Raw genomic sequence first — 60,948 nt, 5'->3', positions numbered from 1 at the left:
TTTTGATGGGTACACTCATGTGGAATGGGGGGATGAGGGTAGGTCAATTGGATCATCCGCTATGATCCCTCAGGGAGCATGGGTGTCCCTCAACAGAGGCTGGTCAGTGGAGACAGTGGATGCTTGCCTAGGTGACAAGGGTCTCGAAGATGCTGTCAGAGAGGGATTCAGAGGAGTGGAGAAGCGGGTAATGAAATACCAGGTTTGAGACTGAGATCCACATTTTCTAGATGAAGGTGCCACGGCTGGGTCCCTGCCTCCCTCCCCTAAAATAATACTCAGGACACAAAAGGGTAGTCGAATCCTACAGGAGGTCCAGAAAATGGAGCGATTGTTCGAAACTGAGCACCGTTGGCAGGCATCCCCGACGGTTTTCATCGAGGGAAGCACTACCCCAGTAAGTCGAGTGCCCAGAGTCAGGTTTTGGGTGGCTTCCCAAGGGCCTTGGGATCCAACCAGATGCCCCGGTCCAGAGAAGGACATCGAGGCTCCGCGGGGCTGGCTAAACGGGTTGCTAGCAAGTGGCGGGGCCTGGCCTCGCCCGTCCAGCTCCGACCCGGCCCCCCACGCCCCATCCCGCTAGGTCGGCGGCGGTGGGCAGCGGCGCGAGGGCGGGGCGGCCGGGCCGGGGCGGGGCGGGGCGGCTGCGGGCGGCGCCGGTTCCGCTCCACCTGCGGCGCTGCGCTCGGGCCATGGGCAGCAGCGGGCCGGGGGCCGGGCATGGGCGACCGCGAGCGCAACAAGAAGCGGCTGCTGGAGCTACTGCAGGCGGCGGGCACCGGCAACGCGCACTGCGCCGATTGCGGGGCGGCGGGTAAGCGCCCTAACCCTAACCCTAACCCTAACCTCGGCCAAGAGGAACCCGGCACCCCTTTTCCTTTCCCCTCAACTGCCTTCCGTCGTGTCCCGAACCCCGCTGCCCCTGGCTCTTAGGCCGCTTTCGGACCCAGACCTCTCCTCCCCAAAGGTGCTCTCCTTTTCGGAACCTGCGCGCACCCGACCCCTTGCCCCCTGGACTCCCCATCCTAGATCCAGATGTCTCCGAGTCTTGGATCCCCAACGCTAGACCCGGGGTCCGGCTGTCTTCGGCCCCACACCCAGGGGTGTGGTGTCCACTTGCAGATAGCTACGACCTGCGCCCCGTCCTGCCGTCTAGAGCCTCCTACGTTCCGCGCCCCTCTGCGCCCTGACGCTCGGGGGCCGAGGGGCGATTCCGATTTGGGCCCCTGCGCCCCCGCGTTCCCTCCTCAAAAGTCTGGGTCCCCAGGAGAGGGATTCGGGACCCCTCTCCGAGAGTCCCAGAGTGTCGCTGGCGCGTCTCTGCGCGTCTCCACCGGGCGCCCCTTCCCTGCCGCTGTGCCCTGCGCCTCCCGGTGGACTGGCAAGAGGCTGATAGCTGGGTCACACCCGGCAGTCACTCCTGTCTGCCTGCTCAGAAATAGCTCCCGGCAGGCACGGGGGACCATATGGGACACCGGGATTCGAACCAACCACCTTTGGTCCTGGATCGGCTGCTTGCAAGGCAAACGCCGCTGTGCTATCTCTCCGGGCCCTCTTCCCAGGGATCCTAACACGCGAGTCCGGCTCCTCCCCGCATCCCCAAGCCAGCCCAAGGTATCTGCCCGTCCTCCGTCGCTCCTCTTAACCCGCAGATCCCGACTGGGCCTCTTACAAGCTGGGCGTCTTCATCTGTCTGAACTGCTCCGGGGTCCACCGCAACTTCCCCGACGTCAGCAGAGTCAAATCCGTGAGACTGGACTTCTGGGACGACAGTATCGTGGAGGTAGGGGTGCGGTGGGTGGGGCGAGGGAGTGGGAAAGGATTTTGGGGGAAGGAGAAAAGGGGTCAGGGCAGGCTCCTGGAGCTACTTACTGCAGGAGGTGGGGAGGAAATCGAGGCCCTAGAGAGGGACCCATAGACTAGCGGCTTCCATAGAGGCCTTGAGTCAGAATCTCAGTCCTCTTGGTTGCTTCTCACTATGCCGTGAAGCCTCCCTGACTTTGTTCTTTATTTCTGTGCACCGCCAGAATCCACAGTTGTATGGTTCCTACAAGAAAAAGGATTTAGCACCCTAAGTGGTCTGAACACTGCCAGGAGTGTTCCCTGAGCATAGTTAGGAGTAAGTCCTAAAGCACTGCTGGGTGTAGCCCGAAAACAAACAAACAAAAGCAACAAAACTGAGGAAAACAAGCAAAAACAAAACGAGGGGGCCGGATAGTATGGAGGTAGGGCATTTGCCTTGCGTGCAGAAGGACGGTAGTTCGAATCCTGGCGTCCCATATGGTCCTCCGAGCCTGCCAGGGGCGATTTCTGAGCGTAGAGCCAGGAGTAACCCCTGAGCGCTGCCGGGTGTGACCCAGAAACCAAAAAACAAAACAAAACAAAACAAAACAAAAACCTGGGTCTTTGTGTTAGAGAGATAGAAGGGTGGGTATGGTGCTTATATTTTTTTTGGTGGGGCGGGGACCACACCTATCATTACTAAGTGCTAGTAAGGGGTCGGCAGAATGCAAGGCAAATGCTCTCTCCACTATGCTATAGCTCCAACCCCTTTGGTGCTTATCTTGCATGCAAGCTACCGAGGTTAGATCCATGTTCCTGGAATATCACCAGGAGTAATCTCTGAGCTCAGTTATTCCTCTGAGTACTGCTGGGTGTGACCCAAAACAAACATACTGAAACTAGATGTTTCTTTTACTCCAGCTTGCCTTCCAGATATGCCCTTGCTCTTACATATTTACTGTTAGCCACTGTTAGCCACTCGGTGGCTCTGTGTTCACCCAAGAGCTCTTGGTGCCAAAGAAACTCAGTAGGGTGGGAGAGATAGCATAGCTATAGGACGTTTGCCTTGCATGCTGCTGACCTGGAACAGACCCCCACGTTCGATACCCGACATCCCATATCATCCCTCCGAGCTCGCCAGGAGCTATTTCTGAGCAAAGAGCGAATAGTAATCACTGAGCGCCACTGGGTATGGCCCCAAAACTAACTCCCCCCAAAAAACAAAGAGCCTCAGTAATCATCCTCATAGACATCTCAAATGGTCCATCACGCCTTCTTCCATTCTCCCAGCTTCATCTACCTTCCTTTTTTTTAGGGGGGCACACCCAAGGACGCTCATATGATGGTAATATTACAGTGGTAAAAGGGCTCACATGAGCTAATGTGTACAGACTTGAGATGCCCAGTACCAGAGACATATCATGGTTCCACGTTGGTGCTTCCCAGCAGCTCGGGGACACAAGACAGATCTTATGGGATGTTCCTGACTCAACCTAGATGCCCTGAGAACAATATCTGGCTGGAGGAGACCATGATTTCATTTCACATTTTAAAACGTTCTAATATTGGGGCCCAAGAGATAGAATGGAGGTAGGGCATTTGCCTTGTATGCAGAAGGACAGTGGTTCGAATACCAGCATCCCATGTGGTTCCCTGAGCCTGCAAGGAGCGACTTCTGAGAGTAGAGCCAGGAGTAACCCCTGAGCGCTGCTGGGTGTGACCCAAAGACCAAAAACAAACAAACACAAAGAAGTTCTAATATTACCCCCACATTGTTGTCTTGCAGTTTATGACCCACAATGGGAACCTGCGTGTGAAGGCCAAGTATGAAGCCAGAGTTCCTGCTTTCTACTATGTCCCCCAGGCCAGCGACTGCCTGTGAGTGGGTGACTGCCCTGTCCCACTCCTCTACCCCATCCCACCGCTGACATCTTTGTGGTGCTTTCTCTTATCCTGTATCTAGCAAGAGGACCCAGCTAGATCCTCCTGTATCTATTCTCCTGTAGCTAGCAGCAGGATTTGGGGATGCTCATGGCTAGTGCATAGAACAGTGAAGCTCTTCTCAATGTTCATTACTTAGCATTCATGTGCTGGATGCAGTTTCCATGACTATGAAGGGAGCATTTTCTCTCCGATCTGTCCCATTGTTTCCGATGTTCTCCTAGTCACTGGTTGCAGGCTGTCTTGGTTAGGAGAGAAAATTGAGATTTTTGCAGAATAAATCATGTTTTGGATACTTGCTATAGAGTATGGAGTTTTAGGCTGTCCCATTTAAACTTAGTCAACCTTAGGCAGGTTGTGATGGCCCCAGTTGCTGAAATAATAATCATAAAATTATAATTCCCATGCACTGCTCCTCGCTACTCTTTTTTTTTGGGGGGGGGGCACACCCGGTGACGCCTGGGGGTTACTCCTGGCTATGCACTCAGAAATTGCTCCTGGCTGGGTGGACTATATAGGATGCCTAGGGATTGAACTGAAGTTCATCCTGGGTCAGCCACGTGCAAGGCAAACACCCTACCACTGAGCTATCACTCTGGCCCCTCCTCACTACTCTTTTTTTTTTTTTTTTTTTTTTTTGGGCTACACCTGGCCATGTAGGGGTTACTCCTGGCTATCTGCTCAGAAATTGCTCCTGGCGGGGACTGGGGTGGGATTTGAACCAGCCATCTTAGGTCCTGGATCAGCTGCTTGCAAGGCAAACACCGCTGTGCTATCTCTCTGGCCCCTCCTTGCTACTCTTATTCCTTGACCTTAACTTTGCACCTGGCCCTTTCTGGACAGCTTCTGTGTAGTCATTTCATTATCTCAACAACCACAGGTGTCAGATGTATTATCCTTGTGATGTAAGTGAAAAGCTTAAGACTTGTAGAGGCAGAATGAGACTAGCCCAGAGATTGGGTGAATGAAAACAATGAGAAAAAAATGCTAGGAGTAAAGTTGTCTCTGTGTGTGATGAGTGGTAAGGATTCTGCTTGCTCAGTGGTGTGTGTTTAGTGTGGCCCTGGCTTCCAGGTATCCCTGACCTGCCACTGATTTGCCTTCTGAGCTTCATTCCCCACTACCGAGTCTCACCATTGGCAGCACCTTGTCTCTAACCTAAAGGTGCAGTGGACGGTGCTCTACCTTTGCACTCACACTGCAAGTCCCAATCAATCAGCAGGCAGGGAGTTGTCACAGGGAAATTCAGTTATGTTTGACTCTTCCTGGCCCTTGCCCTGAGATGGTAGACCCTGAACAAACCTCTCTGACTACGCTTCTTCTCTTCAATGTGGATGAGTGATGCCGCAAGTAATACCCACAGAACTATAGATGAGATGATTTATTTAAAATCTTTCATGGCCACCTGATGAGTTTTAACCTATTCTTCTCTCTTTTTCTTATATTTTTTTGGGGCCACACCTGGTGGCACTCAGGGATTACTGCTGGTTTACACTCAGAAATTGCTCTTGGCAGGCACCGGGGACAATATGGGAGGTGGAAATTGAACCTGGGTCAGCTACATACAAGGCAAATGCCCTTCTCACTGTGCTATTGCTCAGGTCCTGCTCTCTCTCTTTTTCTTTAAACGATTTGATGGGTGTTTTTGTAGTGCAAGGAATTGAGCCCAGTGCCTTATAAGAGCCAAAGAAGTACTCTGTGCTGAGTTCTATCTCTGTCTTAACCTATTTTTTGGTGGCAGCCAGAAAATGTTGTTGAAAGCAATAACACAGTGGGTAAGGTGTTTGACTTGCATGAAGCTCATTGGTGTTCAATCCCCAGCATCCCCCTAAGCCTTCCAGGAGTAATTTCTGAGTGCAGAGCCAGGAGTAACCCCTGAGCACATCCAGGTGTGGTCCCAAAATATAAACAACAACAACAACAACAACAACAGCAAAAAGGATGTTACTGGGTCCCTGGTCCAGCTAAGAATTGTTTAGGCTCAGCTGAGGACTGAATTGCTCCATATACTCAGCCCTTCACTCCATGGGCAAGCAGGCACTCAGGAACACTTATACCTTCTGCCAGCCTTATAGACAGTGCTTGCCCTTGCTCCAAAATGGCCTTGCACTTAAGTGCAAGATACTATTATAATAATTAATAATGCGGTTAAGAATACTAATACCTCCCCCTGTCATTTTTAGGGGTTCACTTGCAGGGCCACGATTGGGGTCTCTGGTCTTCATTCCCTTTTACAGTTTTGATCCTGGGATTCAGCTCCCACACTGATTATTCTCCCTGTCCTGGGATAAGCACAATTAGGGCTCTTGATGGGAAGTGACAGAAATATCTGTTTACTTATTGTTTTGATTGGGGGTTGTGGGCTTTTCCAAACTTGGGGGTCACTCCCTGTGGTGCTAAGAATGGAAGCCAAGATTCCTACAAGCAAGGCATGGATTCCAGTTGAGCTCTCTCTCTCTCTCTCTCTCTCTCTCTCTCTCTCTCTCTCTCTCTCTCTCTCTCTCCCTCTCTCTCTCTCTTTCTCTCCCTCCTCCCTCTCTCTCTCTTTCTCTCCCTCTCCCTCCCTCCCCAGAATCCACATTTAAGCCAATTTAGGCAATAGGGAATATTATAATTCTTAGGATCAAATCCCAGGAAGCCACTCTCAGTGTCCCAATGCCCACCAGGTCTCTTATGCTGTTTGCCCCCATTCCTGCCTCTGTCTCTGTCATGGTTCCTCCAGAGAGCAGCAAGCAATACCTTTTCAGGTCCCTGGTTGCTTCTCCCACTTCCTCATTCCTCCCTCTCACTTTTGCCCAGATGAATCTGTTTAGGAAAATTGTCCAGCTCTGGGTCATTTTCCAGCTGAGGAAGCTGGAAAGTTGAGGGCTGTAAATCTTGGAGCCTTTACCTGAAGAACTATCAATCTAATGACTAAGTTCACTTCTTTTTTTTTTTTGTTTTTTTTTTTTTTTTCGGTTTTTGGGCGGTGCTCAGGGGCTACTCCTGGCTGTCTGCTCAGAAATAGCTCCTGGCAGGCACGGGGGACCATATGGGACACCGGGATTCGAACCAACCACCTTTGGTCCTGGATTGGCTGCTTGCAAGGCAAACACAAGGCTGTGCTATCTCTCCGGGCCCACTAAGTTCACTTCTAACTGCATGGCTTTCCAGCAGGGATCCTGGATGACAGTTTCAAGTTGGGTTAACAAGACCTACTGTGAGGGCCGAGCAATAGCATAGTGGATAGGGCATTTGCCTTACACAAGTCTGGTCCGGATTCAATCTTTGGCATCCCATGTGGTCTCTTAAGCATCATCAGGAATGTCTCAGAACGCAGAGCCAGGAGTAACCTCTCTGAGCACTACCAGGTGTGGACCTTCCCTGCCAAAAAAAAAAAAGACCTACATGAATTGAACATGATACTAGACCTTTCATAGATTTTTTTTTGGGGGGGGGGGGTTTGGGTCACACCTGGCAGTGCTCAGGGGTTACTCTTGGCTCCACGCTCAGAAATCGCTCCTGGCAGGCTCAGGGGACCATATGGGATGCTGGGATTCAAATCAATGACCTTCTGCATGCCTTACTTCCATGCTATCTCTCCGGCCCCTCATAGATATTTTAACTTTTTTTGTTTGTTTTTTTGAGTCACACCCAGTGGCGCACAGGGTTTACTTCCGGCTATGTGCTCAGAAACTGCTCCTGGCAGGCATGGGGGACCAATATGGGATGCCGGGATTGGAACGTCCATCCTGGATCAGCTGTGCAAGGCAAAAGCCCTATCGCTGTGCTATCTCTCTGGCCCTAGATATTTTTTTTTTTTTTTTTTTTGGTTTTTGGGTCACACCAGGCAGTGCTCAGGGGTTATTCCTGGCTCCAGGTTCAGAAATTGCTCCTGGCAGGCACGGGGGACCATATGGGACGCCGGGATTCGAACCGATGACCTCCTGCATGAAAGGCAAATGCTTTACCTCCATGCTATCTCTCCGGCCCCGGCCCTAGATATTTTAACCTTTAAACAAGGTTAGATGAGAGATCTCCACAAACTGGAAAACATGCTTTGCATCGGAACTCTTTGTTTTTGTTTGTTTTTGTTTTTTTGTTTTTTGGGGGGAGGGTCACACTCGGCAGTGCTTAGGGGTTACTCCTGGCTCTGCGTTCAGAAGTCTCTCCTGGCAGGCTCGGGGGACCATATGGGATGCCAGGATTTGAGCCACCGTCCTTCTGCATGCAAGGCAAATGTCCTACCTCCATGCTATCTCTCCGGCCCCAGGAACTCTAACTTTGTTTCTTTGGTTCCCTGAGCACAAAGCTGGGAATATCCCCATGCGTGAGTACATATGCCCCAAACAACAAAACAGAACCAAAAGTTTTTTCACAATCTCAAGGGGTAGGTAAGATATTGTAAACCTGTGTCTCAGGTTCAGAGGAATTAATTAACTTGCTTTTGGTAATGCAATGGCTAAATGGCAGAGTAGGAACCTGTTCTAGGAGGCAGACCCCAAGACCTACTGATCTACAAGACCTACTGTCTCAGGCTCAGATTTCTTTGTTTTTTGTTTGTTTTTTTGGTTTGTTTGTTTGTTTTTGATTTTTGTTTTTGGGTCACACCCAGCAGCGCTCAGGGGTTCCTCCTGGCTCTAGGCTCAGAAATCGCTCCTGGCAGGCTTGGAGGACCATATGGGATGCCGGGATTCGAACCACCATCCTTCTGCATGCAAGGCAAACGCCTTACCTCCATGTTATCTCTCTGGTCCAGGCTCAGATTTCCTGAGTAGAAAGAGACTCTTGAACTCTCCTAGCTTCAGCTCATGAGCCTGCTTTGGGAGGTGGCAGTGTCAATGGCCAAAAAGCAGGTGGCTGTCTCATTGGCCCAGAGGGCTGAGGTTTTGGAATTGGAACAGACCAGCCTGCTAAGAGAACCTTACTCTACTTCCAGAAGATATTGACATAGTCTGAGGACATTTAATTAAAACTGGGGAAGGGGGAGCAAGCCTATCTTGGGTCCAAATCAAGTTCAGCAGGACCATGTGGGTATCTAGTAGGTTAGAGGCCACAGACGCTAAGTGTTCTGCAAAGCACAGGGCATCCCCAGAAGCAAGAATTCTCCAGTTAATAACAGCAGGACTTAGAAAGACTGGGGTGGACAAACAAACAGGCCACCACTGCGTTTATTCCTGCTTTTAGCCAAGGGTCTGGAGCCTGAGGGACTGAGCAGGCCTCAGATTACTGACCAAACACCCTCTTTTCAGGGTCTTAAAGGAACAATGGATTCGAGCTAAGTATGAGAGACAAGAGTTTATGGCTGATGGGGAAACTATCTCGCCTCCAGGTAAATTTATTTTTATCATTTTCTGTGATCTGTTCTAATGAGGTTTAGGAAATAAAGTTCTTGAGTTCCTTGAAGGTACAGTTGCTGCCCATCTTCCAGTCAGAGGCCAAATGGGGTTCCTCAACCTTAAGAGAAGTATCATATTAAATAGGGGAGTGGGGGTTGTGGTTTGAGTGGCTGAGAAGAATTTTTGTCTTGGGTCCTAGCAGAAAACAAGTGTGTAGAGAGCCTAAATATAAAAAGCAGGAAGCCTCAGCCTGAGGGCAGGCCAATGAAAAAGAAGCAGCTCTGCTGCTGGCCTGTGCAGGGGTTGCACAAGTTTTGCTGAGAGACCTGGGCTGGATTCCAGCCTCCCTTCCTGCCTTTGTATTGGGCTCAACCTTCTCTGATGCAGTGCAGCTGCCTGTAGTTCCTGCCTCCAGGCTTGAAGTCCAAGTTGATATTGAACAGGGGGCAAAGTATTGAAAACCACCTTTAGAGGGGCAGAGGCAGCAAGTATCTCTCTCTTAGCTACCATGAACTTGCACAGTGAGTGCTTCAATTTAGTCATGGATTCACCAGGATGCTTTCATGCTAGTAGTTTCATGAGGCAAATGAAAATCAATGGCAAGTTCAGCAAACCTCTCTGGGCCCCTCCGCTATTCAGTTTAGTTTCTCAGAAGTCCTTAGCCCAAGTAAGGGTTGCTTGTACCTGCTGATGAGCCAGTCAAAGTAGAGGACTGGGGAATGCGCCTCTGAAATCTGGACACAATTCCCTATCTACCTCTCAAATCTGGACACCATCCCCATCACGTGCTATTGAAATAGGGGAGTTATATTCAAAACTTAGCAGCTGGTTGAAGGATTTATTGCGCCTGAGATCCTCTATGAGTTCTGTATACTGCTTGTTGATTTGAAGATGGGAGATGACTCTTTCTCTTTTTCGCTGGCTAAGGGAGCAGAGAAGGGTTCCTGTGGAAGCGAGGAAGGGACAATGCACAGTTCCTGAAGAGGAGGTTTGTCCTCCTGGCCAGAGAGGGTCTTCTGAAGTACTACACCAAAGAGGAGGTAAGAGGCCAAGCCAGTGCAGGAGCCACCCAGAACAACAAAATGCTCTCCAGGGGGGTCTAGATTCTCATTGTCCTTTTGTTTTGTAAGCCAGGGCTTACTCCTTGCTCTGCACTCAGGAATTGCTACTGGTGATGCTCTGGAGATCATATGGGATACCAGGGATCAAACCCAGGTTGGCCATGAGCAAAGGCAAATGAGCCCTGCTGTATTATCACTCTAGTTCCAAGACTGGTTTATGTTGAAGCATTTGATGATCAACTTATATTTACTTTCTTGATTTGTACACTCAGGAAATAAATATTTTTAGGTTTTGAGATTACACTTGGTGGTGCTTGGGGCCCACTTTTGAGTGATTGGGGGATTCTAATCAAACCAGAACTCTCTTCTGCAAAGTATGTACTCCAGCTCTTTGAGCTAATTCTCTGGCCCCCACCTGACCACCTACTATATAATATATATTATTCCAGGCATTGAAGCTAAATCAAAAAGTGAGCTCCTAATCTCTTAGACCAGGGGTGGTGAACAAGTTCGACACAAAGAGCCAAAATTTTAAACTGTGAGAGTCAGAGAGCCACACCACGCAGGACCTGCCAAAACAGACAAACACTCACACAAAAGCATCTAATTTTAAGAATAATATATTAAACACATATTGCATTTTGCCATTTGGAGTGAGGGTCAAAATCCTGCAGTGATGGTGAGGGTGTGCTGCGTCCTCCACACTAAGAACTCACAGCAAGATGTGACCCAACATGTGACACACGGGTCCCCTGCTCATTGGCCCGTGCAGTTATTTCCGAGGGATGGGAGACGGGAGGACGCAGCCTGGGGGACTTCGTGCTCGGAGAACTCTCCTCAGAGGTCCCTCCTCAGAAGCAGCAGAACAAAATCCAAACTTGGCAAAGAGCCACAGTATACAAAAGAATGATAAGAGGCAAAGTGTTGCATTCATTTTGGCCGGGAGCCGCATGTAGCTCGAAAGCTGCGTGCTCGCCACTCCTGTCTTAGATCTTTAATTTCAATGAAAAATAAGGATGGTAATTGACCCAAACAGCAGGTCAATATATCAATCTCAGGTGGCAGTAAGTACTGAGAATTGAAAGAAAAAAGGGGCAGAGCATAGACCCATGGGCAGGGTGCTTGCCCTGCACTCAGCTGACCTGAGTTTGATCCTCAGCACCACACATGGTCCCCAGCGCACTGCCAGGAGTGATCCCTGAGCACAGAGACAGGAGTTAACTCTGAACACTAATAAATGTGGCTCCCAAAAACCCAATCCCAAATTTAAAAAAAAAGGAAGTTAAGAAAAAGAGGGTGAAGAGAGAGAGAATGAGAGGGCTAAGAATGTGTAGGTGCTTCTCCAAAAACAGTGAAATTGAGAAATGAGAAGAGGTCAGGTATGTGGGGGGATTAAGAAGAAGAGCCATGTACCTATCCTAACACCCACCATATTCCATGTAGGAAGGATGAGTCTGTGAATGTATGCAGCTTAAGCCTCTGCCTGCCTCCATCAGAAGAGGTTTGTTTAGTGCATGAACAGCTCAACTCTCAGCCACAGTCTGAATCTTTGTTATGTAGCATGAATGTCTTTGATCAGTCTTCTGGGCATTAAAGTGTGAGAGTTGGGGCCAGAGAGATAACACAGAGGTAGGTTTTTTGCCTTGCATGCAACCGATCCAGGATGAATTGTGGTTTGAATCCTGGCATCCCATATTGTCTCCCATGCCTGCCAGGAGTGATTTCTGAGCACAGAGCTAAGAGTGACCCCTGAGCACTATTGGGTGTGACCTAAAACACACACACACACACACACACACACACACAGGTGTAAGAGTGACTGTGCACATCAAGAAGGGGCCAGAGTGACAGTATGGTGTGTTGCATGCAGCTGACCCATGTTCCATATCCAGCATCCCATATGGTCCCCCAATCCCCACCAGAAGTGAATACTGAGCAGCAAGCCAGGAGTAAGATCTGAATACTGTAGGGTAGCCCCAAACCAAAAAACAAACAAACAAACAAACAAACAAACTAGAAAGTCAATTCACAGCTCATGACAGAGAGTATATAGTCAGAGTTGTGCAAATATCATCATGATCAATTTTTTTTTTGGTTTTTGGGCCACACCCAGTGGTGCTCAGGGGTTACTCCTGGCTGTCTGCTCAGAAATAGCTACTGGCAGGCACGGGGGACCATATGGGACACCGGGATTCGAACCAACCACCTTTGGTCCTGGATCGGCTGCTTGCAAGGCAAACGCCGCTGTGCTATCTCTCCGGGCCCCATCATGATCAATTTTAAAATTTTTTATTACCTTGCAAAGAAACTCCACACCCCACAGCTGTCAACTTTCACACAGCCTCTTGCCCTTGGCAACCACAATTCTTCTACTCTGTCTACATTTCAAGCAAATAGTATCTGTGTATAACCTGTACTTATTTCATTCAGCAGGATGCTATTTAAAAAAAAAAAAGGTTTCTTCTTTTGGTGTGGGGAAAGGCTATCACATCCACCTATGTTAAAGGCTTATTCTTGGCTCTGTGCTCAAGGATCACTCTTAGGAGGTTTGGGGGAATCATATGCTGTGCCTGGGATTGAATATGGGTTGTTTGTGGGTTATGCAGACACCTTACTTGCTGTACTATTTCTCGAGCTCAGATTGTGAGTTTTGTTTTTTATTGTTTTGGTTTTTGGGTCACACCCAGTGGCGGCGCTCAGCTCAGGGGTTACTCTTGGCTCTGTGCTCAGAAATCACCCCTGGCAGGCTCAGGGGACAATATGGGATGCCGGGGTTTGAACTGCTGTCTGTCCTGTGTTGGTTGCATGCAAGGCAAAAATGCCTTACCGCTGTGCTATCGCTCTGTCCCCAAGATTGTGATTTTTATTTGCATTTTCTGATTTGTATTTTGAAAGGAGAACCGATAGGATTTACTAAAGGCTTGAATGTGGCTGTGTGAAAGAAGAATTAATGATTGATGACCAGAGAGATATTTCACTGAGCCAAAGTACATGCTTTGCATACAGAAGCTCTAGGGTTGATCTTGGTGCACTAATGTGATCCACTGAGCACCAGTATGAGTGAGCTCTATGCCACAGACACACAGACACACAGACACACAGACACACACACACACACACACACACACACACACACACACACACATGGAAAAAAATGTATGATACTGAGACTTTTGCTCTAAATAGCAGAAGGATTGGATTTGCTGAGATGGCAAAGACTTAGTTCCCTAAGGGGAAGAGTCTTTTTTAGTTTGAGATGTTTATTAGTCATCCAGTGGAGAAATTGAAAGAGGTTAGATGTAGGTTTCTCCTGGTATTCAAAAGTAGAATATTTCTTTTTGGCAGGTTATTTTGGGGCTCTTGGAATGCACAAAAATACTTCCGTGAAAATTACTGGTAAGAGCCATTCCAGACCAAAAAAGTAACCTACCAAATCTTACCAACTAGGAACACTCTTGTTTCTGATAGAAAGGAAAGCCTGGACATGAAGGTGGCCATTTGGAGAAAGTTTGGACCTGGAGTAATCAATAGGTAGGCTGGCTTAGGGACTGGAGAGGTAGTAGGGCAGGTAAGTACATCCTCCAAGCACTGCCAGGAGTCATAGCTGAGCACAGAGACAAAAGTAAGGAGTAAGCCCTGAACTTTGCCGGATGTGACCCAAAAGCAAGAAAAAAAAAAAGACAAAACCACAAATATCCTATTTATGGTTTCTCAAAATGCAAGAGAGGAGTGTGAGCAGACCTGACTGCTAAAGTGTTCTCCCTGGGGCTTTGGTAGTTTTTAAATTTTGTTCCAATTTTTGGGTGGTGCTTGAGGATCACTTCTGGTGTACTCTGGATACCATGTAGCAGGGGGAACTGAATCCAGGTCTTCTTTTTTATTTTTATTTTTTTGGTTTTTGAGTCACACCCAGCAGCACCCAGGGGTTACTCCTGGCTCTATGCTCAGAAATCACTCCTGGACCATTTGGGATGCAAGGATTCTAATCACCATCCTTCTGCATACAAGGCAAATGCCCTACCTCCATGCTTACTTCCATGCCCTACCTACTGGCCCTGAACCCAGGTCTTCTGCAAATGAAACAGGTTCACAGATCATTAAGACAATAGCCCCACCAGCACCACCTTTTCTATTTGTTTGGATTTTTATTTTCTGTTTGTTTGTTTTTTGGGGGTATCACTTGACAATGCTCAGGTTGTTCCTGGAGCTACAAGAATTATTCTTGGTAGATTCAGAGGCCATATAGGATGCTGGAGATTGAACCCAGGTTGGCTATGTACAAGGCAAATACCCTACCCACAAGGGATCAAACTGCTGTACTGTCTGTCACTCTTGTCTCAGATCTACTTTATTTACATCATGGCAGCTGGCCTCTCCCAAGGCAATGGGGAGGCTGCCAGCCTCAAAGGCCAGGCCAGGGTGCAGCTTTCGATTGATTAGGGCAAGTCAGGTGCTGACCCAGATTCAAGGGGAGAGGCTGTAGTTCCCACCTCTTTCTGGGTGGAGTGGTCAGGAGGGAAGAAAGAATGGGGCCCACTTTGGGGATTATTTCTCTCCCTGGATCATTACAGTAGAGATATAAGGAGAAGTTTCAGCAAAAAGAAAGTGAGAGTGTGGGTAGCAAATTTCCAGAAGGACAAGCTCTGTGCACCTCAGTCACCATTATCTTCCAATTCCTTCTGTGGCAATGGTTGTTTGGCCCCTTGTTGCTTTCCCAGATGGGAGTGAGTGAGGCCAGTGGTCCAAATCACATTTGGGATCACTGGAAAATTATGGACGATAAAGAGTATCAGCCCATGGAAGTGAATGTGGTACTTCTTCTCAGGCTTCAACTGACAAAGTATTCTGGGTACAAATACAGGAAGAAAAGCCTTGTTTTTGTTCTGCTTTTGTTACATCCAGGTTCAGGGCTTACTCCATTTTGCCCTCAGGGATCAGTCCTAGTGGTGCTCAGGGGACTCTATGAAGTGTAGGAAGTTGAACATGCAAAGCAAACACACTATCCAGTCTATTATTCAGCCCTTGACTGGAAAAAGTTGGCCTGATTTTTAGTCCTGAACAAATGCAAACCCAAACAGTCTGAAGATAGTTGCCTCTATTCTTTTAACATTTCTTTTCCCAAACATAGTTTTTCTGTGCAGCAAAACATTCACTCTACCACCATGCCTCCCCTCTTATTTATTATTTTAGGCTGGGGTGGAGGGGTTGTTGGGCCACACCTGGCAGTACTTAGGGATTAATCCTATCTCTTTGCTGTGGGACCATGAGACAAATAAAGCAAATGCCTTAATACCTGGAGTATCTCTTCATTTTTTTTCCATATCTGGCAATATTCTGGGCTTACTCCTAGATCTATGATTAGGGTTCACTTTTGTGGTTTAGGAGACCATATGCTAGAATCAAACTTGGGTTGACCACGTGCAATGTGAGAACCGTATACACTAAACTATCTCTCCAAACAACCCCATGTTTTTAAATAGTGGTTTTTCCCAGGTGTCCTCAGTGGAGTTATTTTTAGTGGTGCCCAGAAACCACTACCAGATGACCCTAGGAGGTACTGGGACAAGGGTATCATACAATGCCAGGAATTGGACTCAGGACCTTTAGATGTGCAGGCCTCTTACTTCAGCTTATCTTTCTGACACCCCCCTCCTTTTGGGGAGTCAACAACTCCCAAATGGTTCTCAGGAGATTTGGGAGTCTCATCAACAAGTCTTGGCCAGGTAGGCTGTTGCTTCACATAAGAATCCAAGGAAAAGGGGCCGGAGAGATAGCATGGAGGTAAGGCGTTTGCCTTTCATGCAGAAGGTCATTGGTTGGAATCCTGGTGTCCCATATGGTCCCCCGTGCCTGCCAGGAGCAATTTCTGAGCATGGAGCCAGGAATAACCCCTGAACACTGCCGGGTGTGACCCAAAAACCACACACATACATACAAAAAAAAAAAAAAAGAATCCAAGGAAAGGAACCAGAGTGATAGGGTGTTTGCCTTGCATGCGACCAAACCAACTTCAATCCCAGGCATTCCATAAAGTTTCTGAGCCTACCAGAAGTAATTTCTGAGCTCAAAGCCAGGAGTTACCCCTGAATGCTGCTGGTGTGACCCAAATACAAAAAAAAAAAAAAACAAAAAAAAATTCAGAAATAATATTTCCCCCCCAAATTTTATAGTATAGATGGTTACTTGTTATTTTCATTTTTGTTTTGTTTTGTGTTTTTTTTTTTGCTTTTTATATTTTAAAAAATATGGAATGCTTCACGAATTTGTGTGTCATCCTTGTGCAGGGGCCATGCTAATCTTTTCTGTGTTGTTCCAATTTTAGTGTATGTGCTGCCGAAGCAAGTACTTGTTTTGTGTTTTGAGCTATCCTACTGTTCTCAGGGCTTACTCCTGGGCCTATCCTTAGGGATCACTCTGAAAGGCCTTGGGGCACGATATGGGGTTCCAGATATGGAATCGAGGTCAACCGTTTGCAAGGCAAGAATCTTCCCTGCTGGAGCTGGAGAGATTGCACAGCAGTAAGGCATTTGCCTTGCATGCTGCCAACCTGATTTGATTCCTTGCATTCCGTGTGGTCCCCTAAGCTTGCCAAGAGTGATTTCTGAGCACAGAGCCAGGAGTAACCCCTGACCATCACTGGGTGTGGCCCCAAAACCAACCAATTAGTTAATCAATCAATTAATTAAAAATTTTCCCTGATGTACTATCTCTCTGACCCCTAACTCATTAGTTATTATGGGGATGACCTTTTGCTGTTTGGGACCTAGAACTATTTCTGACTATACATAGCCCTGTGATGTTGGCCTAACAATTCCATGCCCAAGGTTATAAGGGCTGCAACCAATTATACTTTCGATAGACATATGCCAGACAGATGGCATATGAATTCTCTTCTGGGTACAAGATGACTTCTTTTTCTTCTAAATTTTTTGGTGGGGAGAGGGAGAGTATCCAGCATTACTCAGGGCTTACTTCTGGCTCCACACTCAGGGATCACTTTTGGTGGAGCTCGAAGGACCATATGAGCTGCTGGGGGTCAAACCTAGTTGGCTGCATGCAAGGCAAGCACCCTATTACTGTACAATTGCTATGGCCAAGATAACTTCTTTTTTTTTTCCAAGATAACTTCTTTTTACATAAAGGTATCACAAAAGGTATATAAAGTCTAACAGTGGGAAATAGTGAGATGTAGGCAGGGCTTTGAGCACCTGCCTTGCATGTATCTGATCATGAGCTCAAATCCACTGTGTTCCATACACACCAACCAGGATGATCCTGGCAGCTCTTCTGTTTGAACCTGATAGTTCTGCTCTCTGTGGTCTCCAGTGCCACGGGCAACTTCTGTCCACACTGCAACCAAGTGTCTATGAGCAGCACAGAAAAAGGGAGCAACTGCTGATGAGCACTGCCATTAAAGAGAGTTAAAGTTCTTCCCCAGATGGAATGTTTCTTTTCCTTTGTCTTCTACTTCCCAAAAAACCTTTCTATTTCCAGAAAAAGAGAAAGAGCCTTAGTGCCACAGCCAGAGAATATGAGCCCTGGCAAAATACATGTGTGAGCACTGCAACTAAACATGCAGCTGCATCATAACCAGGCATATGCAAAGCATCTACATCAAAGGGAAGGAAATGAGAAGAGGGAATAAACAGTCTTCTAAAAAGTGGGGCTGGAGGGGTCGGAGCAATAGCGCGGCATTGGGGCGTTTGCCTTGTACACGGCTGAGCCAGGACAGACCTTGGTTCGATCCCTGACATCCCATATAGTCCCCCAAGCCAGGAGAGATTTCTGAGCGCATAGTCAGGAGTAACCCATGAGCATTACTGGGTGTGGCCCAAAAACCAAATAAAAAAAAAAAAAAGAAGAGCTAGAGAGTAGGACAGATCATATTTAGCATGCTGCTGATCCCAGTTTGATCCCTGGTGCCACATGGTTTCTAAGAACTGCCAAGTTGGCATAGGCAATCCCCAGCATGAGTCTCTTCCATTGAATGGCCAGCCTATATGGCTGAGAATCACCAGTATTGATTCCTTGGGTCCCTCGATCACCTCTTGGGAACCATAACTCCCTCCGCCCTAAAAAGCAAAAACAATGAAAAAATTATTTTGGTTTTTGCTTGTTTTTGGTTTGGATCATACTTGGTGATACTCAGGGGTTACTCCTGGCTCTACACTCAGGAATTACTCCTAGTGGTGCTTGGGGGACCATATGGGATGCTAGAAATCAAACCCAGGTCAGCCATGTGCAAGAAAAGTGCCCTGCCCACTGTATTATCTCTACAGCCCAATGCAAAAAACCCTATAAATCAAGAAGGGATAAAGCAAAAGATATGGCAGGGCACAGAGAGAAACCAAATGCTTGATAAGTACAAGGAGAGATGTTCAATTTTTTTGTTGTTGTTGGCAGCGAGAGAAATACAAATTAAAATCAGTCAGATACCGTACAAACCCTCTGCAAAGTAGAAAGCTGACAATACCAGTTTGGCAAGGATATGGAGAAACTGGAAGACTTGTAGATTAGATTGCTGGTAGGACATAAGTGACACAGCCTCTTTAGAAAATTATTTTCAGGGGGACAGAGTGATAATATAGCGGTTAGGGTGTTTGCCTTGCACACAGCTGACCTGGTTTCAATCCCCAGCATCCAATATGTTCCCCCGATCCTGCAGGAGTGAGTAATTCCTGAGTACAGAGCAGGAATAATCCCCGAGTACAACCAGGTGTGGTCCATGGTCCACCCACTCTCAATAAATAAATCAAAATTTCCAGTTTTACTAAAGTATTGGGCTTGGGTTCACTCGTAGTTGTGTTCAGGGGCTCTTCTAGTTCTGTGACTCAGAATCACTTCTGGTGGTGCTCAAGGGCCAATGTCGTAGCAGGAATCAAACCTGGACCTCCTGTGTGAAAAACATCTGCCCAAGCTGGTTGAGCCACTTCACTGGTCCCATCAATTTGTAATATTTAGTATTTTCTTTCTTCCCTTTTAATTTTATTTTTGTTGATATAATGATATTTTGTTGTTGTTTCCATGAATGGGGTCCACACACTTGATGCTCATATATACTTGGCCTAGAGACCACCAGAGAGTACACATTTGGGTCATAGCATTGGGGATCACACAATCACATGATGTGTCTAGATCACACCTGATACATGGGATTGTTCTAGAGAAGAAGCACAGCTGTTGGACTCATGCCTGAAAGGCTGATGCTCTCCAAGCTGCAATCCTATCCCCAGATATAATGAGTTGGTATTTTATTTTCTTTGTAGTGCCCTGGATCAAATCCATGACCTTATTCTCCACCACTGAAATATAAGTCTGGCCCCAATTTAGGACTTTTTTTTTTTTTTTTTTTTTTTTTGGTTTTTGGTTTTTGGGCCACACCCGATGGTGCTCAGGGGTTACTCCTGCTGTCTGCTCAGAAATAGCTCCTGGCAGGCATGGGGGACCATATGGGGCACCGGGATTTGAACCAACCACCGTAGGTCCTGGATTGGCTGCTTGCAAGGCAAACACCGCTGTGCTATCTCTCTGGGCCCAATTTAGGACATTTTTTTTTTGTGTGTGTGGTTTTTGGGTCACACCCGGCAGTGCTCAGGGGTTATTCCTGGCTCCAGGCTCAGAAATTGCTCCTGGCAGGCACGGGAGGACCATATATGGGACGCCGGGATTTGAACCGATGACCTCCTGCATGAGAGGCAAACGCCTTACCTCCATGCTATCTCTCCGGCCCCCAATTTAGGACATTTTAATAAAGTTAGATATACTCTAATATGACTCAGCCATTCCACTTGTAGTATTTACCAAAGAAAAAAAGTACATGTTCACAAAAAAAGATTTGTATATATTGGAGCAGGAGTGATAGTACATTGGGTAGAAACTTATTGTCCCACTTATTGGTGGGACAATTAGTGACACAAATTTAAAAAATGGGGCCTGGAGAGATAGCACAGCGGCGTTTGCCTTGCAAACAGCCGATCCAGGACCAAAGGTGGTTGGTTCGAATCCCGGTGTCCCATTTGGTCCCCCGTGCCTGCCAGGAGCTATTATTTCTGAGCAGACAGCCAGGAGTAATCCCTGAGCACTGCCGGGTGTGGCCCAAAAATTAAAAAAAAATTTTAGAAAATGATTATCAGGGGCATGAGAGATAGCACAGCAGTGGGGTGTTTGCCTTGCACACAGCCGACCCAGGATGGGCTGAGAGGTTTGAGTCCCAGCATCTCATATGGTCCCCGAGCGTACCAGGAGTGATTTCTGAGTGCAGACCAGGAGTGACTCCTGAGTGCCACCAGGTGTGACCCCCCACAAAAAAAAAAATAAATAAAAAAAGAAAGAAAATGATTATCAGGTGGCCAGAGTGATAGCACAGTGGTTAGGGCATTTGCCTTGCACAGGCTGACCTGGGTTCAATCCCCAGCATCCAATATGGTCCCGCAAATCTACCAGAAAAGATTCCTGAACATAGAGCCAGGAAGTAACCCTTAAGCACCACTGGGTGTAGTCCAAAAAAAGAAAAGTATAAATTAGAGGGGCTGGAGTGATAGTACTGCAAGTAGGGCTCTTGCCTGGAATGCAGCTACCCCGGGTTCCATTCTTGGCATTCATTCCATATGGTCCTACAAGCACACCAGGAGTGATCGCTGAGCATAGAGCCAGGAGTAACTCCTGAGTACCCTTGAAAGAATTAGGTGATTTTATTTATGTGAATTTGAAAGCAGGCAAACCTATGCTAATAGGAAATAGGACAGTGGTTATCTGAGGTTGAGGTGGGGTTGGAATTGATTGCAGGAAAGAATGAAAGAACTCTGGGGTGACATATATATATACTTAAGAGATTTCATATATATATATATATATATATATATATATATATATATATATATATAAATGTATATAGTTTGTCTCTTTGTGGGGAGGAAACCATACCAGTGCTCAGGGGCTGTTCTTGGCTCTATGCTCAGGAGTGATCCCTGCTGGTGCTCAGGGAACCTGTGTAGTACTGGGAATTGAACTGGGGATAGTTGTGTGCAAGGCAAGTGGCCTTATCTCCCGTGCTAGTGCTCTGACCATCATGTACATATTTTTTGTGGGTGTTGATGTACTTTTTTGTATTATTTGATTCCCAGTATTTATTCTATTCTGGAACTTGGTATTTATCATTAATGGATAACATGAATATTTTTTAAATATTGGTAACATTGATATAAATTGTAGTAAAAAATGTTGTGATATTTCATTATATCCTTTTCCATGGTTTATTTATTTGACCCATTATTATTAATAGACACTGAGTCTTTTTTGTTTATTTCTTAACTACTATAGAGCAATATAGCAGTAAAGATAGGTGACATACTTGTTTGCACTCTAATGCATTAACTTCCTTGAGATAAAATCTCAACTGCAAACTGTGGTTAAAGCAAAACAATCAGCAGTTTGGTAGCTATGATCAAATTTCCTCCCATTAGAAGACTTTTCCATGAACTTTCTTTAGTGATGGAAATATTCTGAAGCCAGAGTGACAGTGTAGTGCCTTGCACTTGATTGACTTCCAATTCAATCCCTGACATAGTGTATGGTACAGAACATTGCCACAATGGTCCTGAGTGTTGTCTTAGTTTTCTCTCTGATCAATATTGAAATAAAACCCTAAATACGGGAATCAGAGAGATAGAACAGTGTGTAGGGCTTGCATATGATCGACCCAGGTTAGATCCCAGCTTTTCATATGGTTTTCCCAAGCCTGCCAGGAGTAATTCTTTAGTACAGAACCAGGTGTAACCCCTGAGCATCACTGTGTGTGGCCCCCCCAAACAAAAACAAACCAAACAGAATCCTTAGCCTAAAGTGCTGTTTCAGAATCCTGAGAACCAAGGGGAGAGTGTAGGACAAAAAAAGTATTTGGAGGCACACTCTCCCACCTCCGTTTCTCCCTTCGTTTTATTCATTTCTTTTGTGCCTAACTTCAGCCATTAGCTTCAGTGTCCTTAGAGCAGCCTTTCCTGAGTCCTCTTCCAGCTGCCATGGTCCCCTCTGCTGGGCTGGCATGGCAGAGCATTGAAGATGGGAGAGCCTTAGGACATCTGAACACTTGGCATGGGTGTATGAACACTGAGGCCTGCAGGCTTAGACACTGGTTATTTGTTTGCTTTGCGACCTTGACCCACGCAGTTACCATTGACTGCCAGCAACATGAGATTTCTCTCTCCCAGGGGAAAGGCCCCAAAGCTGTCATCAGCATCAAGGACTTGAATGCCACCTTCCAGACAGAGAAGATTGGGAACCCCCACGGGCTGCAGATCACCTACAGAAAAGAAGGCCACCTTCGGAACCTGTTTGTATACCACGAAAGTGGCAAGGTAAGGGGCTGGAGCAATAGTACAGTATGGAGGGCATTTGCTTTGCATGTGGTTGACCTGGGTTCAATCTCCAGCAACCCATATGCTCTCCCAAGCACTGCCAGGAGTGATCCCTCTGTGCAAAGCCAGGAGCATGCCTGGCATGACCCCAAAAAAAAGATGAAAGAAAGGAAAAAGAGGACCAGAGTGATAGTACAGTGGACAGGGCATTTGCTTTGCACATAGTCAGCCAGGGTTCAAGCCCCAGCATCCCATATAGTTTCCAGAGCCTGCGTAGAGTGATTTCTGAGCACAGTGCCAGTAATAAACACTGATTGCCTTTGGGAGTGGCCCTAAAAACAAACAAACAAAAAGGCAGCAAGGTGAGAAGTGGGGCCATTTCAGCTCATCTGTTTCCTTGAAGTGGTTGCTGCTATAAACCTTCCTTAAGGAGCACTGAGGGTGTGGACTGACGTCTGAGGAGGGCAGAGGGATGACCCTAACAGGTAACAAGGAAGGTGTTCGTAAATGCACTGTGAGAGACATTTAGTGAGCATCAGGGCCTCATTCTGGGGAAGGTGAGGCCAAGATTCTGAACATTGGAGCAAGAGACCAGGTCCTGCAGCAGCACACTCCAGTGTGGGGAGCAGCACATTGCTCAGCATGGGGGCCCTGGACCACCATGTGGACATGGCCTGAGAATTCACCACCCCTAGGAGAGTTAGGAACTTTATTTTAGGGCTGGAGCAGTAGTATTGCTTTCACATGGCCAATCTGAGTTCAATGCCTAGCACCATATTTGGTCCCTTAAGCACCACCAGGAATGATCCCTAAGCATGGCTAGGTGTGGCAAAAAATAAACAAACCAAAAAGAAAGAAACTTCACTTTAGTAGTATCTCCGGTGCTCCTTTTACACATTAATAGTGGAGCAGCAATACTTGGAGGATCGTGGGAAGTCAGGTCCATTAGAGAAGAGCAGGTCATTCATGCAGGCTTATGACAGTAAACTGGGTCAGAATGAGCAGCATGGCTGAAGTGATAGCACAGGGCTTAAGGAATTTGCCTTGCCTATTGCCAACTCTACTTCAGTTCACAAAACCATATGGTCCCCTGAGTACTGCCAGGAGAACTCTTGAGCACAGAACTGGGATCAACTTCCAGCACCATTGGGTATTGTTTCAAGTCAGCCCCTGAAGAGGTTGACTGATGGAGGGATGGAGGATGAGGTCTTTCCCCTTTAGTTCGGAACATAATAATCCCCTAAAATATTTACATACACAACACGGTATGACCCAAAATACCATGCAGGCTATATGTACAAACACATGCACACAAGCAGGGCTCTGACTGGGCAGGGCACAGAGGTGCTGAGTAGATGTAGAGATGGAAAAGGGGCTGACATTTAGCAAGTGTGAGTTCTGTGATTGCCTCTGTCTTGGTGATCACTGTACATCATTGATGGTTTTGTTTTTTATTTTAGGCCATACCCAGTAGTACTTGGGAGGTATTCCTTGCTCTGCACTCAGAAGTAGTTCCCAGTGGTACTGGGAGACCATACACTACTGAGAATGGAGCCTCCCACATGTCAGGCACTCCCTCCAGCTTGTTGATTCTCTCATTCTCTCTCTGTCTGTCTCTGTCTCTCTGTCTGTCTGTCTCTGTCTCTCTGTCTCTGTCTCTCTGTCTCTTTCTGTCTCTCTGTCTCTCTCTGTCTCCCTGTCTCTCTCTCTGTCTCCCTCTCTCTCTCTCTCTCTCTCTCTCTCTCTCTCTCTCTCTCTCTCTCTCTCTCTCTCTCTCAGGTTTAGATGTCTACAAAAGACCTAACACCATGGTCAATCCTTTGAGCTATCTCTCTGGTTTGAGGCATCATTTTTTTCTTTAGTTTTGTTTTTTGGACCACACCCAGAAGTGCTCAGGAATCACTCCTGATGATGCTAGGGAGGAGAGGGAGTACTGTACAGGATACCAAGGGATCCAATATGGTTAGACAGCATGCAAGGCAGCCTTACCTGCTATACTGTGTCTCCAATCTCAGACATCTTTATTTATTTTTGGTGGGCCACACCCAGTGACACTCAGGGGTTACTCCTGGCTATGCGCTCAGAATTCGCTCCTGGCTTGGGGGACCATATGGGACGCCAGAGGATCGAACTGAGGTCCGTCCTAGGCTAGCGTGGGCAAGGCAAATGCCTTACCGCTAGTGCCACCACTCCAGCCCCAGGCATCTTCATTTTTACTTTATTTAAAGAAAATTCATCACATAGTTGACTATAATAGAAAGCAATAGAAAGAAAAAATAAAAATGAAAAGGGAAGTGGGGGCCAGAGTGAGCACAGTGGCGAGTCATTTGTCTTGCACATAGCCAATACGGGACTGACCCAGGTTCAATTCCCGTCATTCGATATTGTTCCCTGAGCCTGCCAGGAGCAGTTTCTGAGTACAGAGTCAGGAGTAATTCCTGAGTGCTGCCAGGTGTGGCCCAAGAACACACACAAGAACACACACACACACACACACATACACACACACACAAGAACACACACACATACAAGAAAAAAGCTTAAAAAAATAAAAAATAAAGGGGCCAGAGAGATAGTACAGTGGTAGGGCATTTGCCTTGCAAGTTGGAGACCCAAGATAGACAGTTGTTCAAATCCAGGCATCCCATACGGTCCCCCATGCCTGCCAGGAGTGATTTCTGAGCTTAAGCCAGGAATAACCCTGAGCACCACTGGGTGTGACCCAAAAAAAACCAAACCAAACCAAAACAAAACAAACAAAAAACCTAGTAAATAAAACTATTAATTAAAAAAAAGAAAAGAAAAGAAAAAGTGCAGTAGTAAGCAAATTTGTTTAAATTACAGTAATCAGGCTGGTTACATTAAGTACATTGCCAAAATAACCAATTGTTCTCAAGACCTTCATCATTTTCTCATTCTATGGCCACTTCCAGAGGGTGAATCATGGCAGCAGGATTTGGGATAGGACTCTATGGACCAGTGGTGGTTCTAGATCTTTCTAGTGAACCCTAGCCCTGGGGGTGACCAGACATGGCCCCCTGACAGACACTATGCTTTCTCCAGGGTTGGTATACAGCTTCTAGTGATGAATAATAAAAGATCTGGGGCTTACAGTAAGAGCTGGACATAACTATTCCCCTCACAGCTGTGTCCCATGGATAGTCCCTAACTGAACAGGGGCTCAGTTAGCTTGTTTATGGGTTCTTGTACCCATAAACCATCTCCCATAGAGGATTGGGGGGGGGATCCACACCCAGTGGTGTTCAAGGATTACTTCTAGATCTGTGCTCAGGGATCACTCCTGGTGAGACTTAGGGACCCTATGAGGTGCTGGGGATTAAACCCAGATCTGTATATAAGGCAAGTTTCGGGACCGGAGGGATAGCATGGAGGTAGGGCATTTGCCTTTCATGCAGAAGGATGGTGGTTTGAATCCCGGTGTCCCATATGGTCCCCTATGCCTGCCAGGGGTGATTTCTGAGCCTAGAGCCAGGAGTAATCCTTGAGCCCTGCTGGGTGTGACCCCCCAAAAAAGGGCAAGTTTCTTTTCTGCTCTCTTTGATCCCCCCCCAAAATGTTTTAAGGTGTGAGGGATCCTGATTTGTGAACATGAAAGCATTTTATTACTATAAAGTGCATTGCAAGCCTCAGTTGAGATTTGCTTGTAATTGTAACAGAGGGTTATTTTTTCACCTACTTATTTCTGATTGCACACTTTTCATGAACCTTATCATTTTTGGGAAGTGTGGATTGAACATTGAGTGTCTCTCCAGAGTCTCCCAGGTTAGAGGGGAGCTGCTGGGGAATGAGGTGTTGTATGATGGAGTGGAGGTTCTGCTGAGAGGCAGACAAGAGACTTGTGGCTTTGTCTAGGAATATGAGGAGATGGTTTAGGGAAGGAGTTTTTATATAAGAATTAGGTGACTGGTGGAAGGTGGACATTTAAACCATCTTAAAAGGATTGTGATAGATACAGGGCAAAATCTAGCTGTATGTATTTTGTGGACAAGAATTCAGTCTGGGGGCCGGGCGGTGGCGCAAGAGGTAAGGTGCCTGCCTTGCCTGCGCTAGCCTTGGACGGACCGCGGTTCGATCCCCCGGTGTCCCATATGGTCCCCCAAGCCAGGAGCGACTTCTGAGCACATAGCCAGGAGTAACCCCTGAGCGTTACCGGGTGTGGCCCAAAAACCAAAAAAAAAAAAAAAAAAGAATTCAGTCTGGGGGCTGGAGAGATAGCATGGAGGTAAGGCATTCGCCTTGCATGCAGAAGGACAGTGGTTCAAATCCCAGCATCCCATATAGTCCCTGTGCCTGCCAGGGGCGATTTCTGAGTGTAAAGCCAGGAGTAACCCCTGAGCACTGCCAGGTGTGATCCAAAAACAAAACAAAACAAAAAAAAAAAAAACAAAGAAAAAAGAATTCAGTCTGGGGCTGGAAAGATAGTGCATTGGGTAGGGCACTTGCTGTGCACAGGGCAGATCCAGAGTCTATCCCTAGCATTACATCTGGTCCCTGAGCCCATCAGAAATGGTCACTGAGGAGCCAGAGTGGTGATGCAGTGGTAGGGAGTTTGCCTTGCACGCAGCTGATCTAGGATGGGCTGTGGTTCAACCCCCCAACGTCCCATATGGTCCCCCCAAGCCAGGAGTGATTACTGAGTGAATAGCTAGAAGTAACCCCTGAGCATCACCGGTTGTGGCCCCCCTAAAAAAAAGATCCCTGAGCTCAAAATAAAGAGTATACCCTAAATATAGCTAGGTGTGGCCCAACCCCTCACCCCCCCATAAAAAAGAATTCTGGGGTCGGAAAGAACAATGGATAGGGCATTTTCTTTGCACATGACTGACTCAGGGTCAATCCTCAGCAGCCCATATGGTTTCCTGATCCTGACAGGAGTAATTTCTGAACACAGTGCCAGTAGTAACCCCTGAGTGCTGCTCAGTGTGGCCCTAAAACCAAAAAAAAAAACGAATAAGAATTCTGTATGGGGGCCCAGAGAGATAGCACAGCGGCATTTGCCTTGCAAGCAGTCGATCCAGGACCAAAGGTGGTTGGTTCGAATCCCAACGTCCCATATGGTCCCCCGTGCCTGCCAGGAGCTATTTCTGAGCAGATAGCCAGGAGTAACCCCTGAGCATCGCTGGGTGTGGCCCAAAAACCAAAGGGAAAAAAAAAAAGAAAAAGAATTCTGTTTGGGCCTCTTGAGAGATTAGAATCGAACACTGGTGTGTATGGTATGTGTGATGTATATGATGGTGTTCATAATGTCATGGGTATACATATGTGGCACATGTTTATGCTTGAGTTCTCTCACATATATATATATATATATATATATATATATATATATATATATATATATATATATATATATATATATTATATATATATAAAAGAGAGCACACAAGGGCCCGGAGAGATAGCACAGCGGCGTTTGCCTTGCAAGCAGTCGATCCAGGACCAAAGGTGGTTGGTTCGAATCCCGGTGTCCCATATGGTCCCCCGTGCCTGCCAGGAGCTATTTCTGAGCAGACAGCCAGGAGTAATCCCTGAGCACCGCCGGGTGTGGCCCAAAAACCAAAAAAAAAAAAAAAAAAAAAAAAAAGAGAGAGCACACAAGTATACTCTTTTTTGTTTTTTGTTTTTGTTTTTTGTTTTTTTCGGGTCACACCCAGCAGTGCTCAGGGGTTATGGTTACTCGCTTTTGGTGGACACAGGGAACTATGTGGGTTGCTGGGATTCGAACCACCATCCATTCTGATTCAGCTACGTGCAAGACAAATGTCCTACTGCTGTGCTATCTTTCTGGCTCACAAGTATACTCTTATAGGAGCTCATTGTTCTGGAATACTGGGGGCTCAAGAAAGTCTTACACTTGTTTTTCTAAATTTAGGGAGCATTCTCCACACTGGCATAAAATATCCTGTGGACCCTTTGTCCAGGGTTCCCCTAATTTTAGTAGAGTTTGGATCATATATAGTATGCGGGTGTGGAGGCCACCAGATTTGGGGGGGGTGTCTCTGGTTGCCCCCATCTCCCCACTTTGCTATAGTGGCTGCAGCCTCTAGCAGGTGTAGTCACTGCCCAGCTTGGCGTGCTCTTCTATTTAGTGCCCAACTTCTCTGTTAGCTGGGCTTGAAGGGGTTCTGCAGAGAAACATGGCAGGGGTCGACCATAAGGCAAATAAGAAAGTATGTGTGTGGAATTGATATTAACAAATCAAACTTCAGGACCCAAACAAATTTGTATGTAGGCTAGATTTGGCCCCAGGTTTTTCTGTTTATTTCAGAGACTATTTTTTTTTTTTTTTTTGGTTTTTGGGTCACACCAGGCAGCGCTCAGGGGTTACTCCTGGCTCTATGCTCAAAAACTGCCCCTGGCTGGCACAGGGGACCATATGGGATGCTGGGATTCGAACTACTCTCCTTCTGCATGGAAGGCAAACACCTTACCTCCATGCTATCTCGCTGGCCCTCAAAGAGACTTTCTTAGGTGAAGGCTGGTACTGATCTATCTTAGAATGACATTGTTGGGGCCATAGAGATAGCACAGTGGTAGGGTGTTTGCACACAGCTGATTCAGGACAGATGGTGGTTCTAATCCCGGCATCCCGTATGGTCCCCCATGCCTGCCAGGAGCGACTTCTGAACACAGAGCTAGGAGTAACCCCTGAGCGCTGCCAGGTGTGACCCAAAAAAACAGAAAAGGGGGGGTGGAGAGATAGCATAGAGGAAAGGTGTTTGCATTGCATGCAGAAGGTTGGTGGTTCGAATCCTGGCATTTCATATGGTCCCCTGAGCCTGCCAAGAGCGATTTCTGAGTGTAGAGCTAGGAGCAAACCCTGAGCGCTGCCGGGTGTGACCCCCCCCCCAAAAAAAAAAGAAAAACCAAAAAAAAAGAATGACTTTGTTCCTTTAGTTTCTGAGACCCAGGAAGTTTTAGCTCCCAGGACAAGCTTGCTGAGAACTCTGCTAGGAACACTAGGCTTGCAAAAGGGCATTTAAGTTTCATTTCTTTGAAACTATATTCATAGGAATTTCCCAATCACCACAGTAGTGCAAAGAAGGTTTTTGAGTCTCCCAGTGCCAAATTCATGGGAAAGAGAAATGACCTGAATTTAGATTCTGTGGCCAGGGAAAAACGGAAGACATGGCTGCCATTGTGGGTGGGTGTTGGGAAGTTAAGAGCTGGTGGAGCAGTTCTCAAAGAAGAAGGATTTGGGCTGATCAAACACCCCCAGATCTAAACTATCCATGTGTGTATATAGGGGGGTCGCATGCATCTAGACCCATGGAACCACTAGCGTCCTGTGGTCACATCCTGTCTGTTTGTTTCCCACCTTCTCTCCACAGGAGATAGTGGACTGGTTCAATGCCTTCCGTGCAGCTCGTCTGCAGTACCTGAAGGGGGCTTTTCCTGAGCTCCCTGAGTCTGAGGTGAGTTATAGACTCAGAAATACCAAACTCAGAGAGTCTCCTCCTCCCTCTCCTGTTCTCCTCTCCCTGAGTACTGACCTCTAAGACACTCAGATTAGACCAGGCTGGTTTGCAAGACTGATCTTGAGAGTTGGGGCTGGATACCTAAGAGGGAAAAGAAAGATTTTCTTCTAGGAGCTGGCATGGTAGAGCTTCCTTAAAGAGCAAGGGATCAGGGCTGGAGTGATAGCACAGTGAGGAAGGTGTTTGCCTTGCATGCAGCTGACATAGATTCGATCCCAGACATCCTATATAAATTCAACCCCCTGAGCACTGCCAGGAGTGATTCCTGAGTAGAGTCAGGAGTTATCCCTGAGTACTACCAGGGATGGCAACAAAACAAAACAAAAAATCCAAACAAACAAAAATAAAACAACAAAGGGCAAGGGATCCTCCCAGCACTAGGCTGGCCTCTTCTCACAGGCCTTCTCCTTCCAGAGTCTCTGATGCCTGATATCCCAATATGGAGAGGCTCTGAACCAGGCCTCCCTCCTGTTGTTATTGTTTCTCTCTTTTCTTTTCTTTTCTTTTCTTTTCTTTTCTTTTCTTTTCTTTTCTTTTCTTTTCTTTCTATCTTCCTTCCTTCCTTCCTCCTTCTCTTCTTCCTTCCTTCCTTCCTTCCTTCCTTCCTTCCTTCCTTCCTTCCTTCCTTCCTTCCTTCCTTCCTTCCTTCCTTCCTTCCTTCCTTCCTTCCTTCCTTCCTTCCTTTCTTTCTTTCTTTCTTTCCTTCTTTCTTGCATTTATTTTTGGTTTTTGGGTCACACCCAGTGGCACTCAGGGGTTACTCCTGGCTTTGCGCTCAGAAATCTTTCCTGGCAGGCTTGGGGGACCATATGAAATGCCAGGAATCAAATCACCATCCGTCCTGACGACATGCAAGGCAAATGCCCTACCACTGTGCTATCTCTCTGGCCCCCTGTTTCTCTTTTTCTTTTTGGTTTTTGGGCCATATCTGGCAGTGCCCAAGGCTTATTCCTGGCTCTATATCACCTCCTGAGTGTCTCATTAAACATGCTCCTGGGTGGTAGTTGGAAGGGATCCTTAGCAGGGGCACTCCCAGTTCTAAAAGATAATGGCCTAAGCTCTGCTCTAAGAGAATATTCTACATGATGGGGGTGGCAAGACACTATGAATCCTGGCATGTTCTTCCAAATCATTAGGCACTCCTTGAAACCCTAATTGCTGTGTCATTCCAAGGTTTGGAAGATTTGAAATCTAGAGCACTTTTTGGGGGGAGGTATTGGGGGGAGATTGGGCCACACCTAGAGATGTTCAGGGATTACTTCTGGCAGGGCTCAGGGGACCATATAGAGTGCTGGGATTGAACCTGAGTCAGCGTCATGTAAGACAAATGCCCTACCCACTGGATGATCACTCTGGCTCCTCTAGAACATTTGAAAAATGATCAAGGAGCTAAATTTGGGGAGCAAGTTCCACTTCGGGCCCAAGGACCACTCTCTTGGAGCAGTTCCTGTCAAGCCTGGCTGGGTCAGGGCCCTTGGGGCTACAGAATCAGCACTGCCCAGCACTGGGGAAGCAGGAAAGTGGGGGAGAGAGGGGAGAGCTCCCAGAGGAGGAGGACAAAGTGCAGATCCTCTGCCTGATTTATCTGTGCTGCTTTCTAACTTTGCTGACCCCAGCAGAAGAGAGAACAAGTTTGGTCTTTGGCCAATGTCCTCAGTGTCCTCGTGACTCCTCCCTCCAGTCACTATGGTACCACCTCCAGGCTCCTCCTCCCTTTCCTCTCTCCTCTGACTTTCTTCCTTCTCCCACCCCCACAGCTGTTTAATGTAAATAATATAAATAATGTGACATTCTGGGCAATTGCCTAAGGTCTAGCTCAGACTTTCAGGAATCAGAAACCAGGCCAGAGAGTTATCGCTGAATTAGAGTGTGCATGTTCCTGTGTCTGAGGTTCTAGGTTCTATCCTTGTCACCATAAACATAAATAGATAATTGAAAATTAATAAATTATAAAATAATAAAGCAGAAGGCAGAAAATTGAGGGGTCCAGTGGGATGGTGGTGTTTGTTCTATGAGAAATGTGTGGACTCTGAGGCATTATAGAATAGGTTTCCTTATCTGTTTGTTCCACTGTTGTGGACTAGTCCTGGGGACCAGTCCTGCTTTCCAGGGCTATTAAAAGCCTCAAGGAGCTGATCTGGACAATAGTAGAGTGAGGAAAGCACTTGCCTTTCAAGTGGTTGACCTGGGTTTGATCCCTAGCCCACATATGATCTCCGGAGCATGTTAGAAGTAATCCCTGAGCACAACCAGGTGTGGCACAAGGAAAGAAATAGCATCAGGGAACAGTTCTACAACACTAAATTCTCTGCCTGCCTATGGGCTTTTCTTTCTTATGATTTCCCTGGGCTGTGAATAGTCTTGCCTAACTCATATTTAGACTCTTGAGTAGTTCAGAACTTTTGTTTGTTTGTTTCTGAGCCACACCTGGCAATGCTTAGGTTTACTCCTGGTTCTGCCCTCAGAAATCGCTCGTGGCAGGCTTGGGGGACCATATTGGATGCCAGGGATCTAACTTGGGTCAACCGTGTGCAAGGCAAATGCCTTACCGGCTAAATTATCACATTGGACCATAATGTGATATTTTTTTTTTCCCAGATAAAAGAATCAGAGCCTATACCAGGTATTTTACAGAAAGGTCTATATTATTTTTCCTTTTCACCTTCCCATACTTGTTGCCCAGGCCTCAGTTCCCATGGCCTTTGCTCTGAGTCCTAGGGCTCTGGAGAATGTGCCTCTCTATGAAGGAGTAGCTATTATTTGAAGCTCTGGTCTTACCAGGAAACCCCTTGGAAGATATGAGATGGCACCGCCCCCTGAAATCTTCTCTGAGCTAAGGATGTTGAGCTAGAACAGCTTCTGGTGATCATTTGACCCATAGGACGGATGCAGGCCCAAAGAATTGGGGTGTTCACTAAGGGATCACTGTTAAAATAGGACTGGAAGTAGAACACACCTTTCCCAATTTCTCGCCAGAGACTTCTGGCAGCCCTGTCCTCAGCACTTGGTCTCATGTCAGAATCCTGGCCAGTGATAAGGCTCCTGGCCAGGGTCCTAATTGCAGTCTCTGGCCTATTTAGACTCCAACCTCAGGACTTGGCGGTAGAAGTACTACCTGTGTCCTACATGGCACCTCACATTGTTTTATCTGGACAGTGATATGCCTGAGACAATCCAGCCTAGTTCATTGTCTCCCTCCCTCCCTCCCTCCCTCCCTCCCTCCCTCCCTCCCTCCCTCCCTCCCTCCCTCCCTCCCTCCCTTCCTTCCTTCCTTCCTTCCTTCTTCACTTCCTTCCTTCCCTTCCTACTCCTACCTTCCGTTCCTTCCTTCCTTCCCTCCCTCTTCCCTTCGTCCTAAGGCTCAGGGATTACTCCCTGCCTCTGTATTCAGGGCTGATTCTGGAAGGGCTTGTGGAGACTATATTTGCCAGGATTGAACCCAGGTCAGTTGTATACAGGCAAGTGCCCCAAATCTCTTCCACTATTACTATTAGCTCTGAGTTTATTTTTTTTTGTTTGTTGAGTTAGTTTTGGTTTTTGGGCCACACCCGGTGGCGCTCAGGGTTACTCAGGTGCACTCAGAAGTTGCTCCTGGCTTGGGGGACCATATGGGACGCCAGGGGATCGAACCGCGGTCCGTCCAAGGCTAGCGCAGGCAAAGCAGGCACCTTACCTCTAGCGCCACCGCCCAGCCCCAAGTTTGTTTTCTTTATTTTTACAATTAATTAATTAATTAATTTGGGGGTCATATTTGGCTCTGCACTCAGGAATTACTTCTAATGCTGCTCGGGGGAACTATATGGGATGCCCAGGATCAAACTTGGGCTGTCTGCATGCAAGGCTAGTGCCTACCCACTATACTATTACTCCAACTCATGAGCTTGTTTCCTTTAGACAGACTCTGTGATGCCTACCCCACTCCAGGTCCAGCATTATTATACCCAGGGTTCAGGATATACCTTGGCAGCAAAGCATTTGCCTATTATGCATGAGATCTATCGGTTCCATTTCCAGAACAACAAAAATCAAACAAGAACAGCCTGTGTGGGGCCAGAGCAATAGCACAGTGGTAAGGCACTAGCCTGGCATGTGGCCAACACAGGACAAACTCTGATTCAAATCCCAGGATCCCTATGGTCCCCCAAGCCTGCCAGGAGCGACTTCTGAGCACAGAGTCAGGAGTAACCCCTGAATGGCGCCGGGTGTGACCCAAAAAAAAACCCAAAACAAAAACAAACAAAAAAACAAGGACAGCCTGTTGTGACAGGAAACCCGCAGACCTGCCCCTATATGCAGGAGGGTCTCTGGGGAGCCTTGCCTGTGTTCCCCTTCTGAAGCTCCTGAAGGTATCCTCATGCTGAACTCTAACCTCAAAAGGATCACACGGGCAAAGTGCAAACACATCTGGGTTGCCCTTGTCTGGTTCTGTTGAAATATGAATGTTGCATCCACACTGTACTTCACATATAACCCCACGACCCTGTGTGCACATCCTTCCGCATTCCACACTTCCTCTTTGTGGGGACCCAGTTTAGCGGGAAGCTTTGAACTCCTGGGTTGTGAGTCAGGGATCAACTTGTGCCTCTTTCCTCCAGCTCGTGCCTCTCATCACCTGGAACTATCTCAAACAAGGCTTTATGGAAAAGACTGGTCCAAAGGTACTTTCTACTACACTTATGGGGACATAGAGGGCCCTGGTCCAGGAGGCATTGGGGCTGGAATGGGGAACAGTGGGTGAGAAGGGAAGTAAGCACCATATGTGATTTTTCTGGGGAGATTCAAGGGCCAAGGTATATGGGTTGGAGTGTTACTCAGTAGACTTCAGAGATGTCACCATTGACATATCTCTTCACTGCCTCTAATGACTGTGCTTTGAAGGAAGGGACAAGGAAAGGATACTGTGGGAGACTGTAGATCTTTCTAGAACCTTTACGTGATCTCTACTGGTATTCTCCCAAGCCAAGTGAGATAGGGATTTTGAATTGGTCTGAGGAAGCACAAGCTTTCATCCATGGGGCCAGAGCAGATACTACAATGGGTAGGGCACTCACCTTGCATTTGTTTGACCCAGGTTCAATTCCTAGCATCCCATATGGTCCTCTGTGCACTGCCAGGAGTAACCCTTGAACACCGCCAGGTGTGGTCCCCAAACAAAAAACAGACTGAAAACATGTTTCCATCAATTCAAGGATGCCATCAAGGTTGCTTCCCTGACCCCCAAGGAGGTCCCCAGAAAGTCTGTAGGGGAAAATGCTCTTGTTGCTAGGTATGGGGCAATCTGACATCTCAGCCTGGTGGGTGAGGCCTCAGGGGAGGATGTGGGAGACAATGCAATGATGGTGAGGGAAAGAAGAAAAGAAGGGAGGGGAAGAATGGAAAAGAAGGGAAAGGAAGAGCAGAATTCTAGCACATTCCTTCTTTATTTTATTTGGCCATGGTGCTCGCTGGTGTTCCTCCCAGCCCCAGGCTCCCTGAGTTCTTGCTTTCACTCTTTATTTTTGTTTTGTTTTTGGACCACATCTAGCAGCATTCAGGCATTAGTCCTGGCTCTGCTCTGTGCTCAGAGATTACTCCTGGCAGGCTTGGTGGACTACATGGAATGTCAGGGATTGACCTCGGGTATACCGCATGCAAAGCAAATGCCCTACCACTGTGTTATTGCTCTGGCCCCTCTCACTCTATATTGAGGCACATGAGCTATGGTGTTTGCTTGGGGTTGCTGTGGAGCTGGTGCATCATTTTAGTTGGGGTGCGAATCTGGGTTCAATCAACCTTAATGTGGTGCTTATACACATTTGACTGCAATGTAGCTAAAAGTCACTTCAGTGGTAGGGATCATAATAGTAGACTGCCATGGTCATACTCAGCTCACGTGAAGTACCAGGGGTTGGACTCATGACCATGTGTTTGCTAGACAGAGCTCTAAACCACTTCAGCCAGTGTGTGTGTGATTGCATGCGTGTATGTATGTGTATATGCATATGTGCTTGTGTCTGTGTGTAAGCTATGCGTGATAGGATGGTCAGGAGAACTAGAGTGAAAGTCTCAGGCATCAGCATGAAAGAAAACCACATGAGCTTGCAAGACAGCAGAGAACTGCACATGTTGTTTTCTCCCTCCAGCCCTCTCCTGACCGTTCCCCAAAACTTTCTTTTCCCTGACCTCGGCTACTATCCAGCTATGTCCAGCATTGTCAGCATTGCTGAGCAGTAGCCACTTCTGATTCCCCCCCCCCCCCCCCGCTTCCTTCTTCTGAGCCTTCTGGTCTCAGTCTGAGAAAGAGGAATGAGTCTCTCCGAGTCCAGGGCAGCACCTGCAGGCCAGGGGGGAAGAAAGGGGGGGGGTGAGGCAGAGCCTTCCAGGAGCAGTACTGGGGTGTCTGACTGCAAAGCAGAACTGGCTCCCAGGCTGTCCACCATGGCTGACCAATATAAGAGGCCCTTATTTTGCAGCAGAGAGAACCTTTCAAGAAAAGGTGGTTTGCCTTGGATCCCCAGGAGCGCAGGCTGGTCTATTACAAGCATCCACTGGTAAGAGACATTGCCAGCCCCTCCCTCAGACAGTGTGGGTGAAGTGACCTTGCTGCTCAGGGATCATGGGATAGCTATGGTCGAGAGGCCTGGCAGGAGATACCCTCTCCTCTGCTTGTTGTGTCATCACAGCCCACATATCCATTCTGTCTCTTGTGGTCATGAATCCTAGTGTGCATCCAGCAGGCCATGGTCATGTCTGAGCCCACCTCTCCAGGGCTCTCCTGTGAGTAGGGTGAATATGAAGCTCAGTATAGGGGGGGGGGCATGGACCTGGGCTCTCTGGGCTTCAGATACTGCTCCTCAGATACTTCTCAGCAGAGGGCTGAGCTCTCTGTGCCTCACGTTCCTCCTTTGGAAAATGAATGACACGAGAGTGCCTTCCCCCAAGGTAGCCATGAAAATGCATGGAATGACTCCACGTGAGACCCCCTGAAATTCTGGGCACTGCAAGTGCTCCACAAACATAAAGTGTTGTTTGAGCAAAGGACATGGAGGATTTATTTGACCATTTTTGTCTCATAAATTTGGGGTCCCACCTAGGAGAAATCCCTAGCAGAGTCTTTTCCCTAGACCCCTCTTTTGAAAGCAGGGCCTGGGCAGTACCTCTTGTTCCAGCACCATTGCAATGACCAAGTGTCCTCTCTTTCCAGGATGCCTTTGAACAGGGCCAGGTATTCTTGGGGAGCAAGGAGCAGGGGTATGAAGTGCACGAGGACCTGCCCAAGGGCATCCGGGGGAACCGTTGGAAAGCTGGGCTCACCGTGATCACTCCTGAGCGCAGATTTGTCCTCACCTGCCCCAGCGAGAAGGAGCAGCGCGAGTGGTTGGAGAGTTTCCGGGATGTCCTCTCCCGCCCCTTGACACCCCTCAATCTTCTCAGTAAGATGTGTGCGCATGGGGGGTGGGGTGGGTGGGATGTGCCTGTGTGGGCTTCAAGCCAATGACAGAGGGATAAGGGGCTGCTTCCTAATGTTTCAGCTGGGATAAAAAGAGTGCCCTGTGTAGACCATGGCTCCTGATTCATTTTCTTCTGCCGCTACAGGCAAGATCAGAAGGTGCCCCCCCACTGCCTGAGTTCCACCTATGCAGGGCTGACCCATCCACATAGATCTCTGTGGAAGCTTTCCCCTTAAAGAATTTTGTCTTTACTCAGCCCAGGGGTCCAGCAGCCTCGCTCTCTTTTCTCGTGAGAAAACTGACTGTTATTCTTAGCTCTGTGCTCCAGCTGGGCAGTGCCTGGGAGTTCAGTTCAGCCCACACCCCCTCAGAGGGAAGGCTATTTTTAGTGTCCTTTTCCCTCTGGGTCCTCACCCTGATCTCCTCTCCTGCTCCTCTGTCCCTTCCCAATCTGCTGATAACTTTGCGATTGGGTGAGGAGAAAGGCAGGGAGGAGAAAAGTCCTTTAAAGCTAGAGCTAAAACTTCTGACAAGAAGTTTTGTGTTTAGGAGAGCGAAAACTGAGGGCCAGGGAGAGAGCCTGATGGGCAGGAGCACAGTTTTGCATGTGAGAGGCTGATGTGTGAGAACAGGCACTGCATAGCCAGTCTCCTAAACACAAAACTGAGTAATCTCTGAATAATCTCAGAGTTATCCACCCCAGAAGAAGAAGAAAAAAGGAAACCGAGCAGATGGTCACATGCAACCCCATTGGTAGAAACCCCCAGGTCTTTGCAATCTGACCATTATAAACTCTCAACTTTCCAAACTCCCAAAGCTAATACAAAGTCTTAGAAGCCCACTTGTTCGGGAAGTGCATCTGCTGGTGCTTGGTTTACTCTGGCCTTGTGTGTCAAGTCTTGGCTTTCCTCCGGTTCTCTGTGCCCACTAGCTTTCACCTTTCCTGTCAATTATCTTTCTGGCTCTCACTATATGGGCACAGTCACTTCTCAGTTCTCTCTTTGTTTCTCTTGCAGCAGCATCCACAGAAAGTGCTGGCCAAAGCAGGTGACCCATTGAGGCGAGTGCTGGCTACAAGACACCCCTAGTGCCAATGGAAGGAAGAGAAGAAGTTGTCACTTTGACCCTGGTATCCCTGAAGGAGTGCCCTATGGTGGGCAGCCAACGCTGGCAGAGATTGAAGCTTTGACTCTTCCCTGCTGTCTCACTGGGCCTCCTGCTACCCTTTCTTGGAGGTCTAGGGTCTGGTATATATTCCTAAGTCCTAGGGATATATCTTCTGAAGGACAGGCATTGCTATGTAAAGGCACCTACAGCATCACACAAGTGGCATGCTGCTTCCAAACAAAAATTTTTATTTCTTTTGGGGCCACACCCAACAGTGCTCACATTCAGGATTTACCTCTGATGGTGCTCAGGAGACCATATGAGATGCTGGAAATTGAACCTGGGTTGGCTGTGTGCAAGACAAGTGCCTTACCTTCTAAACCAGTGATGGGCAACCTTTTTTTTCAACTGAGCCAAATCTCGACAAAACCACGACTGAAATTTATTTTGAGAGCCACACAGGGCGCGCACTGACAAAGGCGGCTAGGAGCAGAGTCCTGACTCCTGGAGCGGCTGCCTGGCTCACAGAAGAGCCCGATTAAAAGTGTAAAGAGCCACATGTGGCTCCTGAGCCGCAGGTTGCTGATTACTGCTCTATACTATCACTCCAGTTCCCAAAATACTAAAAATTTAATCAGGATCTAACCATAAAGATATAATTTGACAAATCCAACTTAGGGACTTTCTGAAAAATAGCTGAACTAGACTCTTAAAAAGTGTCATGATCATGAAAGATAAATTCTTTTATATATATATATTTTTTTGTTGTTGTTGTTGTTGTTTGTTTGTTTTTGGGTCACACCTGGTGGTGCTCAGGGGTTACTCCTGGCAGGCATTGGGGACTATATGGGATGCCGGAATTCGAACCACCATCTATCCTGGATTAGCTGCATACAAGATAATGCCCTACTGCTGTTCTATCTTTCTGGCCCCTATTTTTGTATTTTTGGGTTTTTTTTGGGGGGGGGTTTGCTGGAGCATTAGTACAGCAGTAGGGCGTTTGCTTGCACGTGGCTGCCCGGATGGACCTAGGTTCAATCCCTGGTGCCCCACATGGTCCCCCAAGCCAGGAGTAACTCCTGAGTGTCACCGGGTGTGGCCTCAAAACAAAACAAAAAAAAAAGAAGGGCCAGAGTGATAGCACAGTGGTAGGGCACTTGCGTTGCGCTATCCCAGGATGGAGCTGGTTTCAATCTCCAGCATCCCATATGGTCTCCCAAGCCAGGAGCAATTTCTAAACACATAGCCAGGAGTAACCCCTGAGCATCACCGGGTGTGGCCCCAAAACAAAAACAAACAAACAAACAAAAAGAAGTTGCTCCTGGTAGGCTCAGGGAACTATATGGGATGCTGGGAATCGAACTGGGGTTCATCCTTTGTTGGCTGAGTGCAAGGCAAACTCCCTACCGCTGTGCTATCACTCCGGCCTCATAAAAAATAAATTAGGCTAAAGAATCTTCAATGTAAGGGTCATAGCAACCAAATGTAATCCATAATTCTTGACTGGATCTTGAGCTACACAGCTCAAATAAAAAACATAATTAAAATAATCACTCCAGGGGGCTGGAGTAATAGGATGGGGCTGGGCACTTGCCTTGCAAGGAGCTGACCTGGGTTTATTCTTCAGCACGAGATAAGGTATACCACCAAGGAATGACCCCTGAGTGTAGTGTCACCTCTGCCAGGTGTGGTCTTCAAAATAAAGTAAAACAGATGATGGGAAATATTATCTAATATTGTAAGATTATAATGATTTCATATTGGTAGGATGTTCTGACGGAGAAAAATATAGTATGCAATATCTACAGCTGACTCATGTAATTCAGCAGAAATACGTGTCTATACATACATAGGGTATATACAAGTTATCTAATATGAGTGTTTATATGTGTAGATATATAAAAAGCTCAAGAAAGAAAATGAACTATGTTATCAGCTTATGATAATAGATGAAGTATAGACGGGCTTTTCTGTTTAACTTGTGTACTTTTTCTATAGCTATAAAAATATTCAAATTAAAATTTTGAAGAAACGTTTACAAACTTTACTTTTCACTCCTCTGAAGTGGTTTTATTTATATGTATCCAAACAGTTCCTGGAAAAGTTCCACGATTGTGAGCATTTTAGAGGAAATTTTAGAGTAAAATGTGGCTAATAACAAGCAACTTAGGGCAGGAGAGATAGTATGGAGGTAAGGTGTTTGCCATACATGCAGAAGGTCAGTGGTTTGAATCCTGGCATCCCATATTGTCCCCCGAGCCTGCCAGGAGCGATTTCTGAGCATAGAGCCAGGAGTAACCCCTGAGAGCTGCCAAGTATGACCCAAAAACCAAAAACAAAACAAAACAAAAAAAAAACAATAAGCAACTTACCAATCAACCAAACCCTGTTTCTACATAACTGTTCCTTGGAAGAAAAGCTGAGGAGACAACTCCCCCAGACTCCAAGGCTAAGAAGTACCTAGCACATGTGCCAAGGACAACCCTGTCACAAACCAGACACCTATCAAAACTCACTTCTCGGGCCCTGAGAGATAGCAGAGCGGCGTTTGCCTTGCAAGCAGCCGATCCAGGACCTAAGGTGGTTGGTTCGAATCCCAGTGCCCATATGGTCCCCCGTGCCTGCCAGAAGCTATTTCTGCCAGGAACAGACAGCCAGGAGTAACCCCTGAGCACTGCCGGGTGTGGCCCAAAAACCAAAAAATAAATACAAATAAATAAAAAAACTCACTTCTCAGCTTTGGTTATTGTCTTTCATGTGAGGACTTCAGTGATACCCCATATGCTTCTCATATATGATTGGTTTTGGGGGCCCTCACCTGGCTTGGGGGACCATATGGGATGCTGGGGATTAAACTGGGGTCTACCCCATGCAAAGCAAATGCTCTACCCATTGTGCTATAGCTTTGGCCCCACCTCCCATATTTGAGTTCAGAGTTCCATCCTCAGTATCACCTCTCCTTTACCCCCTCCGATACTACAATGAGGAAGTGGAATCTAATCATTGAAATTCATCAGAGACAACAATTATTATAGCATGTCCCAGGTACCAAGCTTTGGGAATCCTGTCAGAGACCAGAGTGCCTGGGCCTCAACAGCAAAGGCAGCTCGAGACAATGAGGTGAGTGTTCAGAAGGGGAAGTCCAAGCTACTTTTGGAATGTGGCAATAAGGTTGCTCTGATCAGGTGAGGGAAGCTTCCTCCATTGCAAAGGAGGGGGCTGGGGTTTACTCAGTGTTAGAACATGAGATTAGAACTGTATTAGAGACGGACAGACAAACACACACACACACACACACACACACACTCACACACATTCAAAAATTGAAAACTTAAGACCATTTAGAGGTTCTTCAAACAGAAGAGGGTAAAGAAAACAGTATGCTCAGGGGGAAAAGGTTCAAAGGCCCATGATAGAAACTTTGATGGGAAGGAAAGAGGAACTCAAGAAGGTATCCAGGGGCTGAAGTATCAGAGACCCAGATCATTCAGGTCTTGGCTCAGTGATTCTTTGTCTCTTCAGTGATATGCAGATGGAAATTGGATGTTTTCTCCCAAAGATCTCTTTATTAAATTTTTGTGCTAATTGTACTTTTTTCTTTTTTTGGTTTTTGGTTTTTGGGTCACACCCAGCTGTGCTCAGGGGTTCCTCCTGGCTCTATGCTCAGAAATCGCTCCTGGCAGGCTCGAGAGACCATATGGGATGCTGGGATTCGAACCACTGTCCTTCTGCATGCAAGGCAAATGCCATACCTCCATGCTATCTCTCCGGCCCCTAATTGTACTTTTAATAAAGGTTTTATCCCTTTTTTATAATAATTATTTTCGTGAAGCATTCCATATTAAAAAATATATATATAATAATTATTTAAGCACCATGGTTACAAACCGGGCATCCCATAAGATTCTCTGAGCCTGCCAGGAGCGATTTCTGAGTATAGAGCCAGGAGTAACCTCTGAGTGCTGCCGAGTATGACCCAAAAAAGAAAAACAAAAAAACAATAAAACTCCACATTAGCTGTGTTCGCTGTTCTCTGCTAAGTGCTGGGAATGAGAAAGTCAATAAAGGTATAGTTCTGCCCCTAAAGAATTTGTGGACTAGCGGGGAAGAAAGAGAAATAAATTGGCAGTAACAAAGTTACTTTAAGAATGAAAATTGGGGGGCCGTAGAGATAGCATGAAGGTAAGGCGTTTTCCTTGCATGCAGAAGGATGGTGGTTTGAATCCCAGTATCCTATATGGTCCCCTGAGCCTTCCAGGAGCGATTTCTAAGCATAGAGCCAGGAGTAGCCCCTGAGCACTGCTGGGTATGACTCAAAAACAAAAAACAGAAAAACAAAATAAGAATGAAAATTGGGATTTTCACTCCAGTTGAAAAGGGCAAGAAATTCTCAAAGGGCATGTTATTCTCAAAAGACACATGTCTTGGGCCTGGAGAGATAGCACAGCGGCATTTGCCTTGCAAGCAGCCAACCCAGGACCAAAGGTGGTTGGTTCGAATCCCGGTGTCCCATATGGTCCCCCGTGCCTGCCAGGAGCTATTTCTGAGCAGATAGCCAGGAATAACCCCTGAGCACTGCCGGGTGTGGCTCAAAAACCAAAACAAAAACCAAAACAAACAAAACAAAACAAAACAAAACAAAAAAAGACACATGTCTCATCTGTTTGGCCTTGGGTTTGATCCCTGGCACAGTCATTTCAAAATAAACAGACCAGGGGCCTGAGGATTGTACTGGGATTAAGAGGCTTGTTTTACCTGTGACTGACTCATATTTGGTTCCTGGTACACCACATGGTTATCCCCCAATTCTGCCAAGAATGATCTTGTGTGCAGACTAAGCCCTGAAGAGAAGAGGGACTGAAGACGTTTTATTGAAACAGTTCTAAGTTTGGTGAACATTAAATTTGTCAATCCACTGCAAATCCAAGCTGAAGATAGTGAAAGTAGACAGAGGGACTGATAGATTATACACAAGGAAACAATTGTTTCTCCTGGGAAACAAGGAAAGAATGATAGCTTTGAAGCGCTGGAAGGCTCTGGGAATGTGGCTGAGGGCTGGAGCACATGTCTACTTTGTTTTAGTGTGAAAGGACAAAAAGAACCTGGAGAAAAAAGATAGCATATACAATAAACAGAAACATCAAACAAGGTATTCTAAAGGCAAGTTATTACTGAATTATATTATTAAAATGGCAAACTTTTTGTTTATATATATTTTTTTGTTTTTGGACTATGTCTGATGGTACTCAGAAGCTAATTCAGCTCCATGTTTGGGGGATTCCATCTGGAGGTGTGTGGAGAACCAGGTGATGGCAGGAATGGAATCTTGGCCTCTCCAATCAAATCAAAGTTTTTATTTTACAATATAAAACACCAGGGCCCAGAGAGATAGCACAGCGGTGTTTGCCTTGCAAGCTTCCGATCCAGGACCTAAGGTGGTTGGTTCGAATCCCGGTGTCCCATATGGTCCCCCGTGCCTGCCAGGAGCTATTTCTGAGCAGACAGCCAGGAGTAACCCCTGAGCACCGCCGGGTGTGGCCCAAAAACCAAAAAATAAAAATAAAAAAAAATATAAAACACCAGAAAAGAAGGTTTTGTTCAAGGCGAAAGTATTTCTAAATACACAGATAACCAGTTTTGCTGCAGAACTGCAACATATATATGGTTTTTGGATCACACCCGGCAGCGCTCAGGGTTTACTCCTAGCTCTACACTCAGACATTGCTCCTGGCAGGCTTGGGGGACCATATGAGATGCCGGGATCCAAACCACCGTCCTTCTGCATGCTAGGCAAATCCCCTACCTCCAGTCCCCAGAACTGCAATATTAAGAAATGCTTGGGAGGGCATTTGCCTTGCATGCTGCCAATTCAAATTTGATCCCGTTTCTCATATGATCCTCGAAGCCCACCAAGAGTGATCCCTGAGTGCAGAATCACGAGTAATCCCTGAGCACTGCAGAGTGTGGCTTCTCCCCCCCAATAAGAAATACTAAAGAAAAATGTTTTTTGTTTTGTTTTGGGGCCACACCCAGTGGTGCTCTGGCTCTACACTCAGAAATTGCTCCTGGCAGGTTGGGGGACCGTGTGGGATGCCGGGGATTGAACCCGGGTCCATCCCCGGTTGGCAGTGTGCAAGGCAAACACTCTACCACTATGCTGTCACTCTGGCCCCTGGGGTTTAGAGAAATTATGCCAGATAGAAAGTCTGATATGATCTTTAGAAAACAAGAAAATATTAATATAGATCAGAAGCATGTAAGCAATTAAAGACGTTGATTTTAAAACCTTTTCAATTAAGGAGTGCCAGAGTGATAGCGGCCAATACAGGAGAGACTGTGGTTTGCATCCCATATGGTCCCCTGAGCCTGCCAGAGATGACTTCTGAGCGCAGAGCCAGGAGTGACTCCTGAGCGCTGCCAGTTGTGACCCCCCAAAAAAAAAATCCTTTTTGAATTAAGTAAACTAATCTTTTGTGGTGCTGGGGCTCAAACTCAACATCTACAAAGTAAGTGCTCTACAATTGAGCCACAATCCCTGCAAGACTTTCTGTTTGTTTTGGAGGCCACACTCAGCATTACTCAGGGGTTAGCCCTGGCTGTTCTCAGGGAACATTTCTAGTGAGCTAAGGGATCACACAAGGTGCCAGGGATCGAATCTGGTTAGTTGCAAGCAAGGCAAATGCTGTACCCATTGTACTATCATTCTGGCTTGCCTGGGAGACTTTTTACATTTTTTGATTTGTTCATTTTTGTAGGTTTTAGCCCACACCTGGTGGTGCTCGGGATTACTTCTGGCTTTGCTCAGGAATTATTCCTGGCAGTATGAGGAAACAAATGGGATGCTGGGGATCGAACCCGAGTTGGTTTGAATGCAAATCCAATGCCCTACCCTCTGTACTCTTGCTCTAGTCCCATGAGAGACTCTTTTTTGGGGGGGGAGGGTCACACCAGGCAACACTCAGGAGTTACTCCTGGCTCTATGCTCAGAAATCGCTCCTGGCAGGCTCAGGGGACCATATGGATGCCAGGATTCGAACCATCGACCTTCTGCATGCAAGGTAAACGCCTTACCTCCAAGCTATCTCTTCGAGAGACTCTTTTAAACAAGAATTGTTATCGTTAGCATCTGCAGAAACAATATATTATGGCAATTTTAGCATAAAGGATCATGAAAAAATATATATATAAATTTTCAAGTTTCCTTTATTCTACATGAAGGGTACAAAATTAAGTCTAAGTAGACTAAAAAAGTCAAGGATGTCTATTATTGTTTTGAAAGCAATCACTAAAGATAAATAGAAAAAGTTAACTTGGGGCCGGAAGGGTGGTACAGGGCTTAAGGCGTCTGCCTGTGTGTGCTAGCCTAGGAAGGACCGTAGTTCGATCACCCAGCATCCTATATGGTCCCCCAAGTCAGGAGAGATTTTGAGCGCATAGCCAGGAGTAACCCCTGTGCGTCACCGGGTGTGGCAAAAGGAGAGAAAGAAAGAAAGAAAGAAAGAAGAGAAAGAAGAGAAAGAAAAGAAAGAAAGAAGGAAGGAAGGAAGGAAGGAAGGAAGAAGAAAGAAAGAAAGAAAGAAAGAAAGAAAGAAAGAAAGAAGAAAGAAAGAAAGAAAGAAAGAAAAAAGAAAGAAAGAAAGAAAGAAAGAAAGAAAGAAAGAAAGAAAGAAGAAAGAAAGAAAGAAAGAAAGAAAGAAAGAAAGAAAGAAAGAAAGAGGAAGAAAGAAAGGAAGAAAGGAAGGAAGGAAGGAAGGAAGGAAGGAAGGAAGGAAGGAAGGAAGAGAAAGAAAGGAAAGAAAGAAAGAAAGAAAGGAAAGAAAAAGGAAGGAAGGAAGGAAGGAAGGAAGGAAGGAAGGAAGGAAGGAAGGAAGGAAGGAAGGAAGAAGTTAACTTGGAAAGTCAAATGAAAACATTAAAAAGTATTTTATTGGGGCCAGAATGATAGCACAGTGGTAGGGCATTTGCCTACCTGGGACGGAACCAGGTTCAATCCCTGGTATTCTATATGGTCCTGTAAGTATGCCAGGAGTGATTTCTGAGCACAGAGCCAGGAGTAATCCTGAGTACCACCAGGTGTGGTCCAAAAACAAAACAAAAAAAATTAACCTAGATCAGTGGTCGGCAAGCTGAGGCTCGCGAGCCACATGCGGCTCTTTACACTTTTTGTTTTGTTTTGGTTTGGTTTGGTTTTTGGTTTTGGGCCCCTCTTTACACTTTTTTTTTTTTTTTTTTTTTTTTTTTTTTTTTTTTTTTGTGGTTTTTGGGTCACACCCGGCAGTGCTCAGGGGTTATTTCTGGCTCCACGCTCAGAAATTGCTCCTGGCAGGCACAGAGGACCATATGGGGCGCCGGGATTCGAACTGATGACCTCCTGCATGAAAGGCAAACGCCTTACCTCCATGCTATCTCTCCGGCCCCCTCTTTACACTTTTTTAATTCGGCTCTTCTGTGTGCCCGGCAGCTGCTCCAGGAGTCAGGACTCTGCTCCTAGCCTCTGTCAGTGCGTGCCCTGTATGCAGCCTCAGCGGCCAGCTCCACACAGCTCCCGTCGGGCCATGTGGTATGGGGGGCTCAAAATTTGAACGTTTTTGTGCTAATTTAGAAAGATTGGAGGAACACAAATGTGAACTTAGTTTACAGCACAAGTGGTCTGCTTTGAAAGACCTGGAGAAGGAAGGTACGTTGATTTTTAACACTTGGAATAGTATTCCTGACTCATATAATCAACTAAAAAAGCTAGCATTTGCTGTTCTTTCCTTGTTTGGGTCTACATATTTATGCGAACAATCATTTTCAAGCATGAATCTTATCAAGAGTAAATTGAGAAATCCTTTCATCAATGAGAACCTGGAATCGTGCCTAAAATAAAAAACAACAACATACAAACCTGACTTAAACTATCCAAGGAAATGCAAGGCCAATTAGTGTATGTGACTTTGTCAGTCATTGTCAGGATGTAATTTTCTCTACATTGTAAGGCAAATTTTACGGAATTTAACGTTATCGATAAATAATATCGTTCTAAAGTTTTTGTTTTATTAGTTGTGCTATTTGTATCCTCCCGACCTGTGTGGATACTTGCATGCAGAATATTCTCAATAAAAACTTTTTGAAACTAAAAACAGTGTACCATCCTATGTATTTTCGGTTTTAAAAATGTGGCTCTCAGGGACCAGAGAGATAGCATGGAGGTAAGGCGTTTGCCTTTCATGCAGGAGGATGGTAGTTCAAATCCTGGCATCCCATATGGTCCCCCGTGCCTGCCAGGGGTGATTTCTGAGCATGGGGCCAGGAGTAACCCCTGAGGACTGCCGGGTGTGACCGCCCAAAAATGTGTCTCTCAAAATAAATTTTAATTATGGTTTTGGCGAGATTTGGCTCAGTTGGAAAAAAAAGGTTGCCCACCACTGACCTAGATGAAGGCAGTAAAAGGACAAATGAATAATAAATAAAGGTGATGAGGAACTGGAGAGATGGTACAACTATAGGGTGCTTATCTGGCAGTAACTGATCTGATTTTGGTGTCCAGCACTACATATGGTCCCCTAGGCCCCCTCAGGAATTATCCCTGTGTGCAGAGCCCAGAGTAAGCTCTGAGCACAGTGGATAAGAAAAAAAAAATGAGACAAAAAAAAACCCACAAAATTCAAATTGCCAGAGTGGATAACTCAGTTGGATAAGGACTCAGTTTCACATTTTTTACTATATATATCTGAAATCAAAGATTATTGACAAATTGAAGGGTTTTTTTTTCTTTTGCATCAAGGCATAGATAGTGTGAATGTAATAAACTCGAAGCCTGAAAAAGCCTCTTTGTGGCAAAGATTAAAAAACAAAGGTGGGGGGCCGGCGAGGTGGCGCTACAGGTAAGGTGTCTGCCTTGCAAGCGCTAGCCAAGGAAGGACCGCGGTTCGATCCCCCGCGTCCTATATGGTCCCCCCAAGCCAGGGGCAATTTCTGAGCATGAGCCAGGAGTAACCCCTGAGCATCTAACGGGTGTGGCCCGAAAAACCAAAACCAAAACAAAACAAAACAAAGGTGGGACACAGAAGAACAGTGTTTTGAATCCCTGCATCAGGGGCCAGAGAGATAGCATAGAGGTAGGGCGATTGCCTTGCATGCAGAAGGACGGTGGTTTGAATCCCAGTATCCCATATGGTCCCCCGAGCCTGCCAGGAGCGACTTCTGAGCATAGAGCCAGGTGTAACCCCTGAGTGCTGCTGAGTGTGACCCAACCCCCCACCAAAGAAAAGGAATTCTCATAGGTAAATCATTCAGGTTCTAATTGAGGTTCAAGTTCAAATATTTGTCAGCATTAGCCATATGGACATGGATGCAAAGATTGTCTCTGGCAGTGCTTTAAATCCTAACATTTTGGTGGTATAGAAAGTACAGCAGATATGTCATTTACCTAACAAGAGTAGTCCAGGTTCAATCCTCAAACCACATATTTCTCCAAGTACCACCAGATGAGATCCCTGAGCACAGAGCCAAGAGTAAACCTTGAGCATAGGCAGAGTGCCCAGAAATAAATTATGCTTTTATGCAGTTGGGCAGATTTTACTTTTATCAGAGGTTCCAGAACAGTTATCTGTTATTTCAAATTCCTTAGAAAAGGGGCCAGAATCTTTGTCCCTGGCCTTGCTCTGAACTTCTGCTTGGTTACTACCAGAAGGTAGCTTTCACTCACTTTAGTTCTCAAATCATGGTCTTCAGGAACTAGCCTGAACATCTTGTTTTTGTTGATTTTTTTTTGGTGGGGGCACACTCCAAACTCTATGCTCAGGCTCTGCTCAGAAAGGCAGGCTCAGGGATGCTGGGGATCAAACCCAGGTTCGTCCTAGGTCGGCCATGTGCAAGGCAAAAGCCCTATTACTGTGCTATTGGTTTTTTGTTTTGTTTTGTTTTGTTTTTGTTTTGGGGTCACATCTGCCAGTGCTCAGGGGCCACTCCTGGCTCTAAACTCAGAAATCGCTCCTGGCAGGCTCAGGGGACCATATGGGATGCCAAGATTTGAACCACCGTCCTTCTGCATGCAAGGCAAACGCTCCACCTCCATGCTATCTCTCCGCCTTCCCCCACTACATCTTGTTTTAAGGTGTATGTATAGGGGATGGACCAGTTGGTGCCCAGGAGTCCCCAGGGACTCACCAGTGACCCTCAGTCTGTGTGGGTTAACAGACTGAGCATATAGTGTTGCTTAGGTTGCTTAGGTATATGGGGACCACCTAGACCACCCTGGCAGTATTTGGGGCCTCCAGGGCTGCATTTGACAGATGCTGGGAGTGGTGATAGCCACATGGTGCCAGGTATCTAACTGGGTCTGGCACAGGCTTGCATGCACCCTAACCACAATACTATACGACGTTGTTTTATTATGTTAGGGTCTGAGCAGATAACCTGACAGGCACTAAGAGTCAAAGACCACTTCTGATCATGTAAAATGCAAAAGGGAGTTTATTCAACTATAGTTGGGTACTCTGTCGTGGACAAAGGCCCTGTATAAAACTAACAGCAGGTTATATAGAGTTAACAGGCTTCAGCAGGCTGAATTCCATTGGTTGATACAAACAGTTTAACTTCCACAGTATACATGACTGGCTCAATTTTCACCTTCAAATTCCCTTCATCCATCCCTTACACAGGTGTCTCACATATGACCTAACTCCTGCCCTTCCCTCTTTATCTGGTAAGATACCGTTTGGGCTGCAAAACAGAACGACCTTCATAACAAGGGAGTCCTTGGCTGGCCTGGGAATGCGATAGGGAGCAGTTTCTGAGAAGGGATGGGGAAGGGGTGAATAAGCTGCTTCAGGCTTGTTGTTCCTTAAGGCGAGTTAGAGCCTCAGGCTCTGGGCTCTTCGGGGCCTGGGGACTAACAAATTACTACTCAGAGCCTTGTTTTATATAAAATAAACTCTCATCGCACATGGATTGTTTCTAGTATTTTCTTTTCTTTCTTTTTTTTTTTTTTTTTTGGTTTTTGGGCCACACCCGGTAACGCTCAGGGGTTACTCCTGGCTATGTGCTCAGAAGTTGCTCCTGGCTTGGGGGACCATAGGGGACACCGGGGGATCGAACCGCGGTCCATCCAAGGCTAGCGCAGGCAAGGCAGGCACCTTACCTTTAGCGCTACCGCCCGGCCCCTAGTATTTTCTTTCTAGTGCGTAAAGGGCAATGCCCCAAAAGACCAGCAGAGAGCAGTAAGGAGAAAGCGGCAGGGTGGACAGTGAGGAGGGACTTTTAAAATCTAGGTTCGGTCTGACACTTGCTGTAGCTAAATCTTCTGGGGGAGATTTTATATGACTCTTGGAGGAGGCTTCGCCTCTAACAGTGAAACCTAGCTCTTGGCTCAGAGCCAATGCAGAGAGTGGTTATTTGAGATTTTCTTCCTGTGATGTACCCATTCTTTCTAAAGCCCTTCCAATTATCTAAGAACAGGACGTTCACTAGGGATTCACATAGAGAACAAGAATGCAACCCTATTTTCTTTCTTTCCTTCCTTTTTTTTTTTTTCCTTCAGTTTTTGGGTCACACCCGACAGCGCTCAGGGGCTACTCTTGGCTCTACGTTCAGAAATCGCCTGGCAGACACAGGGGACCATATGTTATGCCGGGATTCGAACCACCGTCCTTTTGCATGCAAGGCAAACGCCTTACCTCCATGCTATCTCTCCGGCCCCTTCTTTTTGTTTTTGAACCACAATTGCCCCATTTTCCGCGTGCAAAACAAGTGCTAGTAGCCTCAGCCCTAATAATCTTCATTGCTTATTTTTTCTTTTTAAAAAAGTCTTAGTATTGGCCCAGAGAGATAGCACAGCGGTTTTTGCCTTGCAAGCAGCCGATCCAGGACCAAAGGTGGTTCGTTCGAATCCCGGTGTCCCACATGGTCCCCCAAGCCTGCCAGGAGCTATTTCTGAGCAGACAGCCAGGAGTAACCCCAGAGCACCGCTGGGTGTGGCCCAAAAAACAACAAACAAAACAAACAAAAAAAAAAGCTTCCGCCGGGCCTGCAGAAAGGTCAAAGGGCGGGCGGGAACCTCAGAGCGAGGCCGAGGGAGGGAGAAACCGGAAGAGGCGTGGCCCCGCAGGCTCCCGGAAGAGGAGTTGCCACGCAACGCAGCGCCCGCCCCTTCCGGTTCCGCCTCTCGGGACCCGACGCGGCCACTCCTCTCCCGGGTCCTCTCCCACTTATAGAGTCGTGCGGGCGCTGCTGTCCGTGTCGGGCGTCCGCTGTGGCCCGGCCGTGCCCGCGTGGCTGGCCGAGGACGACCCGGGCTGCTCAGAAGCCCCACCACGCTGCCCTGCGGACACAGCTTCTGCCGGGGCTGCCTGGAGGCGCTGTGGAGCCGCGCGAGCTGTGCAAGAACCTGCCGCTGCAGGTGCTGGCGGACAAGTCCGGCCGGGCTGTTTGCGAGCTGGACCGGCCTCCTCCGGCCCCGGAGTCCCGGCCCGCCTGCAGAGCGGCCTTCCTTTCTCCGCCTTTTCTCTCCTGATTTTTCTCTTCCCCCCTCGTGGTCAACTTCCTCGAGGCAGGAAGAAGCCCAGCACCCTGGAACTCCTTGCTGTCATTCTGATGCCTGGGCTTGTTTCTCTCCTGCTCTCTCTCCGCCCTGGGCCGCGCCGTGTCAGTTATGCACACTCTTTGGCGAAGCAGGTCACACTCAATCACATCGTGCCGAGATCAACGATCTGTCTCCAAAAATATTTTCAGCACCTTGGAGGACTGAAGCTCTGTTTCCAGGAAGCCCTTTCTTTGCTTTTTTTTTTTTGCAAAGCTGCCCAGCCCAGTCCTCTCTCTCTCTGTCTCTCTCCTGGCACTCCTAGAAGTAACCAACCTCTCATCAAACTTTTTTTGGCTTTTGGCTTTTAGGTCACACCCGGCAGCGCTCAGGGGCTTACTCCTGGCTCTGGGATGCTGAGGATCGAACCCATTCGTCCTAGGTCGGCCATGTGCCAGGCAAACGCCCTGTCACTGCTATTGCTGAGACCCCACTACATCTTGGTGGTTTTGTTTTGTTTTGGGGTCACATCCGGCGGCGCTCAGTGGCCACTCCTAGCTCTAAACTCAGAAATCGCTCCTGGCAGGCTCAGGGGACCATATGGGATGCCGGGATTAGAACCACCTTCCTTCTGGAAGCAAGGCAAATGCCCTACCTCCGTGCTATCTCCGGCCCCTCAACAAACTGTTATTACACCTTTGTCTGGTTTAGATAGTTCGGTGGAAATCAAACTTGTTCCGCTTTCCCGTGGGTCTTGACTTTATTGAGACACGCTGCAGAGTGTGTTATAGATTTTTGCTTAGAATGAACGACGCTTTACTTCAGTACTTTGCTTGCTTGAGAAGTTTAGTTCCAGGCTGCAATTATAAGGTTAAAGACGACTAGGCCTGAAGAGGCAGTTAATTCTTTTTTCTTTTGTTTTGTTTTTGGGTCACACCCGGCAGAGCTCAGGAGTTACTCCTGGCTCCATGCTCAGAAATCGCTCCTGGCAGGCTCTGGGAACCATATGGAATGCCAGGATTCGAACCAATGACCTGCTTGAAAGGCAAATGCCTTACCTCCATGCTATCTCTCCAGCGCCAGGCAGTTAATTCTTAAAACTAGATCTCAGGGGCAGAACGTGGCCTGCCACTTCCCCTCCCCTAACTGACTCTCAGGATAGCCATAAGAACATTCTAGCACAAGCTATCTCAGAAGCTCACAAGAGGGAGGGACTGAAATGGCCAAGTGAGGTATAGCAAATGGCCCTTGAAGATTAGAAAGGGATGACACACAGGTAGACGCACCCAGGCCTACTCTTATTAAGATTTGATTGGATCCCGCATTGGGATTCATTTTGAAGTGATTGAATTTCGCCTTTATGTGAAAATCCTTCCCCTAGAGACCCTGAGCCCTATATAAACTCGTTAAGAAAACCCCTCGGGGTCTGACTCAAGAGCTGTGACAGTGAGAATCAGGCCCCAACGTGCTGGTTTGAATAAAGCTTCACCTGCTTGTTGCATCTTGGCTGCCTCATTTGTGTAAGGACCACACGGGGACCCTAACAACTTCATAAGGATTTCACTAATGTTTCATTTTTGTTATACCGTAATAGTTACACAAGTATTGCACTGATGTTAGACTATTAGGGTCCAGAGTTGAAAGACGACACCAAATAATTGGAATAAAGCTGAACAAAACTTTAAGCCACCTACTAACAACTCCCATACTGAACTACAAAGGTTCTAGCACAGCAGCGTTTGCCTTGCAAGCAGCCGATTCAGGACCTAAGGTGGTTGGTTTGAATCCCGGTGTCCCATATGGTCCCCCGTGCCTGCCAGGAGCTATTTCTGAGCAGACAGCCAGGAGTAACCCCTGAGCACTGCCGGGTATGGCCCCAAAACCAAAAATAAATAAATAAAATAAAATAATTGTCAGTTGTCTAGGGGCACCTTCCTACTGCACCCTGTGTCCTTCCCCAATAGGCTACTTGGTATGGCCAGGTAGCTTACAGCAATGTTTATGAGGAAACCTAGCATGTGGTTTACACTATGTGGTCCTTACAAAATGGCCTCCCTCCTTGTTCAGAACCCAGGACCCCACAACACTTTATTCCATTTTGTGTCTGCATAACTTTGTTACAATTGCAAGGGTCCTTAGAAGCCCACCGTCTCAAATTCAAATTTGACAGGAATGTAAATAGCAAAACAGGTTTTTTAATTCTAGCTAGCTAGAGCCTCTGAAGAGCAGAGAGCCCGGAGGAAAGAAAAAGATGGACTACTCCTAGAGTCTTAAAAAGGGAAAGAGGGGCCCAGAAAGATAGCATGGAGGTAAGGCGTTTGCCTTTCATGCAGAAGGTCATCAGTTCAAATTCCGGCATCCCATTTGGTCCCCCGTGCTTGCCAGGAGCGATTTCTGAGCATGGAGCCAGAAGTAACTCCTGAGCACTGCCGGGTGTGACCCCAAAAAAAACAAACAAAGGGAAAGTGGGGAATGGTACAGTATTTCATTCTAAGTTACACAAGTTATATGTCCAGAAACAGGTTATTTTTCCAGGGTGCCACAAGATTGGGGGCCCTCCATCCTGTGGAGGTTCCTGTGGTCAGCACATCCTGTCCAAAGTACATTCTAGTGACATATGCTTTGCGATTAAGAAAGATAATACGAATCCCTTCAAGGCGTGTCTCGGCTGAGGCGTGTGTTTTCTGTTGGAGTTGTGGACTTGTGCTGGTTTCCTTAGCTTGGCAGACATTTGGGGGCTTCCCTTGGCATCCCCTGACGGCTTGCCTCGGCTGAGGTGAGTGTTTGGGGGCCGGAGTTGCGGATCAGGCTGACTGCTGGACCCCTAGGCCCAGCAGACATTTTGGGACCTCCCCCAGCCTGCATCAACCTGGGAACTTTGATCTCCTCCAGCATTAATCCCTTCAAGGCGTGTCTCGGCTGAGGCGTGTGTTTTCTGTTGGAGTTGTGGACTTGTGCTGGTTTCCTTAGCTTGGCAGACATTTGGGGGCTTCCCCTGGCATCCCCTGATGGCTTGCCTCGGCTGGGCCGTGCACTCCACCTAGCCAATGAGTACCACCACAACACGTAGAAAAACCCACAGCGTAAGCGTGACAATGGGGAGACTATGCAGACCAACTTTAACCATAGAGAATGAAGATGGAAACTCTGATGACTCAACAATGGCCAACTACCTAAGCAGTCTTTCAGAAATGGAGTTTAGAGAAGAAATATGGAGGTTGCTAACAGAAATCAAAGAAAGTATAAATCAGAACACTAATAAAAATCAAGAGAATATGAAGATAGAAATCAGAAAACTCCAAACTGAAATATCAGATCAGATAACAGGTCTGAAAAACTCAGTAGATGAATTGAAGAACATAATGGATGAGCTTTCCAACAGGTTAAAAGCAGCTGAGGATAGAATTAGTGCTTTAGAAGATGAGATGCATAACAACTTTACACAGCAGAAGAGATTGGAAAAAAGCCTTAAATCAAATGACCAGACAATGGAAAATTTACTCAAAGAATATGAGCAGATGAAAATAGAAGTCTTTGATAAGCTCAACAGAAACAACTTTAGAATCACTGGAGTCCCAGAGACCCAAGAAGAAAATCTTCAGGAAGAATCAATGGTTAAGAACATCATCACAGAGAAACTACCAGAGCTAAAGAAAACATGTGACCAAATCCTGAATGCCCGAAGAGTACCAACTAAAAAAGACCCCAGTAGAAACACCCCAAGACACATCCTAGTCACCATGATGAAACCCACCAATAGAGATAGAATACTGCAAGCAGCAAGATCGAAAAGGGAAATTACGTTCCAGGGAGCATCCTTGAAATTTACAGCAGACCTGTCACCAGAAACACTCAAGGCCAGAAGGCTGTGGTGGGACATAGTGGCAAAACTCAATGAAATAAATGCTTCGCCAAGAATACTGCACCCAGCAAAACTCAGTTTCAGGTTTGAAGGATGTATACACGGCTTCACAGATAAACAACAGCTCAAAAACTTTGCAGACTCAAAACCAGCCTTAAAAGAAAAACTGAAAGATCTACTCTAAAAACAAGACAGAACAAAAAACACACCAAACTTCTACACAAAGATGGCAATAAATCCTATGACAATTATTTCTCTCAATGTCAATGGACTAAATGCGCCAGTTAAGAGGCACAGAGTGGCGAAATGGATGAAAAAACTGAAGCCAACCTTCTGCTGTCTACAAGAAACACACCTGAATAGTCAGAATAAACATAGACTCAAAATCAAAGGCTGGAGGAAAATCATTCAAGCAAACAACACCCTTAAAAAAGCGGGGGTGGCCATACTAATATCAGATGACACAAACTTTATACTCAGAAAAGTTGTAAGGGACAAAGATGGATATTATGTACTAATCAAGGGATTTGTACAGCAAGAAGAAATCACTCTCCTAAACATATACGCACCGAATGAGGGTCCAGCAAAGTATTTAATACAATTGTTGACAAATCTGAAGAAGGATATCAATAATAACACAATAATTGTGGGAGACCTCAACACAGGCTTGTCAACACTTGATAGGTCAACCAAATGGAAACCCAACAAAAATATACTAGACCTGAAAAGAGAAATGGATGAAAGAGGCCTAGTAGATATATATAGGGCACTCTATCCTCAGAAACCTGGATACACATTCTTTTCCAATGTACATGGATCATTCTCCAGGATAGATCACGTGCTGGCACATAAAACATACCTCCATAAAATAAAAAAATAGACATTTTGCAGGCTGCCTTTGCTGACCACAAGGCTCTGAAGTTAGATGTGAACTGCAAAGGGACACAGAAGAAAAAATTTAACACCTGGAAGTTAAACAGCCTCATACTCAATAACCAGTGGGTCCGAGATGAAATCAAGGAGGAAATCAAAAGGTTCCTGGAAACAAATGACAATAAAGACACAAACTATCAGAACTTATGGGACACAGCAAAAGCAGTACTGAGAGGAAAATTTATAGCTTTGCAAGCACACATCAGGAAGGAAGAAGGAGCTTACCTGAGTAGCTTAATGACACAGCTAATAGAACTAGAAAGTGCTCAACAAAAGGACCCAAAAATAGGGAGACAGAAGGAAATAACAAAGCTGAGAGCAGAAATCAACGAAGTGGAAACCCAAAAAACAATCTGAAAGATAAACGAAAGCAGAAGTTGGTTCTTTGAAAAAATAAACAAGATTGATAGACCATTGGCAAAACTCACAAAGCAAATGAAAGAAACTTGATAACGCATATTAGAAATGAAAAGGGAGAGATCACTACAGATACTGCAGAGATTCAAAGGGTATTCAGAGAATACTTTGAGAAACTCTATGCCACTAAATATGAGAACCTGGAAGAAATGGATAAATTTCTGAACTCATATAACCTTCCACGGTTGAATAAAGAAGAGGTAGCATATCTAAACACCCCCATCACTATTGAGGAAATTAAAACTGTAATCAAAAATTTACCCAAAAACAAAAGCCCAGGCCCTGATGGATTCACAAATGAATTCTTTCAAACCTTTCAAGAGGAACTACTACCAATTCTGGCCAGGCTCTTTTATGAAATCGAAAAAACAGGAATACTTCCAAATAGCTTTTATGAAGCCAACATCACCTTAATACCAAAACCTGATAGAGATGCTGCCAAAAAAGAAAATTACAGACCAATATCCCTGATGAACACAGATGCAAAGATCCTCAACAAAATCCTGGCGAACAGGATCCAGTGCCTCATCAAGAAGATCATTCACTTTGATCAAGTAGGTTTCATCCCAGGAATGCAAGGCTGGTTTAACATCCGTAAATCTATCAATATAATACACAACATAAACAACAAAAAAATAAAAATCACATGGTCATATCAATAGATGCAGAAAAAGCATTTGATTGGGGGCCGGGCGGTGGCGCTAAAGGTAAGGTGCCTGCCTTGCCTGCGCTAGCCTCGGACGGACCGCGGTTCGATCCCCTGGCGTCCCATATGGTCCCCCAAGCCAGGAGCAACTTCTGAGTGCATAGCCAGGAGTAACCCCTGAGCGTCACTGAGTGTGGCCCAAAAACCAAAAAAAAAAAAAAAAAGAAAAAGAAAAAGCATTTGATAAGGTTCAACACCCATTCTTGATGAAAACTCTCAGCAAGATAGGAATAAAAGGAACCTTTCTCAATATAGTCAAAGCCATCTACCAGAAGCCAGTGGCAAATATTATCCTCAATGGAGAAAAACTAAAATCCTTTCCTCTAAATTCTGGTACAAGACAAGGCTGTCCTCTCTCACCACTCCTATTCAACATAGCACTGGAAGTACTTGCTATAGCGATTAGGCAAGAAAATGATATCAAGGGAATCCAGATAGGAAAGGAAGAAGTCAAGCTCTCACTGTTTGCAGATGACATGATACTCTACTTAGAAAACCCCAAAGACTCTACCAAAAAGCTTCTGGAAATAATAGATTCATATAGCAAAGTGGCAGGCTACAAAATTAACACACAAAAATCAATGGCCTTTTTATACACTAATAATGATAGGGAAGAAATGGACATTAAGAGAACAATCCCATTCACATTAGTTCCACACAAACTCAAATATCTTTTTTTTTTTTTTTTTTTTTGGTTTTTGGGCCACACCCGGTAACGCTCAGGGGTTACTCCTGGCTATGCGCTCAGAAGTCGCTCCTGGCTTGGGGGACCATATGGGACGCCGGGGGATCGAACCGCGGTCCGTCTCCTAGGCTAGCGCAGGTAAGGCAGGCACCTTACCTCCAGCGCCACCGCCCGGCCCCTACAAACTCAAATATCTTGGAGTCAACCTGACTAAAGATGTGAAGGATCTATACAAAGAAAACTACAAAACACTGCTCCAAGAAATAAGAGAGGACACGCGGAAATGGAAACACATACCATGCTCATGGATTGGCAGGATCAACATCATTAAAATGGCAATACTTCCAAAAGCATTGTACAGATTTAACGCGATTCCTCTGAAGATACCCATGACATTCTTCAAAGAAGTGGATCAAATACTTCTGAAATTCATCTGGAACAACAAACAACCTCGAATAGCTAAAGCACTCCTTGGGAAAAGGAATATGGGAGGCATTACTTTCCCCAATTTTAAGTTGTATTACAAAGCAACAGTTATAAAAACAGCATGGTATTGGAATAAAGACAGACCCTCAGATCAGTGGAATAGGCTTGAGTACTCAGAGAAGGTTCCTCAGACATATAACCACCTTGTTTTTGATAAAGGAGCAAGAAATCCTAAATGGAGCAGGGAAAGCCTATTCAACAAGTGGTGTTGGCACAACTGGTTAGCCACTTGCAAAAAAGCGAACTCAGACCCACAGCTAACACCATGTACAAAGGTAAAATCCAAATGGATTAAAGACCTTGATATCAGAACTGAAACTATAAGGTATATAGAACAACATGTAGGTGAAACACTCCAGGACATTGAGACTAAAGGCATCTTTAAGGAGGAGACAGCACTTTCCAAGCAAGTGGAAGCAGAGATAAACAGATGGGACTATATTAAGCTGAGAAGCTTCTGCATCTCAAAGGAAATAGTGCCCAGAATACAAAGGCCACCCACTGAGTGGGAGAAATTATTCACCCAATACTCATCAGATAAAGGGCTAATATCAAAAATGTACAAGGTACTGACAGAACTATACAAGAAAAAAACAACTAACCCCATCAAAAAATGGGGAAAAGAAATGAACAGACACTTTGAAAAAGAAGAAAGGCAAATGGCCAAAAGGCACATGAAAAGATGTTCAACATCACTAATCGTCAGGGAGATGCAAATCAAAACTACTATGAGGTACCACCTCACACCACTGAGATTGGCACACATCACAAAAAAGGAAAACAAGCAGTGCTGGTGGGGATGTGGAGAGAAAGGAACTCTTTTTCACTGCTGGTGGGAATGCCGTCTAGTACAACCTTTATGGAAAGCGATATGGAGATTCCTTCACAAACTGGAAATTGAGCTTCCATACGATCCAGCTATACCACTCCTAGGAATATATCCAAGAAACACAAAAATACAATACAAAAATCCATTCCTTACTCCTATATTCATTGCAGCGCTATTTACAATAGCCAGACTCTGGAAACAACCAAGATGCCCTTCAACAGATGAGTGGCTGAAGAAACTGTGGTACATATACACAATGGAATACTATGCAGCCATCAGGAGAGATGAAGTCATGAAATTTTTCTATACATGGATGTACATGGAATCTATTATGCTGAGTGAAGTAAGTCAGAAGGAGAGAGAAAGACACAGAATGGTTTCACTCATCTATGGGCTTTAAGAAAAATGAAGGACATTTTTAACAGTATCTCAGAGACAAGAGAGATGAGGGCTGGTAGGTGCAGCTCAGGACATGCAGCTCATCACATAGAGTGATGAGTGCAGTTGCAGAGATGACTACACTGAAAACTATCATAACAATGTGAATGAATGAGGGAAGTGGAAAGCCTGTCTCGAGTACAGGTGTAGGGGGGTGGGGAGGAGGGAGATCTGGGAAATTGGTGGTGGGAATGTTGCACCGGTGAAGGGGGGGTGCTCTTTACATGACTGTAATCATACAACTATAATCATGTTTGTAATCACGGTGTTTAAATAAAGATAAAAAAAAGAAAGATAATACTTGCATATTAGCAAGGGGTCTAGGGCATACCGCAGGGGACAAATATATCAAGCTTGCTTAATAGAACATACCTTAATTATACCTTAACAACATCATTCTAATATCTCCCCTTTTTTTGCTTATCCACTGGCATTGATGGGCATTTGAATGGCTTCCACCTCTTGGTTATTGTGAATAATATTGGAGGATATTGATGTTTAAGTATTCAAGCTCTTATTTTCGATTCTTTAACCAAAGAATTTGGTCATATGGGAATTCTGTTTAACTTACAGAGGATAAGTTAAACTACTGTCCATAGC

General features: G+C 46.2%; 1 protein-coding gene and 1 non-coding gene across 4 annotated transcripts; one reads left to right on the top strand and one right to left on the bottom strand.

Moving 5' to 3' along the window:
- Positions 1-683: 683 nt before the first annotated feature.
- On the top strand, positions 684-38,859 carry ADAP2 (ArfGAP with dual PH domains 2). 3 transcript variants are annotated; one of them, XM_049772285.1, is made up of 11 exons: positions 684-814; positions 1,653-1,783; positions 3,569-3,660; positions 8,955-9,034; positions 9,969-10,081; positions 22,309-22,455; positions 29,808-29,891; positions 34,550-34,612; positions 36,407-36,484; positions 37,138-37,366; positions 38,404-38,859. In XM_049772285.1, the coding sequence occupies exons 1-11, from the start codon at positions 721-723 to the stop codon at positions 38,433-38,435; spliced, it is 1,143 nt and encodes a 380-aa protein (XP_049628242.1). In that variant the 5' UTR covers positions 684-720; the 3' UTR covers positions 38,436-38,859. The 3 variants fall into 3 exon arrangements, with proteins under 3 accessions (XP_049628242.1, XP_049628234.1, XP_049628249.1); XM_049772277.1 differs by having other exon boundaries at positions 38,401-38,859; XM_049772292.1 differs by lacking the exon at positions 22,309-22,455 and having other exon boundaries at positions 38,401-38,859.
- Positions 16,342-16,448, bottom strand: LOC126025485 (U6 spliceosomal RNA). The gene has a single exon (XR_007501466.1). It is a non-coding gene; the product is annotated as a U6 spliceosomal RNA (small nuclear RNA).
- Positions 38,860-60,948: the final 22,089 nt, after the last annotated feature.

The sequence above is a fragment of the Suncus etruscus genome, chromosome 1 (genome assembly GCF_024139225.1).
Source record: "Suncus etruscus isolate mSunEtr1 chromosome 1, mSunEtr1.pri.cur, whole genome shotgun sequence".
NCBI lineage: Eukaryota > Metazoa > Chordata > Mammalia > Eulipotyphla > Soricidae > Suncus > Suncus etruscus.
Note: the sequence above shows the minus strand (reverse complement) of the source record. Positions and strands in the feature narration are given on the sequence as shown.

Excerpts from the sequence above, each read along its gene's own strand:
- ADAP2 (XM_049772277.1), top strand. The coding sequence starts at position 721 with ATGGGCGACCGCGAGCGCAACAAGAAGCGGCTGCTGGAGCTACTGCAG. Across the intron at positions 815-1,652 it reads CGCCGATTGCGGGGCGGCGG|ATCCCGACTGGGCCTCTTAC; the intron begins GTAAGCGCCCTA and ends CTTAACCCGCAG. Across the intron at positions 37,367-38,400 it reads GACACCCCTCAATCTTCTCA|CAGCATCCACAGAAAGTGCT; the intron begins GTAAGATGTGTG and ends TTTCTCTTGCAG.